Consider the following 72,089-nt stretch of genomic DNA (forward strand, 5'->3'; position numbering starts at 1 on the left):
CAACAAGGTCACTTTCTCAGGAAGCAGGTTTTTAACTACGTTTGAGTTTCTTGCATGCTTTCTGACCTATCTGCTGCTATCCAGTATCTAAGACAGGACACTGAACTAAAAGGCTTGAGCTGAGCATGGTATTTCCTTTGTCCCTTATAGATACTGCTCCTGGGAGGTGAAGAATTGTGTACTTAGAGATAGTAGCAATATTGGAGTGTATGACTTCTTTTTTCCCCATTCAGCTGACTTTTAAGTAGCTGCACTGATGCTGCACTTTAGGCCCATAAAATGCATGGGAAATGCAGCACTCACAGCATGATGGATGTTTTTATATTTCAGCACTCTTCTGAAAGCTTTGAAGTGTTCATGCCCTGTAAATGTGTACATTATGAACAGGGGACCACTTCCAATTTGGGCAGCGCAATGATGCTACAGAACAAAGACTGGAAGCCAAGGCAGTGCAGCACAGGACACACGAATCCATGGGATGCTATCAGATGCGCACCATTCACTAGCTGCCATTAAGTCCTTGAACATTGCTTCTGAGAATAGGACATCTTTTCTCTAATCACAATAAAATAAAGTGGCTGAGAAGTGCCAATGTTTCAGCTAGTTTAAAAGATGGGCAGCTTTTTCTTCCTTGCAGCATCTTTATGCTCCTGTTGTTAAAGATTGCTTCTGTGGGGAGGAGAGGATCCAGAGCTCTGAGCATCATTGTGACTGCTCATCTCTTCCTGCCCCTTATCAGAGCTTCTTCCTCTGTGAATGGGCACAGGGATGTGTGGGATACAAGTTTTTGAGCAGGGAATGATTATTCTCTTCCATCTCTTCTAAGCTTTCCCAGTTCATATTTGTTACATGCCTTCTACTGGTTACCTTGATCTGGCTGTTTTATAACATTCTTGAAACATTTCCCATGCTTCATCATTTTAGAAGTTTTTTATGACAGCCTGCTGCAAACTCTACACAGTCTGTGTATGACATTGATAATATAGATTTCACATCTGGAATTGAAAGAGTTGTTTTTAATACTGCTCTCATACTTCCCAAACTTCTTGTAAGACTTGGGGGTTGTGCATCAGTGTTTTTTCTTTTTTTTTTTTTTTCTTTTTAATCCCATTCTGCTTTTCACATATCACCATTGGCAATTAAAATCAGAAAGAGGCTGCTTGTCGTCTTTCCTCTTGAAACTTTGCTGACAGTATACATAGCAGGCTCTTATTTCTGGTCACAGTTGCCTTGCATCAAAAGGAGTGCTGAAGCTGGCTTAGCTAGGCCATCAAGCATCCCCTTGGTTTTCATTTAGCTGCATTTTTCTAGCCCAGCACAATCTCTCTATGAAGAAAACTTAATGTGGGGTCCATCTAGTGTCTTCCTGAGCTATCAAATGCAAAAGCTTTAGGGCTTAGAGTAGGTTTTTGCTGTTGCTATTTCAAGCCCTTCCATGTTTGAGAGACTGGCTACTGAATGCATATCACTGCAGATCTTCCGCCTCCCCTTAACCTACATTGCAGGTATTTGTTGGGAGCGCCTGCAAAGCTTCTTCCAGTCCAGAGGTATGGACTGTCTGAGTTTCTTGCACTTCTGCACTAGGACTGACTTCTGTTTTATTCCATCTAGCAGTACAAGAATTATCCTACGTTTTGTTTCCAGTGTTCTTGCATGAACGTGACAAAGACTTATGGCTTTGAATAAGACATTTACAACTAACTAAAAATATCTTAAGTCAGGAACTCTTATGCTGGAAAAAAAAAGTTCCTTATTAAAATGCAAGTTCAGTTAGGTAATTACTGTAGCCTATGACTTGAGCAGTAGTCAGATCAGAGTGTTTTTGATCTGAATAGTTTGCTGTATTAATGCCTTTGATTGCCACAGTTTAGCAAATACACATCACTGCAGATGTGATGAGAAGAGATGCGTAACACCAGTTAGGGCCATTGAAGATACTTCAGTAAATTGTCTGAAACTTTACACCACAAAGAAGGAAAGTTTCCCAAAAATAATGAGATGAAAAAACAGCTATAACTTGTATGAGAAGCTTAGCATCAATCTAAACTTTATTAAAGTGTTCCTCTTATTTACTTGCTCATTTTTGTGTATGGCAAAACTTGGCATCACTTTTTTTTTTAAACTGGCAATTGTTTCCTAAATGGGAGATATCACTCAATTTACAGCCAAGTACAAAAAGAAAAATCCTCGCAGCTTTAATACTTTTTCACTGTTACATACACAGCGTTCCCTCTCCCCACATCAATTGTAAGAGCAGTACTGTCAGTTGTCACTATTTCTAAGGCGTTTCTCCTGCATGTAGAGTTTTCTGACAATGCTAGGTGGAAAGGAAGGGTGTGCTTGCAAGCTCTTGTCCTCCTGAAATATAATGCCAGTAAATCAGTCAGTATCTGCTCAAGACATTGTTTTGGCATGTCCCAAATTGCGTGTAGAACTCTTCCGCATGCCATCTAAAGAAACAAGCCTCAGAAATCAGTTCTGAGACACGCGACAGAGAAGCCCAAGGCCAGGTTTTCTATTTTTTCAGTGTCTTTAGTTCCTTTTATAGTTAAATATTCTGGAGTAGTCCAGTTTCCTCTTCTGCTAAGCTCAGAAGTTGGTAGGTATAAAGAGGTGCATTGTTTGTGATTTTACTAGTTGCTAAACAATAGTTTTAACTGTCTCCTTTGCTTCTTGGTACTGCTTCATTCCCCAGGTGTGTGGAAACGGCTTATGAGTACAGCTATGCTTGTATACGGAGCATTTATACTGATTGGAATTGGAGCATTAAGCCATGGGTCAGAGATGTTATTTCTAATTAACACAATTATAAGCTAATGATAAACCAGACACTAGTACAAAGAATCACTTTCATTAATGTGAAGCAAACTTAATATGCGGTGTTGTGTTTTGGCAACAAGAGGTATGCTTTGAAACACAGATTTTTACTCTATTGCTGTCAGAGACTTGGAAGTGAAGGACTTGGTTGGGAAAGAAAATTTAAAGTGACTGCAGTAAATACCACTTTCTTCTTACATATCACATTTTCAGTGGCCATCAAGAACTGTTCGGTTGTGACTGTTCTGGAGTAACCACAGACTCTTACATAGCTGTATTCTTCCTCTGACTGCAGAAGAAGTGCGTGTCATATCAGCTGAGGATCTAGCCCGGAAGTTTTCAGATGTCATGAGTATTGTATACGGAATGTGATCTGAAAAGATCAAAACTTACAAGCCCAAATAAAAAGCATTTGCTTTAGCCTCTGCGAACCAAAAACGGCAGTGTGCAGGTCTCAAGCTACCATATTGTTTTGATAGAAACTGTAAGCATTCACACGTTCCTCCCATTAGAGGCAATGTAATCGGCCAAGAATAAGCAACCCTAGAAGAGGCTTGTTTTGCAGTCTGTAGCTATTGCATCCATTTTTGTCTGTACGACTGTGAACTTTTGCTGAGGATCCAATAACTAAGCCTTTCATTTTCAGAATATCATGCCAGTGCAGAATGTGGCCTCCTCTGAATGTGACCAGGGTGCAGGCTCCCGCAGATATCCTGTGTAGCAGGAGTACAAATTGCTTCATGGCATTCAATGCAACTGCAGCTTGTCACCCAAGACAGATTGTTTGGCCCATAAGATTCAGGTAAGAGCTTACAAATCTAATTCTCCAACTTCTATATAGTGTGTTGTTAGCTTATGGCAAGTGAGCTGCATAAGAGTGACAGCCTATTTGCTGTGAACAGAGTAAATACGTTGCAGTAACAAAGGAATGTTCAATTCTTACTTAAATCAGGAACACAGCCAGAAATCTGGATCTCCTTAGCATCAGGCAATGCATGTAAAAGAAAAGATAGATTTCTATGGGAAAACACAGTCACTGAGAAGTAACTGCTCTGTTTAAGCAACTGGAAATGTGGTTGGACTGTGAATGCTGAGAAGGAGTCCCCAGAAGGCATTCCAAATGCCACTGGCCTTGGTGATGCCAGAGAGGGGATAGTTGAAAATAATGCACAAGATTGTCCCTGGAGATAAAGCAAGGCAGCACTTATTTCATCTGTGCAGGCAGCAGCTATCCTGCTGCTGAGAGGGGGCCTTCATGGGTTATGTTTTGTATGTATGTGTATGTACAATATACAAAATGCAGTTCCACATGGAGTAGTTGGGGTTTTGCAGCTAGTGCATCTCTGTTATTTCCAAATTGTATGTGGTGGTGTATTGGTTAACCTTTTTTGAGTAAATGTATTACCTACAAGTTCAGTCTGAGATCTAATATAAACTGTGAAACTGCTAGTAAAAAAGGTTTAGCAGGTCAGCTTCTCTCCTTGGGTGACATCTTTGCAACTCACTGCTTGAACGTTATTCTTCAGCTGGGTGTAGGTGGGTGTATAACTGGGAGTTTCTGTTGATGAAATGCAGGGAGGCATCAAGTTTAGTGCTGCTTCCTTTAACCCAATGCCAGCACAACTGATGGGAGGGGAAAAAGAAGTCATGAAAGCTAACAGACAGGCTTTAAATACCCCAGGGAAGCAGATCTGGAGAGAAAGGAGCCAGACTGCAATCGTTGCTTTGAGTAGAAGCACCCATTAACTTCAAGAGCAGTTTGGAATCTGGTCAGTTTATGGGAGGTGCAAAGCTCCACTCTTGGACTCCCCCAGCTCCCCCCAAAAGAAGAAATAGCAAAAAGAAAAGAAGAATAACAATCACCTTCCATATCTACTGTTACAACAAAAGAAAAGGGAAAATATTACTTTGAACCTCAGGACAGTTACGTTGTGTAAGAATTATTGATTGTCACTTTTATTTATTGCAAAATATTCAAGATACTATAAAATAAACCCTAGTCACTGGAATAATTACAACTGACATTGTAAAGTGCAGGACCTATTGGTGCTCCAGTTTAATTTTCTTTGTAAGGTGTCTTGTCATGTACTGCTGGATACGGCTTCTCTAATGCTGACAAAAGTAGCAATGCTTGTGAGGCTTTGCTGGGGCCTGTAGCTGAGCTGCCATTTTTGCAGTTGGAGGTATAAGCAGAGAAATAGTTCATTCTGTAAAGCTCTGCTCGGCTCTTACAGCAACCAAGTTTGCTCATCAGCAGAAAGAAATCCCTTCGAAATGCTTTGGTGAAAATTGCATACAGAAATGGGTTTGCGCAGGAGTTGACTGGATAAAATAAAACCAGCAAAATCTTGGAGTTTGTCACTGTGATGAGAGGTACTTTAAAGGCAGCAGATATGGCAAAAAAGGAAATGGGGGCCATGCAGGTAAAATCCGTGAAGATCAGTATTGCCATTCTCTTGGCGACTTTGGTATCTTTATTGGCAGCTACCAGCTCTGGATTTTGAACAGCTATATAAATCTTAATGTAACAGGCACAAATGACAATAAAGGCTACAACATTTAACACTAAGATAATCAATATGTAGGCTTGGGAAAGAGCCGTTTCAATATCCATGGGTAAACAAATACTGACCTTCATGTAACTGCTGACCCCTAACAGAGGCATCACTGCTATTAAAATGGCAAATATCCAGCCACCAAGCATGATTGGTACAGCATGCCTAAGTCGTAGCTTCCGATCCAACTGCATTGCATACGTGATTGTATACCACCTTTCTATAGTGATCACCGTTAGCGTATACACTGAAAGCTCACTTGCAAACACTGTGAAAAAGCCAGCAGTATTGCAGCCACTGCCTGTTTGCCAGTCTATTGCATAGTTGTAATACTGACCACTTGTTTGAGCATCGACAGAAGCAATGAGCAGCAAATAAAGTCCCATGCAAAAATCGGCAAAAGAGAGGTTGCACATAAGGAAGCGAGGAACAGTGAGCTTGTAATGGCTAGTTATCAGAACAAGGAGTACAGTGAAATTGCCAGCAATTGCCAGGATATTTATAAACCAAATCAGGATTCTAAGAAAACTGTATCCCAGGATATCTTCACAGGGATTAAATGCATCTGGTTCCGGAGTGCACGTGAGTATTTTAGGCTGACAGAAGTCATACTCAAAATCTAAGCCAGTCATTTCATTCTCATCAAAAATAGCTGAATAGCTGTAAGGAGAGGTTTCTTCGTCTGTTGCAAACAGGGACATGTTCTTTTCCGCTGACCACAGCGATGTGTTGTATGAATCATCTCTGTAACTATTAAAAAACAACCCCCCACAAATAGAAGTGAACTATTTGTTTTATGTTGATCACATTTATAGAATACAACAGATGAAAGTTGTTGTAAAATAGTTACTTTCTAGATGTGTTTCTACAGAGTGTTTGCACATAATGAAGCCTTGTAAGGATGCCTTCTGTTTGCGTAGCAAACTTGGGGAGCAGAAGAGGCCATAGTCACATCCAGAGGAATGCTTTCTAGCACTTACTTATTTGTAAGTGCTTTATCTTGATTGCTTTCTAAGTGAGCCATCTTTCTAATGATGCTAGTAGAGTGCAGGTCAAACTATTGTAACACTTGAATTGATGGAATATAAAATATTCTGCATATAGGTTTATCAGAGAGTTAAAGAAGCCTAACTAAAATAAACCGACTAAGGATTTTAACTGTGCTCCCTTACCTTCCTTAGGAAATGCACTTACTGAACAAAGTCCTGAGGCTATGATTTGGGAAATGCTAAGAAATTTGATGTTAGCACTATTATAAAGTGAGTAGACGTGCATGGTTAATATGTTGATGGCTAGGAATATATGAAGGTTAGACTGGACCCAATGCACTGAACAGGTCAAGGGGTAAATACAGCTTTGACGTGAGGGTGAGAAGTGAGAAGAGCACTTGCAATGCTCTCCGCATGCTGTCCTTTGCCAGCTGCTGGGCAGGCTGTGGCTGGCCAGAAAGATGTGAATCAAATGCACTATCAGAGACTAATACCTAACCACTCCCTATACCAGAGAGGGGGCAAAGGAGAAAAATCTACTTCAGAGATTCTCAGGTTCAAAAACCTTCAGGGCACAGCAACTTACTTGCATGAGACCATGACAGAGTTAACCCGTAAGTATTGTGAAGGGCACAGGGCAGCACGGAACATGCAATAGCATTATTTTATGGATTTTTTCTTCTAGGTCTCAGTGCCTCCTATATACCAGCCACTTATCCTGTAATTCTTTGACTATATCTACACAATGCAGGGAGAAAGGTTCTTTCACTGCGGTTAAGATAGCTGTTAACAAATAATGACAGGTGTTGGCATAGCAAATGCAGAAGCAAAAGCAGTGAAAGAGAAATGACGAATTATACATGTTTTTAGGTGTTTAAAATAGATCTTTCTAATCTTCAGGTCATTAATAATGTGAGGATAAGCCTACAAAAGAAAAAACACTTTAAAAGCAAGCACTTGTCCTTCTGATTCCTTGCCAGAATAGCTACTGATTTCACAACTACACAATCATGCGAATCATTAGTGTTCAATGGGAAAACATCCAGAGAATTGGTGGCTGTGGGTCAACTTAAATACCTGCTTAAAGTTCCACTTCAACTGAATATGTGCATTAAATTATTTTCCTGGATCAAGGTCTTAACTGGCAAATGAAGCTGGGCTGCTTCTCAGATATTTCTATTGAACTTCCCAATCTGTTCTTATCCTAACTGCTATCTACTTGCATGAAAAACTGGCCCATGTCTTGCTTTCACTTGCTTGGCTTAAACTGCAAGAGCAGGGATTATGTTTGCTTCTCTTTGTTTATTTATTAGTAAAAAAAAAAATTGTGATTTTTCTGAGAGGCCATGTAAACATGCAGTCCTGTGCAAGCTCTTTTTTGTAATAATAGTTCTGGACTTTGAGCCAATTTTTACTGTGGTTCCCACACTTTTCTACTTGCAGCCTTTCAGCTTCAGAATCATGACCCTTCTTCCATTTGCTTAATACAATGACTGCAGTTCTGCTTATGGCCTCTGCTCAGAGAATTGCTGGGATTGGGACTTAGCAAAGCAAATAGCTTCAGGAACCACTAGACTCAGATAGACTATTTATGCAGAGGAGGTGTTCAAAAGATGCTCATCTGAAGCATAGGGATAACTCAGGCGTAGACACTGGTGATTTGTGTCATCCGATCACTCATTGGGGTGTCACTTCACTTGCCTTTATAATGTGACCTAATGCTATGGACACCTCTATGTTTACCTCCTTGTCTCACCCTGCTTCTCCCAAAAAGCTATCCTTGACAGAGGCTGTATATTCTTGGTCTTGCTGACTTGCTGATTGTAATCCTGAAGTGCTTCAGTTTTGCAATTTGGAGTAGAGCTGATAAGACTAAATAAGTGAGGCAATCAAAGGAGTTGCAGGCAGAGAGCAAAGGAGAAAAGGTGATGAGAGAATCAAACCAGCTGTTGCTTTATAAAAGGCCTAATACTATCAAACAGCAAATATAACAGGCCCCAAGGAAATCATTATCCTAATGGATCAGTTGAATTTCAGCTGTATTTGTGCTGGAATTTTGTGACCGTGACTTTATCTTTCTAGGCTTTGCTATGCTCTGACCCTATGCTAGAGCAGAGGAAAAATCCCAAGATCTCTAGTTTAGCTATAGAGGGAGGTACAATTGCAAATCTGTAAACTTTTCCATGAAATACTGGTGTAGAGCTTTTGTCATCCAGCATGGCCAGCATGATTAACAATAGTTTTGATATTAGCAATTCTTATTGTCCCACTGGACGCTGTCAAATAGAAGTGTGATGATATGGAAGGATACAAATAGAACAGGTAAAACAAGTGTATCAGGTCATCAAATTTCTCTTAACTCAGGAACTCTTTTGGTACCATGGAAAACTGTTGACACAAATTATCTTTTCTATCAGCAAAAATTATTAACATTGGCATCTCTTCTTTGAATCACACAACTGCAGTTATCTACAGGCATGGAAAGTGTCCATGTAGGCCCTCAGCTTTCTCAACTATTTAATCATTGTTTTGAAAGACTTTTGATAATTCAAGCTGGAGTGAGTACAACCCATGAGACTTTTTTTGTTTTTGAAACATCAAAATCACAAATCTTGATTTAATAATAGTAAAATTATCACTGTGCAACTTGTAAGGGTGACTTGAATTGGCAATACAAGACGTGCTGTTCCACAGAAATGCATGTGGGGGGGGCATATTTGCTACTTTCAGCTTCTGGATGCAGAGAGGTACTTACAATATTTCGTTAGTTGGTTTCCTCATGGTGCTTTCGCACTCTTTGGAGAAGTTGTCAAAAATGGAAAGCAAGGAATTTTGTCTGTAATAAGGATGAAAAGAAACATGAGTTTCAGTCTAGATTTTGATCAAATTCTCAATTATATACTGTAATACTGTACTGAAATACTATATTGAAATGGGATAGATTCTCAGCCGTTATAGATGGTAGCAGTTATGCTGGTTTCTAGAGAAGTACATCTATTCACAAGTACTGGAAAGCTGGTCTGATATTCTTCACTTAAAAAATACCAAAACTGTTTGGGATCTGCTGGTAGACTTTAAATGTTGGAAATAAAGCAATTTGTGAAGTACAAATTGAAAGACCATGTATTTGCCAAAATCTCTGATTTTGAGACTTTGAAATTATGGGCCAGGTACTGTGTCAGTATGAATGGAAATAGCTTTGTCTGACCTCATTGCTGCGGCAGTAGAAAGATCCTGAAAAAACACTAAGCTCTTTTGTGTACTTTTAAGAGAATCAGACACCTGGAAACTTATAGAAAGTTTTATTTATAGTAAGAGGAATAAGGTTTTAAAATACCAATATAAGCTCCTATCTGATACTTATAAATAATGGGATGACAACAGAAGTTGTTTTTCTTGTAATTTTTTTTAAGTTGTGCTATAGCCCGCTTTTAGCTTCACATTCAGGCCAGTGGAGGAAAGTCTTGGGAACTGAACGCTACCTTCCACCTCTCTTACATGGCTCTATGAATGAGCACACCAGTATCACACCCCAGAAGTCTCAGGAACATTGGGTTTTAAGACTTTATTTCCCTAATATCGATGATGCTGACTTAAATGAATCTGCTTGCCAGGTCAGATGTAGGTAAGACCTTATCACCATATCTCAGTGACCAGATAGCGCAGTTCATAGGTGTTGAGGAATGCGATCTAGGGCAGGGTAGTAAAAATTGGGCAGGATGACTAAATGTAGAATACAAAGCAACAGAAGGGGCTAGTAGGAGACAGAAACAGACTGCAGTTGTGTGGTCATGAGAATCCATAACCAGAGGAAGGCTCTTCCCTCTGTAAGCTAGTAACTGAAGTCAGGAGATCTCAATCTCTGTAGTCTTCTGCTGGCATCAGCAAATGGCAATGAAAACAGCCAGAAATGTCTATCTCATTCCTTTATAGTAGCTGGTCACCTAGAAGATAATAGTCTGCTACTTGTCTGAGTTCTTCCAGTGGCAAGGGCTGTGCAGATGGGTAATGCATAGGTAGTGGTCTGAACCCTGCTGATACCCCAGTTGGAGGGCAGTACAGTTTCCTGCTTTGAAGGGTTTCTTTTTTTTTCCCCAGTTTACTTAGAAAACAATTACTAAATATGAGAAAGTGAATTCCTACAGCACCTCATTTTCTATAGACTGTGATCATATATTGCAAAGTAAAGTACCTGAAAATTAATAAATATAAGAACCGTAGTTCTCTTTGCAATTTTAATTTGGTCCCTTTTTGCATAGGTGCAATGGTAATCCTTACAACAGAATGAATCAAGCATTTTTTTTTTGCCCAAGCATTGCTGCTGCATTTAATACAGAGAAACTAGCTCTAGAACTGAATCACAGTTCAGTAGATATGGAAACGCTTGACTGTAGGATCTTGGTTTATTCCTGTAGAAGCAGAAACCGCATAGTAAAATGAGGTACACAGAGAAAGCATAGTGTCACATCTAATTTTGCTGCAAATAATTGGATTCTATTCCTGCCCTTACAACACAATCCTTATATGATGGTAGGAAAGTCACATGAATTGGACTTCCCACAAATGGGTGTTTAATATGTCTTTTCTGTTGCCTTCATTAGAGACACATAGACTAGAAGTGTGGAATGCTCATAGCCTCAGCTAAACTCATTTGGAGTGGCTTTGGCTGCCTAAAGCCAAATGAGAGTTGATTTACTGAAACAAAAATGCTAGAAAATTAGCCCCAGTTGTCCTAGATTGACTGCCCCAAATCAGCCAACGCAAAGCTCTCCCTGTGACACAGTTTCCAACTGTGAAATGGGAAGAATAGTGCTGTCTATTGCTATTTGAAATCACTGGAACTGAGCTGAGTAGCTTCTTTCTCTAGGGTTGTGTCAGGTACTTATTTCAGTAAGTGAGTAATTGAAAGCCTGCCTTTTCTACAAGGTCATCATATCACCTGCGTTAAATAAGCTGCATAGCTAGAGGCTACAGGAGGTTCTTTATTTTAAGATAACGTGCTGTTGACTCTGATGGAAATACATCTTCCGTGTGCTGGAAGTCTTTTTTTTTTTATTGAGATACCAAGAAAAAATATAAGCCTTAAGCAAACTTAGAAAAATGCTCCTGCTGGCAGATACTGGGCACAGGATGACATCAATTTCTGTTCTGAAATAAGTGGAAATAAGATTGCTGGCTTTAGCAGACATCTGTTGTTTTGTGTGATGCCTTGTTATGTTCCACAGCTTTCTTGTAACTGGAATAAGGATAATCAAAGTTCTGTGAGCTGAATAAAGCAGAATTGCCATTTTGGAGTTTCTGAAGTACTGTAATACAATAATGTGCTATTTGGACTTACTTTTCTGTCCTTACATTTCTAAAAGCACAGCAGTGGCTGGGATAAGTTAAAACAGCTTCCAGAAGGTTACTGAATTTATCCAGTGGTGGCAGTCTTTTTAAAGAGTAAGATGATGTTGCGTTTAAGACTTGAATGGCCTCCAGTCCATAACTAGGCAGGGATTCCAGAGCTGTTGAAGAAATATCCCTGAAAAATAAAGAGAACATTATCTTTTCTTTTGATACCTATAAAAACACCAACAAAACATGAAGTTGGATAATGGTGACTCAATTCTTCACAAAGTTCTAAATTCACAAAGCAACTTCAACACTTGATCTCCAGCATAGACATATGTCCTTTCCTTTCTTGTCTGTACTCAGCTGATGCCCAGCCCTGAAGACATTAAGGTTCATGGCATGCCTGAATTGGTCTCAACTTGATACTGATGAATTCCTGGCTCCCAGTCTTATTTCTAAGGCCAGCTGCTACCAACAAACTTGGCCTCTTTCTGCCTATCTGTCCCAAGAGCTTATTCCAGTGGGTGTTCTTGGAGCATCATGCTCCGGTAACATGAAACTTTTGATCAGGAGTTTAAGTGCTTCTCTATTACACATGAACCCCAGTCAGGCAAGGAGCTCACATTGTTCTGGGGAAATTGAAACACACCACTCTGAGGGTTGTGCCCTAACCTCTCTTTTTGAAAGTCACTGTGCATGGAGCAAAGAAGGTTCTTTAGGCCAGGGAAAGAGAGGAAGTGGATAAATGTGACTCTCTAGCCACCTTAACAGTAAGAACACCCACCTGGCTCTCTTCTTTGCTCCGAAGGGCTGCTTTAAGTGCTTTAATTAAACAGTTATTGTTAAAACACATATTAATTAAAACACACAACACTTCATGGCATCGCACTGATCTGTCTTACTGTCTGTAGAAGGTAAGCGATCCAGTATCCATTCAAAAACAAAGCTCCTTCTTCACTGAAATGATGTAGTCTACTTAGCACAGTACAGTTCATGTGGGACACTTATAAAATCAGATAATAAAGTGGTTTGATACTTACAGAACATCTGGCCCTGTGGCCCCCCTCAAGGCATCATTGTGTATTCTCCTGAGGTTTTTATTGTCCTTTAGAATTCTGTGGAACCAAACACTGTTAACTCTTCTATATTTTAAAATGATCCTTTTTTAGTCTCTTCCCATCTATTTCCTCTTAATCCTTTTTCCCATCACACTAGGTGTCATTGCAATATCTGGTCTGAGAGTAAACATATTTCACATTGGACCTTTCCTTTCACTGATGCCATCAGACCATCATGATCTACAGTTAATTCTAATCATTTCCAATTTAGTCTGACTTAAACCAATAACAATGTGTACAATGTGTACAAGCAATAGCATACAAAAATGTAGTAACAGTGTTGCCAAAACCATGAGTCTACTCCCAGAGCATGTGAGATTGATTAAAAACTATTAAGATTTACAAAATAGAAGATGAAGTTTCTGGGGTTTGGGCTACATTTTCAAGTTTTCCACAACTGCTGCTAAGTTTAGGAATTTATTACATTTTAGTAATTAAGAAGAGATTTTCTCATAACTGCAGTGTTCTGAAGGACAATGTTTCAAGAAAAACAGTAAATATTGCAGGGTCAACAATTTAGTGGCGAAAGTCAATGACACCGAAATATGTAGTTTTCTAATGGGTATCAGGAAATGCAAGATATGGCCAGTTAAGCTGAATCACGAGCCTTTGACTGTATTGAATTATGATTTACTCTTAAAGAAAAATACTGAGAAGGGAAAACATACTCACAATTGATTCAGCTTTGTCCCATTGAAGGCATGACTGTGGATATCTTCAAATCCATTTTTATATAATTTGCTAAGAATAAGAAAAATGCATAAGGAAAACATATCTGGGAAAAAGATTATATTATTGTACTACATGTTTCAATTCTTAAAACTGTATTTGTTTTAATAATTAGAGGGTCTGGCTTATAAAGGACATAGGTAACTATGCCATATTGTAGGCATGACTGACATAATTCTAAAATTATGATAAAATTGCAGCTTAAATTTACTAAGCACCTTATCATTTAGATGTTTAAGAGAACTTCTGCTTATGTACAGAATTTCCCTGCTCTGAGCAGCTCAGTGCCTATCTGTGCTTACCTTGTACTGAGATCCTGAAACAAGATCTTATTCCAGGTAAGACCCTTGCATGAAGACAACCTGGAGGTAGGACACTTCTCTGTGAAGCAGAAGACCTGGATTCTGTGGTTTCAGCATAAGACCGTATCCTACAGCTCAGAAAGCTGCCCAAGTCAATAGACCGTGGCTAGGCTGTGCCTTTTCTTTCCATCCTTCCTATGGGAGCAGTGCCAAGTTGCAGACAGAAATGCAAGATTGCAAAGGCCAGAGAAATATAAAATGGAAAGCAATTCTAAAGCCTAGTGGGTGCTGCTGGATTGCGAATCCTCTGTGGACAGATGAATCTTCCTACAGCCCAAGAGATGGCTTTGCAGAAAGGTAGGGGTGAGTCACCCATAGTCCTATGTTCAGCGAGCTATTAGCTCTTACAAAGCAGTGCTCTGCTCAACGTGCTGCCAGACTTGAATTGTGCCATAGAAACTTAGCCATCCCCTGCTTTGCACAGGGAGACTAGGTGCCCACCCTGCTTTCTTGATTCCCCATGGTGGGAGCCAGACAACCTTGAGGCTGGGCCCTGCTGCACCTACATTCCAGCTACTTTCCTTCATTAGGAGAGATAACTTATGGGACTGATTTCATTGAGAAAAATCAATTTGTGCTATTAAGTTAATGTTTCCAAAATCATTTGTATATATTTTTTTCTTTAATATTCTGCCTTAATACAAAATTTGATGCAGTTTATAAATGACCCTTTATCGCTACAAAAGTTTTGTTGTCAATTTTCCACTTGCTTTTGGGAGGGCAGAAATTGGAAGCAACAGTGAACTGACAATGCAGATAGTTCATACAAGTTCCAGTTCACAGGTGGCATCAACTATGTGTTGATATCCACTGTGACCTCTTCAGCAATTTGGGGTTAACATATTGTAAGGCCAGCTGTCATCTCAGTCACACAAAAATACATATTTCATATCTACTTAAAAAATATAAATCCTGCACCATTTTAAACATGTATTTTGACATGTATATTGAACATGAGATCACACCTCACACCTTCATATGAATGAATTTACAGTAAGTACATTAAAATTCTAGTGCACTTTAGTTTTAATACTAAATCAATGTGACAGTACTCAAATATGCTTGCTTGGTATTAGTAATTTCCTTAAATTTCACCATGAATACGCAGTATCGATTCTGCATGTTCCCTCTTCCCACATCCACATGAAATACTGTTGGAAAGACTAAATTAGCTATTAGTAGTGCAAAGGGTTACTGTAGGCTGAATTTACACCTTTACAGATTACTTGTACATCACTAGACCATGCTGCAACAATCGGAATTACTTCAGCTAATTACAGTTAATTACATGGGGTGGAGTTAAAGTGTAGCTCCACAATTAGGAAGCTGCTGATTAGGTAATTCTCTTCTTGTTGTGAGTTCCTTATCACAAAATGATAGGAGAAAAATTATTCTATTGGCTATTTCTTGACTGGGTGTTAGATACTCTTCCATTTTATATACTTTGGGGTTGCAGCAAAATTTGTAAGTGTCTTTCTCCATCTCTTATATTTTAAATTTCTTGCACTATTAACAAAATCATAATTTTACTGAAGTTATTTTGAGAACTTGCTCGTAGAAAAGAGGCATGTAAGATAAAATGATGCCCTAAACTTAGCAAATGGTCCTTTTCAATATTGTGTAGGAGTGGTCTTCAATCAGATTTATGTTCAGTTCCTCTAACAGTTTACAAAGGTATGGGTTGATACACAGAAACCTGTGCGCAAATTACTGTCATGCCAGCACATCAGCCTGATGAAGGGCCTAATCCAGTCAACTACAGTACTTGCTCATGTGCACTGCTAGTTTGCATGAAGAAATATTTATCGAGTTTTGTGCTGGGGTTTTGGAAAACGCTGTCTCAAGAAAAGGCTCCCAGTTTGGATGTATACTGCATTTTAAAAATCAGTCTGGTCTGCAAAGGTTGGCTCTATTTGCCTCCAAATTGGTGTTAGTTGCTACAAAACACAACAGGTGGCCTGCTGCTGCCCTCTATTGTTCAGCTGGTCCTTCCTCAGATGACCTGAATTTCAGGCACATCCTCTGGAGAGGCGGTTCAGTCTGCATTTTTTGCTATTTGAGCATTTCTTAGTAGAAATTTTTGTGAGGCCAATGTACTACAAAATCCATATAAGGTTTTTGCTATCTCAGCAGATGACACCTCCCCTTGGCTTTCCACTGCTTTCATGTTCCTTGAGTGTGGCATCTTACTTACCATTAAGCCCACCTGTCTCACAAATGGCTGTAGCAATGAATCTACAATGTGCTAAAAGGAAAGTCTTAGCGTGGAGACTTATAGGAATCAAAGTAAGCTGAGCAAAGAGAAATCATGGTAATAAAAAGCATTGGTATTTTGTACCAATTTGTTCTCTCCCTTCCTGCTCTTTGCCGATACAAGCACACTGCTCACAAAAATCTCTTGGAAAGACACTTGCTGCTATCACAGATACATGCAACATATTTCATTGCTGCCAAGCACTTGTCACTAATGACAGTAGAGAACTGGGCCAGTTTTTCTTATATGATCAAGTGTGCTTTCTCCCTTTTGAGGGCTTCAGTCCAATATTGCTGCTCATTCCCTATAAAATTACTGTCAGAAGCATACATTAATGTTTTCATAGAGAAAAGGAGGCAGATGTAAAATGAACCAGATTCTTACATCTACATTTTCTTTTTAGGTAAACTGCTGCAGAATCCCCCAAAAGGCATCTTGGGGTAGAATTCCATTTCCCAGTGATGACTGGGGAAATAAAGCACAAACGCAGCATTTCTTTTTCTTACAGTGCCAGAGTAGCTGGCAATTGCTTCTGCAAGTCCTGCTGGGACTCTGCCCACCTGAAGCTCAGCAGCATTACTTGTTTCAGTAGCCAAGAAGCTGGCTCACCCTTTCAGTTAGAGTGTAGATCAGTGGTGTTAGTCTGGCCTCTTCCTGAAAGTCCTAGTTCAAGAGACCACACCCCTGAGGGAAGGAGACAGACTTTGGCATATAATGTAGCTTTTGGAGTTGATGTCCTGAGGACAATAGTTTTAAAAACAACATTGTATGGAAGATGAGGACTTGGATTCCTTTCCATAGTTTCTTTCCTAAGTGAATTTAGCCTTGGGGAAAAATCCCTGCTCAGAGAACATCTGTAAAAGCTATCAGCTGAAAAGCAACCCTCTACCTCCTAAGCATTTCAAATTTAACTTGCATTCCAGACATATATTGTAGAGGGATTAATTTCAAGAAGTTTATAAAGTGGAGCTACTTTCCTCAAACAGAAGTATTACCTTCATAGAAGGAACTGGAACTATGACTGTTTTACTCACAGTGTCAGTGATTCATTGTTCATCCCTTGGAAAGCATTTTGGGGTATAGTTGTCATACGCAAATTATCACAGAGCTCCCTTTGGGAGGAAAAAAAGTATTTTTGTCAGCAATATAGGAACAAGATGGAAAGACTCATATTGGGTTAGACTGGGTCTCCACTTACAAAATAAAATGAGCTTCTGATGAGAAGATCTGCGTCAGATCTGGAAATTCTCTTATTCCGGTATTACAAATGCTCCTAGAGAAAAGCATAATTGCCATTTACAGGAGAAAAAGTTTCAAGACTGGAATGCAAAAAGAAGGCAACTCTGCAAGTACAAAGTTAACAGTGCTTTAAAAGGTGAGTGAAAAATAAGATTTTTAATTCAGCTTCAATTGTTTTTGTAAGATCTGTAGAAATTATATACATAGAATTCTCAGGCAGTGTCCTGGAGAAGCTGTGTATGTTGTCTCTACATTAAGCACAAAGAAGAGAATTTTAGTTACCCCTCTTTGCATAGTATCTTGTCTATCTGAAAGCTTTATTCGAGAAATAAGCACATAGCAGAATTAATTAACACACTTTACTATAGTTTTGTCCATTACTGGTCTGCCCTAGGTTAATTTATTTTTATGCCTATTAAAAGATCTCACAATTGGTTAACTGCACATTGAAGCTATGGTAAATGAGGCATGTACTTTTAGTGTGCTGTAATGCATAAAAAGCTTTTTTTTTTTTCTTCATACTCCTTTCTGTAATTTGTCTCCTCCTTTACAGAAAAAGAATACAAATAGAAAAGGAATAGAACTCTTTCTCACAAGTATTTTAGTCTTGGAAGGTTTCTGAATGCTCCATCCTCAATGTGCAACAGATTTTTTGTGTTCAGGATTAATCTGTAATGAGGAAAAAATACTTCAGTAGTGTAATCATTATATATTTGTGAGGGACCTGAATTGTGCTAGCAATTGGCCTTGTCAGAAAACAGTCAAATGCAGAGTATGATAGGAGGCTCTTACACTGCTAACAAACATTCCACAAATATACTACAAGCACATTTTAAAGCAGTATTGATAATAAAAACAAGTTGTAATTGTTGAATAAGCAACAAAAGATGCTTCTGAATTAACATGGTTCACTGCATTGGTATTATTCGGTTTGGGTATCTGGTTTATGGGTGTGAGTTAGCATTTTGCCATTGTCTGCAGGCTCTCTGAGACAAGAACCATGCGGTGTCTGTAGCATGCCTAATGCAATATGGTTCTGCTCTGTCTTGGAGGTTCACGGGCACAAGCACAATACAAACAAGATAAATAATCTGCCACATTCAGGTCGATTCTCTATTAGGACCTACCAGTTTGGATCTTTACAAAGTGCAGTTTGGGTCAGGTATTTTGGTAGTAGCCTCAGTGGATATTTATACAGCCTAGAGCTAGGCAGGTATCCAGGATTTAATTCCTTGCCCAATGCTAAGTGCACTGATAACTGTTTTGTATCTTCTAAATCATACACACTGAAATGAAAAATAGTTGACTTTAAAATCCTGTGATTCTAGACTAAAAAGGATAAGTAAAACCCTAATTGAGGAGCTGTGGATTTGTTTCACTTTGGCAGATGAACTCATTGCTGCTGGACTCCACTAGGCGAGTTATCAGTGCCAGGAGCTCTTACAAAATACCATCACGATGAGTGTGCCTCTAACAGGTGGTCTTAGAGGTGTGGCTGAGCAAGGAACCTGAGCTCTTTGCATACCTGTGTGTGTCCCTGGTCCTTGCCCTGCAATCATACCCTTTTGCATCAACTTGACTTTCCATTATGTTAACGATGCTTTGCCTAGCCAGGAAAGGCAAGTCCTCAGATGGTTTAAATTGTTAGGGCACCATGGACATTATTAGAGTGGTGACATAACACCAGAGTCCAGGTGACATTCCACCAGATTTTTGCTTAGATCTGCAGAAATTGGAGATAAGTGGAAATGGAGATAAGTGTGTGAGAAATACTGTTTGCTGGTGGTTGCCCAAAGAATGGGACAGGCCCTCTCAGTATAGCTGCAGAAAGTGCTCCTTGATTATCTGGTGAACCTATATCTTGGCATAAAAGCACAAAGACTCTAGTCCAGCTCCCTCTCTACGCATGATTTACAGAATTCATAGGTTTTAGCATATGCATTTGCAACAGGAATTTAAATCCAAGAACTACATTGAACCCACTTACCTTGACTATCCTTTGAAACTGCCCTTAAGTGCAGCTTGGGACATCAGGCCCTTGCAATGTGAGATCTGTAGAGCATTCAAGATTCAAACATGTCTTCTTGCTAGTCTCCTGTTTCTCTAGTGGTCTTGTTTAGTTTGGTTTTTTGGAAGATAGGCAAATGACAAGCTATCTATGAACTGTATATGAATACATCAGGCCAAATCTTTTATTCCTTACTTAAACCCACCATTGATTCTAGTGGGAGCTGGACTCAATAAGAACTGGACAAATCAGCATCTCTTGCTTATGTGAGCAAATAACTAGCTTCAATGTAATTCACTTATGAAGAGAAAAAAAAAAAAGAAGACAGATTTATCCTCACTCAGTTGCACCATTTTTAAGCCAATCACTGACCATGCTGTGTGGAAAAAGGCAGTAATGAACTACTGTATCAGATTTATAGTTTCCAATTTCACAAAATATTTCAGAGCATTCTCCTAGTCAGTGCTTTAACACCACACTCTCTTAGATGCCTGTGCTATGCAGTTCAAGTTTAAAATCAGTACATGTTCTGTTTGAGTAATATTTTAGCACTCAAAAGAAGAGCTATGCATACTAAGCAGATGTATTTAAATATTGTAGGGCTTTGAAAAGCGAATCTTCGAAAGGAAAGTGACATCTTACAATTTTTCTCTTCTGTTGTCATCTCAAATTATTTTCGTGCTTAGAAGGCTAGACACTGGCAGTAGAAGTAGACACAGAGCTCCACTACTGCCATTGAGCTCACTGAAGGCAATAGGACTTTATACAGATGGATGTCTTTGCATGATTTAGATCTCCAAGGCTGGACTTTATAAAGCGTTCCCTATTTTATATGGTACTTTGGAGAGAAATGTTTCTCATCCTAAGTCTAATCCAAAGCCAACTGAAGTAAGATAGGAAGACTTGGTCCAGGAATACTTCTCTGCAGACTGTTTACTCCTTGGGGATCCTAAATTACAACATGCAACTCTTTTTTTTAGCTGATGCTTACATTTCAGACAAAGTGGGAAGGTTGTCAAAGGCACTAGCTTCTATTCTTTCTAGGGAGTCGCTCTGAGAGATTTCACTGTAACAAAAAAGGCAGACACAAAGCAATACATTAGTGGAAGAAATACCAGAAATCAGTTTTCCATTTTATATTTTTCTTTTATATATGTTTGCTAAAAAACCCCCAAACAATCCTTGTTTTGCAGCAGTGTCAATGTCTCACCTCAGAAATCTTGAGAACCTATTCCTGTAGGGGTTGAGAGTGATCAGTATTTTGCTGTATTAACCTTTAAACATGCCAACTCTTTTTAATAACTATCTGCATAACAGTCCATCTCCATTTTTCTCAATAAATTGTAGATCAGGTATTGACTAGGGGCCAGAACTAAGATAAATAGAGTGAGTCCAAGCCTGCAAGCCTGCTGCTCATATGATTGGTCCCACTTAGTGAATTTTTCTGCATGAGCAAGGATGTAGATAATGTTTATTAATCTTCAGATGCTATTAAGTCAGAGTGATTGTCATCTAATCCACAGATGTACAAACATACAAATGCATAAATATGCATTCAGTGCACTTTAGGAATAATTTTTGGTTTTAAATGCTATTTTCATTACGTATATGCAAACTGGCAAGAAGTGGCTCTTTTTCATCATTACACAGATCAACATGAATATTTTTGTAGGCATTGTCAGATTTTGATGTACTGATGCCCCTACTCCACATGTGTATTACAGAATAGCCAATGTTGCATACAGAGAAAAAAAAACACACTTATTTGATGCTTGCTGAATTCCTGCCAGATTAAGATTCTAGGTGTTACATAAAATTGACCCCAGAAAGTAGATGGTTTATATTGATGCATATATGGGGAACAGATCTTCAAAACAGTGTTTTCTCCAGACAGAATTGACTGGAAGAGCACACAAACTAAAGCTAAGATTATACATTGTCAAGAAAAAAAAGCATTTTCTGAACAATTGGAACACATGTACAAAATCAGAGTTAGTGTTGTCGCAAGTCCTGACAATTATCCTATTTGAATTATAATTACAAGAAAACAATTTCTGTGGAGGTTGAATGGTGATATAAAGATCTGTAGGCAAGGATGACTTGTTTTTTTCTTTTGTGGCAGTAAAGGGGAATGCATACTAGAAATCATATATTAAATATGCACCTATTTCTTACAGAAAAATTCATGATTTTTCCAATAATCAGAAAGGTAGATAACTTTATAGGTGGATTGTTATTTTTGATATTGCAATAGGTATCTGTGAATGAAAAATGGATGTGGAACAAGTGGTCTGCTGAGTGCCTGATCCTCTAAGACTCATGAGCTTAGTGTTATGCACTGGGAGGTATCGGACTCTAGTGACTACTCACAGAACTTAAAGTGAATGACTTGTTCAGGTCTGGGGTCTGAATTGCAGTCCTTCCATGTGATTCCTCCTATCTGCCACTGGCTTCCCATTTACCTGTGTCTAAATGCCTTATGGCAGTGAGAATAATTTATCAGTTGATTTACAGTTGGTGATGAGTTGCCATATAGATGACTTAGAGATTTATAATTAAAAAGTGTGCATTTTTCAAAGTAACACTGAATCTCAATAAAATTATGAAGTGTTATATAGATTTATTTCAGCCAAAGACATTGATTTCTATGCTTTTAACTGGGAGAAATAGATTAAAAGGACACAGAAATCAATTAAATTCTCTTTATGGAAGGGAAAATGTCAATGAACAAAACATATTCTCTGTGAAGAGGAGGTTATGCATATAGTTCGGGAAAGTTTAGCATCAAATCACACAGGTAAGAAAAAGTTTGTAGATTTAAGTTGGTCTCCCATCTGAAAATGGTAAGTTCTTGTTAATCATTAGGATAAAAGTGAATATAAGAATATGGTGCCACTGGATTGTAATATAATATTTTATTGCAGTTGAATACATAGAGACATAGTTTATTTTGCTTTCTACTCACTAGAGCTACAGAAACACAAGTTCACAATTTGGCCATGAATGTTTAACCAATGAGCATGAAAAGCTAAACTAGTCTAGTTGAATTTATTCAGGCTTTTGCATTATCCTCATCTTTCAAGTCCTTTCCTTCAGGAAATGCACTACAAAAGGGTTTCCTATTTTCTCTTTTCTTCTCATTGAAGAGAAATTATGTAACATCTAATATATATTTTAACATCTGATACACTATGTGCTTTTTATTGGTGAAGGCAAGTCTAAAAAGCGTACCTAGAATAGAAACTGGCATTGTCTGTATGGCTACTTGGATCCTGTGGGAGTTCATCTCCTGTTCTGGATTGCACTGTTTTGTCATGAACTTTGTCCTTTAGTGAACGCTCAATGCCAATAAAATAAAAAAATAATAAATAATGGAGGTCCAAACCTGCCATCTTTCAGTTGAAATAATGACAGTATAAGGGCAAGATAGGTCAGCCAAGCCTTCTAATCTGAGTCTTCAATATAAAATAGATAAAATGCCAAGAGAGGGGAAGCAACAAAGACCTCATGTGCAAAGTTACAGCGCTTGTAAATTGTAAACTTAAAGACCAAAGAAGGGGTTCAGCCCTATTGCTCCCCTCTATACAAATACTTCTTACCAGCTGCACTACTCACTGAAATTGATGCATTACTCCTGTCAGTAAGAACTACATGTATAAGTAGGTTTGACTACTCAGTTAGCAAGGTGAAGTCTAAATGAATGATCATGCAAATGTTTAAGGCTATGTACTCCCAATAAATTAACTGGAATTATTTCTGATGAAATTTAAACAAAGACAAAAGTTCGGAAGCTTCAGGTGAAAAAATACTAAATTATAGCTGCATAATGTTTTTTATTGTATTTTGAAAGTTTATTGTCATCAATAAGGCTAAAAACATGATGTGTGATTTTGTTTTTCTTCACACGTGTGCTGTTGTGGATACCAAGTTTTATCTCTTGGTGCAAAACAGCAAAAAAAATCTTATTTGGGTATTACATAAATGTATAATGATAGAATACTGTACCTATGATTGCAGTGATAACATTTTATGATAGAAATCTATCTTCTTTACCACTCAAAAGTTCCTATGATCAATTATCAAATTATATCCAGTTCTCTGGGACATGATTAATGTTCCATGATGTTATCTTTTATAACTGTTAAAAATCATGTATTTTCAAAGAACCTTTTATATTATATTGCTTAGAAGAAAAAAAATTGCTATGTTTATGCTCCCCCAGCATGTTTTTTTTTTTTCACCAAGAGTATGTAGCAACATATTTTCAATTATTCTAAACTTACATTATTTATGATGGGGGTTTATGATGGAATTACTTACAAGAAATCAATGATAAGTCTATGGAAAACATCAACTTACATGATGAAGGCATCTCTAAGTCCTTCAAAGGCATGTGAAGGGATTACTTTTACAGGGAGATGAGTAAATGATCTGCAAAATAAAGAGAGGGAGGAAAGGATTTTAAGGCATAGGGTTTCCTTTTTTTTACAAATGTACCATTACAGTGGGTAGAAAAGCAATAAAACAGAAGGCCACTTTATTAGCTACAGTTCTTTGTACCTTTGGGGCCAGATCCATGTGATCTCTGTGAAACTCTGTGAAATATTCTAAGGATATTGGGTCACTTCCCTAACAGCACAAAGCTGAGACTCATCACAGCCAAACTGATAATAATCATAAACTATCAGACAAATGCATAGCCTGACGGAAGTGAGTTGCTACAGAAATAGTCAACTGAAGCTATATGCTAGCCTCAGGAATTGAGGCTATTTAAAGTTAGTTCCTCAGAAAAAGTGACTTTTACTTAAAACTTCCTGTTACTATATAAAACATATTTGTCTGCATCCTCTGGACCATGCTCTTCTCTCAGTAGTATCACCATAATACTGCAGTGTGGCACCCTGACTTCACTGGCCATACTCTGGATATATACAAGTGCAAAAGAGATCCAAATCAGGCCTGTGTGTGTGTGTGTGTGTGTGTGTGTGTTTTAATCCCATCAGTGTGGTTTGCTGACTAAAAGCAATAATATATTTTTCTTTTTAATTTTTGTAATTACTCTGTCCTCATTAAAAAGTTAATGATGTGGAAGGTATACCTATATTTTAACACTCTACTCCACATCCCATTCATCATAGTACTTTTACAGGCCAATGTATCTAGCCATGACCACACTCCCCCTGATAATGGCCATAGGAAAATATTTAACATATTTCAAGACATTATCTTTGTGCAAACAGATAATTGTTCTGTTTTGCTTTTTAATTAATATCAGAGACATTTGTTTCCCATCCTTAAAAACACTTTGTCAAGGTCTTTGACTAGAAGGTTTCCATGCTGTTCATAAACCTTATTTTTTTTCTTTGTTGTCATAATCCTTTATATGAAGACAATTAAAAATGTTTAAGAACTTATGTTTGTATATATGTGTGTAACTTATGTTATATATGTGTGTGTGTGTATATATATATGCTATGCCTACACAATGTAGTGGAAGGCTGTCACACATACATTTGTCTTGGGGTTAAGAATCTGGAAGTGCTAAGATGTATATATGTTTGTGACACTATTATGATTGGGTCATACCTGTCTTGACAGATGCTGACATGTAGTGTGCATGCAGAAGCTTTGTTTACATCAGTAACAAAATTAAGTTATATGTCTTGAAAAATGTATTGCCACTCAGAGGATTGAAATTTACAGAAAATCCTGCAGTAGGAATCAATTTTCTGAGCCAACAGGGAAACAACTTCAGAAAGAAAGAAAAAGTAGCAGTTGAGAAATTACTCCTTCATAACCCTGGAAGCCAGAACCTCTTCCTAACTGTAGCATTAAGCTATAGCTCTTTGGAAAACAAGGCATACCTTTCGTGAAAGTGTTTACAAAAATATTATCTTTTCAAAAGAATTAGAAACGTTATTGAAATTACAAATAATGAAAAAGGTCTTGGCTTTTGACTACACCAAAATCTCTGGCCCAAACAATTCCTACCTACCTGCGATGTGCCAGTGAGCAGCATGGTTACTGTAAATTCCCGTAATGTCTGCCTAGGACTGATCTGCTCCCCTCGGAGTGCCTGTCCCCCTCCACTGACTGCAGAAAGCCTATGCTAACGGTGCTCCTAACTTAGCTACCTCGGTTATGTGATTCAATTTAAGTAGAACGAACCAGCGCTTTAATATATACTGTAGTTAAACTGCATGACAGCATTTAATCCATTCTGTATTTCAACTTAATTGGTTCTTGTTTTTTAATTCTTGCGAGTTCACCTTGATAGCTGGAACCGTGAACTCATCTGCACTGACCCATTAAACATCTCACAAAACAGCAAGAACAAAAGAAGGCAGCAATTCAGAATTGGACTGCTCTCCTAATCTTCGGAATTCTGGTGTAAGCACCAATATACACTTCCACGTAGGTAAAGGTATCTTAAATTCACCTGAAAGGTGAAAGATGTTCTCACCATTGTTCTTGTCCACTTTACCTTTGTGGCTTGTATCTTAAACCATGCCTGTGTTAAACAGCAACACGTTCATTTAGTTGTATCGTTTTATACTCAAAACATTTTGAAGAAGATTCTTTAGCTTGATGAGCCAAATCCCACCTGTGTATAAGCATTTAGGTTAATAGAGTTTTGTCTGCTTGTTGCAGGCTTGAATTTTTTCCAAAGTACAGAGTAAAGCTAGGCCTTATCTCATGTGTTGAAGTCTCTGCTGTTGAACATGACTGATGTCTTTGATAGCACAGAATGAAACTCAAGCAGGTACTAGCAAGAATTAAATATTGATTTCTTTCTGATAGCACTGAGATTGTGACACTCAGATGTAACCAGTTATTCATCTCTCAGAGCTGAGGAAGCTTTTGACAAAAAAAAAAAAAAAAGAACAACCCGGGTTTTACAAAGCTACAAAGCTTTTTTTTATACATCTAACTTTTCTATGCTACCAGCCTGACTTCTATATCTTATCAAATGAGGGCTGCATACATTTTTAATACAAGTTACTGACACCAGCTTGAAACACTGTATTTAGTCACAGGATGAACTTTTTTGCTTTTAAGAAAAACTGTAATGTTTCTTTCATATTTAACACATCATAACTTATATCCTTGTACTTATTCCTTTCATTTTACAACTGACAATACTGCAGCCCAAGATAATTGTCAAACTTAACCTTGGAACTGGCATCCAGCCAAGAGAGGCAGAAAGGCATGGAGAGAAAGCCAGCCTTTTTGGCATTGATTGTCCGTGGTATTTTCTTAAATCAAGCTAATTTTTCAAGAGATATATATGCAATTCTATGCACTAAGGTTTGAAATTGCCAGGCTAAATGCATATAAGACTATCCAAGAATACTGGGAGAGACAGGAATGGCACCTAGATTTACCAAATCTTTTCCTTGCTTGGTAACTAAAATGCTGTTCTTCCCTTCTGCCAGCTTTTGTTTCTTGTTTTGTTTGGAAATCATTAGTTTAGAGTGGATTTTTCATAGGAATGGTTATTCTCCTATTACTAGGAATACTGTGGCCAGTAGAGACCATGAGAGACAGGCAAAGCACAAACTACTTCTATTCCCCCTTCAGTAAATGTACAGATGTAGCAGTAAGAGCGCTATAGAAAATGTTTATAGAGTGGTCTATTCCAAAGATACAGTGGCATAAAACCATGATCATCCTTTTTTTGATACTGGGATATAAGAGGCAAACTGACTAAATTTGACAACAAACTATTTTTTCTGCTAAAGGATATACTTCTGCTCCAACATTACCATATAGACTCAGTGTCCAAGAGAAGCTATGGGAAGCCTAGATGCACAAAGACCGCATGACCACTTGCAGCCCTGTTGATGAAGAATCAAAGCCCAACCCACTCACACTGGTGAATAAAATCTCTGCATTAAAGAGATTGAACTTTTGAAAAAAGTGATTAATTCAACTAATAAAAAAAGAGCACTGGCCCTGTAGCAACTGGTATGAATGTGTTACTGTAGCTGGGTTGGCTGTTATATTTTAGAATTGCTATTTTGTAGGACTACCCATAATTCTAAGCCCATTAAGGTGAATGCACAAGGTAGATACTCGCTGAGAGTGGCAAAAATTTTATTCTGTTTTATCCTTGAACTCAGCTCAGAAGAATTGAGAATATTGATTGAAAATAAGATTGAAAAGCCACCATTTTCCCTGGATTTTTATCAGTTTCTGGGAGCAATGTAAAGTATTGACATTGATTTTTAAAGCCCTGTATATTGGGCCTTATCTACTTGAAATGCTAGATATGATGCTGGCTATCACATAAATAGCCAAAGAATACTTTCAGCTAGGTGATGATGGGTGACAGATTATCACAGAATCACAGAATCACACAGAATGGTTGAGGTTGGAAGGGAACTCTGGAAATCATCTAGTCCAACCCCCCTGCTCAAGCAGGGTCACCTAAAGCACGTTGCACAGGATCGCGTCCAGGTGGCTTTTGAATATCTCCAAGGAAGGAGACTCCACAACCTCTCTGGGCAACCTGTTCCAGTGCTCTGTCACCCTCACAGTGAAGAAGTTTTTCCTCATGTTCAGGTGGAACTGCCTGTGTTTCAGTTTGTGCCCGTTGCCTCTTGTCCTGTCACTGGGCACCACTGAAAATAGTCTGGCCCCATCCTCTTGACACCCTCCCTTCAGATACTTGTACACGTTGATAAGATCTCCTCTCAGCCTTCTCTTCTCTAGGCTAAACAGGCCCAGCTCTCTCAGTCTTTCCTCATAAGAGAGATGTTCCAGTCCCCTAATCATCTTTGTAGCCCTTTGCTGGACTTGCTCCAGTAGTGCCACATCCCTCTTGTACTGGGGAGCCCAGAACTGGACGCAGTACTCCAGATGTGGCCTCACCAGGGCTGAGTAGAGGGGGAGGATCACCTCCCTCGACCTGCTGGCAACACTCTTCCTGATGCACCCCAGGATACCATTGGCCTTCTTGGCCACAAGGCCACATTGCTGGCTCACGGTTAACTTCGTGTCCACCAGCACTCCCAGGTCCTTCTCCGCAGAATCTTCTATTAGAAGATGCTTTGGCCCTGAAACTGCACTCCTCTAGCAATCCAAAAGAGCCAAATATGTCCACAATGAAAACATCATAGAAATGTCTACTTGTTCAGGCTTTTGCCCGAGAGCTCCAGATTTGGAGCTTGAAACTATTCATGTGTAACTCATTATAATGTAGAAGCCCTGCATACAGGTGCATACACTCTGGCACAAAAAAGTAAACCCTACTGTGAAATGAGGTTTTCAAAGGGTTATAAAGATATTATGTATCCAATGCCAGTTACGGAATAACTGGAGTTGGATGCCTATTCATTTAGACTTTGCTAAACAAAACAAAAGTATGTATGTGCACTATGAGACTTCAAAAGAAGAAAAATAATGTTTCGTTTCAAAATATAATGTGTATCAAAGATTATTTTTCTGCGGAGGTTTAGAAGATGCATAGTTGCTATAGCCAAAATGGCATACGCAGGTGTCTGGATAATGGAGTTTCTACAGTGTTTGTGTAACATCCAAATTACAAACATGAGCCTGAGAAAAATATGATCAATTCAGGACCATAAAAAACACATCATTCTGCAACCTGTTGAAGTCTAATCATTTTGAAAACTCTTCCAGCAACAACATGACATGGAAAGAATAACTCTGGTAAATAAAACTGCTGAAACTTCCTTAGGGAATTTATGCTTGAGCTGTAAAAAATTATCAAAAGGAGATTTTTAAGCACAGAGCATTATGGCATCAGGGTTTGAATTACTCAGGTATAGCTGGAGTTACATTTTGACATTTATTTTCTTGACCCACCATACTAGTAACTAGGACTTCTCTGAGCTGTTATGCTATAGTGGCACCAATGTAAGAATGTGGGCACCCCAGGATGTGTTGCATTTTCTTAATGAGGAGTTAGAGCCTTGCAAAAAAAAAAAAAAAGTCTGTAGCAAAGTTGAAAAGCCTTCCAAATCATGGCAGGAAGAACAGGAAAATAAAGGATCTGTTCAGAACTTGAAAGATAGTCTTAGTTATGCCAAATTTGGGAAAATTAGCATTTAGAGGAGGTGAGATGGAACGACTTGACTTTCAAGGGAAGAAAGAATGTGAAATTAGGGTTTGCACAAAGCCTGACCTGGATATATGGCGGAGCAGCACCCCAGGAACTATGTTGGAACAATCTGAAATAGCATTTTATTCCAAAACTATTAGTGCACTTGTAAGCGCTATTTCACAATTCTTCTGATACACATAGGTACAAACATGATTATGAGGCAACAAAAGTAACTTGCTTTTGCTTTGACTCTCACACAGAGCTATGTAGGGGGAGAAGAGAGCTAAAAAGATATTGGTAAAGCATGGAAAGACAGAGCATCAGTAAAATGATAAGGCTCAAAAAGCCTTATGGGACAAAAGAGTAAGAGGGAGAGGAAAACAACAGCTGATGGCATAAGAAGGTGCTATATGAAGATAAGAGGTGAAGGAAAAGTAAAAGAAATGGAGTAAGAACTAAAAAAAAGAGCAAGAATTCATGTACATCTGTAGGGTTAGACTACATTATCTGTAGGGTTAGACTACATTTATTGGTACAGTTTTGCAATTGTATGTTGAACTGTATGCTTTCTATTAAAAAAAATGCAAAGGAACAGAAATTTAATTGTGTATTTTCAGGTTCGTTATAAATCAGGTTGGATGTGGCCTGAAAGTAGGAGCCACAGCAGTTGGAGAATTTAAAAAATAAGACAGTAAGATATCTAGTGGTGCTCACTGTATTCTGGGCTGCTGCTAACATGGCATAGTCCTTCAGACAGCTGCTGGCCATACTTAAATGATGAGATCATTTGCCCTCTGATATCTCCCTATTATGTTTGCGTTGTGAAAAGCAGAAAATGCAGTACTGGTATGCTCATTTTCCATTGGGGGCAGTATACCTGCAGCAGTGGTTTTATGGTTAGCGAGTAGTGTCCAGCTTTTACCAGTCTTTATGGCAGAACGGTAAAGCATCAGAGTCCCGAGGGTGCTCTGTTCAACTCTGAGGAGTATTTCCCTTTCAAGAGCAGCTGGAGGGGTTATTTCAGCAGTTATGACCAACCATGTCCATCCTATTGACAGCAAGTTTCATGGGAGTGACTTCTGCTGGTGTCCCAGCTGCTAGCCAGAGTAGGCAGCAGAAGGGATATATGTCACTCTGAGCCAGCTTTCTAACTGCAGGACCGCTACGTCACATAGCGACCACTTGCTGGTTCTGCGAAATAGTGGGACAGGAGAGAGTTTGTCCTGTTCGATGTTGACACATTTCTGGGGGAGCTGCACTGTGGAACTGGCAATAGTGGCCTACAGAAAGGATCTGGCACTTTTTGAGCCAAAGCGGGGACCTTCTGAGCAAAAAAAAAAAAAAAAAAAAAAGCATTTCCAGGAATTGGAAGTGTGGAAGTGTCTGTGCAAATGCAGATTGAAAGACAAATGGATTTTTTGAAGTCTGAGTATAAATATTTCCTTTAGAAGACTGAGCAGAATCTTGGTTGAACTCTTTTCTGACTGTATGACCAACCTAATAGTTGGATTTTGTGAACAAAGATTAAGTTTTATATTAAAGGTTGAAGGGAAAAATTCTTCCCTTATTCTTGCACATAATTGAGCCCTGTTGATCTGAGTGAAGTATAACTGAAAGCAGCTATATGCCCATTATCTACTTTGACCTGGATCATCCCAGGTTGGGATGTGGTGACTTCTTGGGGCACCAGATGGAAAAAGAAAGAATGAAAGAGTAAACCAAAAAAGCAAGAAAAAAACCCCACACAAGTTTAGAGCTTTTGATAACCTCTCTTCTTCTCTCAGACGAAGGAAGGGAGCAAAATCTGGGCTGTGATGTAGTTTTGGAGAGAGGTGCATTGTCCTAACAGATATGCTGAAGCCCTGCAAAAACTAATGTCCCCTTTGTTTCTGCTGCTGGGATCCTTGATGTGACTGATCCAGAGCCTGCTCTGCATGCACTAAGAACACTGTGCAAGAAACGTGCTAGTTGCAATAACTGCAGAGAGGCTCTGCTTTCTCTGATACTAAACACAGGGAAGTGGGGAGGAAACCAGTTCAGGGCAGAGACGTTTCTAAAAACAGACTTTGGAGAAACAATTCATGCTTATATAAATTAGTATTTCTTGTTCATATCAATTCTCAAGTTGGGAAGAAAGGAGAGAGATCAGGAATAGTATCATTCCTGGGGAATTTCAAGAGCACATCAAATTTACAAACAAATCACATGAAAACGGAAAACATCAGCTTTGTTACAGAAAGAGGCATAATAAGAAAAACCCTGCTCAATTCATGCACAGATAACCCAGGGATCCTAGAAATGGCAACTATGTTATCTGTTGTTTGTCTAACCCCATATTTTGACGCCATGGTTGTTTAGAGCATTAGTGCTGTAATTCAGCCTGTAAACAACACAACAACACTTGAATACATGTGTGTGTCAAGTACTTGGTCTGTTCTACTAGATCATGAGCTGGGAGTATGATCAGTATTGGAGGGAGGGGGGGGTGAGAGAATGCCCATGATTCACTTCGGGTTTAATTTAATCCCAATCCCCAGTGGAGCATTAGGCAGAAAAATATGATGGACCACCCTACAGAGATCCATAAACCTGCCAAAACTCACAGCAATTTTTTTACTACTGGAGTGGGAAACAGATTAGGCATGAATTTGTCAATGAGTTGGAACCTCAAAAAAAGGCAAAAAGCAGGACAGCTCAGATATTTTAACAGAGTTGGCTTTAAAAATCACACAATCTTTGGGAGAAGAGGTTGTAAGAAGTCAGACAGATATGTAAAACAAACACAAAAGAGAACTGACAGAAGGTTTAAAGCCAAGTATTAGCTTTTTAATCTGATTTCCTTAAAGTTATATAGACCACCACAGGGACCTCTGTGTTTTTTGGAACATGAAAGGCAGTTTTTGCCTTCTGCCATAGCAGCAGAATACAGCAAGTTCAGACAACTGCACCATTTCCTTTTGGTGATGAGTGTGGTGCAAGACAACACTCTTCATATGGCTTTGTGAATGCTACATTTTCTTTATTAAGGAACTGCACTGAAAGGATCAGCATCTTCTTAAAGAGAAACCCACTGGCTCCGAAGTCTTGTCGGACCTTAAATTCTCAGTCTATGCACAGTATGTTTCAGAATCGGGAACGTGACTGAAGCAAAACACAAAGTCTCACCTGTGCAGGACGCACGAAGCTCAAACATACAGCTAAGCGCTGTCGTGCAGAAAGCACGAGTCCAGCGCTCCTCAAAACGCTGTGAAGGTAATCTTCATTCCACAGCATGTGACACAGTGTGACTCGAAGGGATCTGCCTGGCTGCGGTTTACTCACGAAGAGCCACAGCGCAGAGACGCCTGTGCCTCCGGGAAGCTCCCCCGCCGGGTCGCGTACCGGGGGGCGCCCGCCGGGGCTCGCCCGCCCTTGCCAGCCTTCCTCCCCGCTCGCCCGTCGGCAAAGAGCCCCTCCTGGACGCGAGGGGAGCCCTTGCGGGGGCCTCGGCTCCGTCCCAGAGCGGCGGCGGCCGTTAGGCAGTGGCCGTTGGGCAGTAGCCGTTACGCGGCAGCCGTTCGGAAGGAGCCGTTAGGCGGCGGCGGCCGTTAGGCTGCAGGCGCGAGCGCCGCGGGGCTCCGTCGCCCAGCCCAGCGCCGCCCGGCGCCCGCGGCGGCAGCAGCCCACCCACCCCCGGCCCCCGCGGTACTTACGCGCGGGCGGGCGCGGGCAGCGCCCCCTGCCGCGGCGGCGGGCAGCGCAGGGCGCCCTGCGCGCAGGTGCAGCGGTGCGGGCAGCGGGCGGCGGCCGACCCCGGCAGCAACAGGGGCAGCAGCAGCAGGGGCGGTAGCGGGGGCAGCATGGTGGGGGCCGCCGCGGCTGCTCGCCTCGCCTCGGCTCTCCGCTCCGCTCCTCTCCTCTCCCGCGGGACGCGGCCGGTGGCGCCCGGCTCCTCCCGCCCCCGCCCCGAGGCGGGCGCGCCGCCCTCCCCCGGCCCCGCGCGGCCGCTGGGCCCGGGGCGCCCCCCGCGGCCAGGTGCCGGCGGGGCGGGGGCCGCGGCGGCCGGGCGCTGCCGGTGGCGGCGGCGGTGGCGGGCAGGGGCCCCCGTCGACACTTTGCTGGAAAAACCGCTTTTTGGCATCTGTCTGTGGGCGCATGCTAGAGGCAGGCTGCAGTAACCTGTTCTAGTAACTTCGATCACAAAAGCAGTATTGGTTTTTGTGGCTGTTTTTTGTGTGTGTTTTGGGTTTTTTTGTTTCTTTTGTTTTTTATAAAGGTCTTGCTTTCCAGAGAAACAGCCTTTCTCTGTCTGCTGTTACAGGGAAAGTAGAGTACAAAGCCTCCACGTGCCAAGTGGAAGGTTTCCTTTAATTTTCATGGGCTTTAGCAAGCTGATTCCCCACAGTCTAATCCTGCGAAGATTGTGAGCACAAACAGTTGCCAGGAATGTTTTTGAGCCATTTGTGTCAGTGCAAAGCACGCACTGGACTCTGCCACGTCAAGCTGTGTTGCACAAAAGCTAATGAGCTGCTGAGGCAGTGGAGATATGGGCCCTGGAAACTCTCATTTGTCTGGTTATTAACTATTTTGAAAGTTTGAGTCTGGGGGAAAATATGTTGTATTTCCCTTAACAGGGTAGACGTTTATTGTGCAGATATAGTGGCCTTGTTAGTGGATGGCAACGGCTGGGATACAAATGTCCTTGTCAAACACTCTCTTATGGATCCATGCACAGTTGTTAGAGCACTGATGAAGGATTATAATTTGCCTGTTGAGTAATCAGAGAGGCATTTCAGGGTGTAAGACTTGTTACTTTATGATCGGTTATGCCATTTGCATGAAAGAAGTAATCGTGTTCTCAACACTACTTATCTTCGCAAAGGTCCATTCATTTTATAAGTGGCTGTTTTCCACATAACAATCATTATTGCTGTTGTTATTATTATTTATTACTGCTATTATAGCTTCTAGAAGCTGTAGTCAGAAATCAGGAGCCTATTTATGGCCAGTGATGAAGCAACCCACAATAAAAAGACAGTCACTCTCCAGAGAAGGACTAGCAAACTAAGTGTAAGAGGATGGGTGCATCATCAAAAGTTACCCTTCAAGCTATTTCCTTCAAGTACGTGCAAGAAAAAGTCAAAGAGTAAAGGAGGAAATGCTCTAGCATGGCACAGTTTTTGGCTAACAGAGCATTCTTCTAATTGTTGCTTTAAATACCATGGATTAGAATCCATGCCTTCTACAGACTTCAGTGTTTAGGGCTAAAATGCGAGACAGGATTGAGGCATATGAGACTTGCAGGGTCTGGTGGGATCCCGACGTTCTCAGCGGTGGCTGGGAAGTGGATATGGGTAGCAAGAGGTAAGTGACTCCTCTAAACTGACCTCACCAGCATGACTAGTTTTGATCCAGGGCAGGAAATGCAATCAAATTTTGTGCGTTAAGGTTGCAAAGCCTTCTGTGTTGTCTCTCTTGAGAGTACTACCATCCGCTCAACCTTTCTTCCTTCAGAATCATCCACTGCATTTTAATTGATAGTGATATGAACTTTTATTCTGACCTTGCAATGGTTATGAAGTGCCTCTTTCACTTTATTCTGCTATGCTTGGCATACTTTTTTTCTTCACCATTATGGCAGGGTTATTCTGATGGATGATCTACTTAATTCCAGTTAGCATGTGGCTTTATGTTGATCTGTCCTCCTCCTCCCCCTACAACCCTGTTGCCTTTGAAGTCAAGGAAAGTTTAGGGGTTATGAAAGCAAGGGGGCAACTGAACCATAACAGCTGAAAAATGTAGGGTGACATGGTGCCCTTCCAAGGATCTGCTCATGTGAAGTGTTGTAGTTTCCTTGAGGTCTATCTTTATGGTACTATGGCCTTTTTCTGACACTGAGCTGCCTGTGTCATGAGCAGTAACAGATGTCTGGGATCTTCCAGCTTGGTTTCCTAGGGGAAGAGAAATCAGTGAGGCAAAGTCTGAGTATGTTCTTGTGTTATTTACATGTACTCACAAACATTGATTTGGCAAGGAGACAGCCAAAGGGCTAGCAAGAAACTTCCTTCTCTCAAGACACCTACTGCCAAGCCTTTGGTTCCTAAGGAGCAGTTCTGCTTCCTGAATTGGCTATGCTCAGAATTTAAGTCAGGAAGCAAACTCTTCTGCTGTCAAGCAACTCATCTGTCCACAAAGCTGCCTGTACTCCCAAAGTTGGGCAAAACAGTGTATCTTTCAAAAAACGAAAATTTGTTTGAAAAACAAGCTTGGAAGACTGGAGAACAGCACCACCAAGTGACACCTGCCATCACTATTTCCATGGTAGGTGCTGTGTGTCACCCTGGTTACTTGAAACATTTGGTAGCACTAAAATTCTTTTCAGTTATACTCGGATGTCTTCTGGGATATTATTAAAGAGGGTGTTAGAGCAGTGAGTGGTGTTTAAGTACATGCCTACTCTATTTTAAATGCAGTGCCTGTTGGGAGTACTGAAATGGCAACAGGGTACACTGCTGTGTATCTTGTGACATACGTGCAGCTGGCCAAGCCTGGGGCACACGCCAGTGTGAACATCCCCTACAGCGTTCTGCGCTCGCTGCCCTCCAGTCGAGTTGTAATGGCAATTTGTACAGACCTACTGAACTAGCTTAGAACTGGCCATTTTGGGTAAAGGTTGTTCTCTAGCTGTTGGTGGTTGTGTGGGCTTCAAAACCCACTGAATCAATATTCCAGTGGTTAGCCTGGCCTGAGATACATGCTGCTGCAGCGTTGTCCTCTCTGAGATAGCTATTTTAAAGTTAGCTTGGATATGAGCTGCAGTCACATCTTGGACAGTAATGCAAACGTACTACAGGCTGTTGGGGTATTTCTCCTTCCTTGCAATTGCTTAGCTTTTGCCTTCTGTATTTCAACTTCTGAGTAGTTGCCATTTGCTGTGAGGTATTTTGTGACTTAAGCTCACCTAGAGCTAGATTAGTACGAATAGCAAGTTATACCATATCTCTGAACCTGTCCATCCCCCTTCCAGCAAGTTTGTCAGAAGACAGGAGAGCATCACAAATATAGTAACACTATCAGCTGTATAGATTATAAATCAGTTTGTTATTTATGCATCTTTATGCTCATATGTGTACATATGCACAGAGTATATGTATCTTGTGATAAACTGCAAAACCATTTAATAATCTGTAAAAATCATGCATCGTTAACCGCCTTGCCTTCATTCAGCCTGCTAATTCACCTAATCTGTCACAGGAATCTTGTAAACGTTTTAGGAAAAAGCAAACTTACCCTGCACACATGCATCCCTAAAAGCCCCTCCCCTAAAACTATCACTGAGAGATGTTAGTCATATATATAAAGGTCTTGATGCCCTAATATTTTTAACATACCTAAAATATAATTGTAAGCAAAAAACTTTATTTCTGCTTGAAAGGCACAGTCATTAGAAAATCTTGCACATTTTGTCTTGAGTTATATTTACCCCAAATAAAGTATGCACAAGTATAGGCATATATGCACAGAGTTTTTGCTTAAATTCATATATGGAGGAGCCATATGGTTCTGTAACTATACATGCAAGTAGGTATACACTTACATTCATATATGGCATATATCATAATGAGTGGCACTACATATATTTTGCAGTTCGGGGAACCATCCTTGTTCTGGTAGCACTTAAGCAGGAACTTAACTTTGGTGAAATGTTGAAGCCTCACTGAAGTCACAGGGAATTAAAGATATGCTTTGCTCAAGCACTGGCATACAGAGGGATAGCTTTACGCAGGTCTAAGTGCTTTTATGAATCCTTGCCTCAAGGCCAGTTGGCAGAAGTGTATGTGAGCCTTTCTGCACATGGAAATTGCACAAGTGATAACAGTTATGAGGGCGACAGCTGCAGCAGTTGTAGGTTTGTTCTGTGTGGGCCACTCTCTGGCAAAAAATGTAAACAGGAAAATCCTGCAGTCCTTACTCCATCAAATCTCCCATTGATCTAAAATGTAGGGTTGACAGAGCAAGGACTGAGAGATTGGCTCAGAGGAACAAGATCCCTCACTTTGAGATCTTACAGCAGTTCTGGAACCTGTCTGCTCTGTAACCTGAGTTGCTCTGGAGCAACTCAATTTGCAGTCATGGTAGGTCCAATTTAGGCCAGTTATTCTGATTTACTACCTTTTTCTCTTTTTCCATGTGTTAACCTTAACACGCCTATCTGCAGTTCCTTGGAGAAGTAGTACCAGTGGAATACTCATATGTAGAAGAAGATTGCTTTTGAGATACAGAACATAGCTAATTACAGTGTTAAAATAAGCTGAATGCCCTTAACAGAGTCCAAGGGGGGAAATCATAGCGCAGCATCTGCTATACCATATGCTTTTCTGGTTTCCAGAAGATAACAGTGGGCATGTACACTGCAATGCATTGTGCTGTCTGCCTGAACAGCAGAGCAGCCCACAGATGTTCCAGTATTTCTTCAACCCAAACTCAGTTAGAAATGTATGCTGCTGCATACATCTGTCATGATGAATTATGTTTTCTTGGCTTCAAACTCTATCATGCAGACTTATGATGGTGCAGTGGTAATTTATATCCTGTTCTTCATGAGTACATAACTTCATCCTAAGGGTAGGTGTCTTACCAAGTACAGTTTAGAGGTAACAGGCAGTATGGCATCACATGTGTTTGTGCTCAGCTCTGAGGTGATTCTCATTGTTCATTGAATTACCATATAAAACAGATGAATTGCTTCTTTCTGCATTTTTTTTCACTGTGGTATTAGAAAGCTGAAGTGCTCTTCTGTGTACTATTTAATGAACTAAACCTAAAATGACTCATTATTTTGTATCCTACAGATTAACCTTGCCTTGTCCAAAACATCCTGGAAGAGTTTTTGCAACCCTGTGAATATACTACTCCACATTCTGAACTGCGGTAATTACAGTTAGATTAGAGCTGGCAATAATTCAGCCAGCTTAGTCAGATATTACTTCAAATTTAATACAAACCACCTGCTCTTTCATATTATTTTATTTTTTATCATTTTTTGAATGTATTTCACATTCTTTTGCCTTAACCTAAGACTCCAATAAGAAATGTATTTATGAAGACATTATTAAAAAAAGTCACTATAGTCACAAAGCAAGGAGTAATAGCTAACTTTGGATCAGATCCATCCTCCTAAGTACAGGCATACCTCGTTTTATTGTGCTTCACTTTATTGCGTGTCGCAGATATTGCATTTTTTAAAAATTGAAGGTTTGTGTCAACCCTGTGTCGAACAAGTCTATCGGCGCCATTTTTCCAACAGCATGTGCTCACTTTGTGTCTCTGTGTCACGTTTTGGTAATTCTTGCAATATTTCAAACTTTTTCATTATTATTATATCTGTTATGGTGATCTGTGATCAGTGATCTTTGGTGTTACTATGGTAATTGTTTTGGGGCGCCACGAACCGTGCCCCTATAAGATGGCAAACTTAATCGATGAATGTTGTGTGTGTTGTGACTGCTCCACCAACCAGCTGTTCCCCCATCTCTCTCCCTCTGCTTGGGCCTCCCTATTCCCTGAGACACAACAATAGGGAAATTGGGGCAATTAATAACCCTATAATGGCCTCTAAGTGTTCGAGTGAAAGGAAGAGTCGCACGTCTCACTTTAAATCAAAAGCTAGAAATGATGAAGCCTAGTGAGGAAGGCATGTCGAAAGCTGAGATAAGCCGAAAGCTCGGCCTCTTGCACCAAACAGGTAGCCAAGTTGTGAATGCAAAGGAAAAGTTCTTGAAAGTGCTACTCCAGTAACCACACGAACGGTAAGAAAGTGAAACAGCCTTATTGCTGGTATGGAGAAAGTTTTAGTGGTCTGGATAGAAGATCAAACCAGCCACAACATTCCCTTCAGCCAAAGCCTAATCCAGAGCAAGGCCCAAAGTCTCTTCAATTCTGTGAAGGCTGAGAGGGGTGAGGAAGCTGCAGAAGAAAAGTTTGAAGCTAGCAGAGGTTGGTTCATGAGGTTTAAGGAAAGAAGCCGTCTCCATAACAAAAAAGTGCAAGGTGAAGCAGCAAGTGCTGATGTAGAAGCTGCAGCAAGTTATCCAGAAGATCTAGCTAAGATAACTGATGAAGGTGGCTACACTAAACAACAGATTTTTAATGTAGATGAAACAGCCTTATATTGGAAGAAGATGCCATCTAGGACTTCCGTAGCTAGAGCGGAGAAGTCGATGCCTGGCTTCAAAGCTTCAAAGGACAGGCTGACAGCAAGAGAACTAGAATTAGAAATGGAGCCTGAAGATGTGACTGAATTGCTGCAATCTCATGATAAAACTTTAACGGATGAGGAGTTGCTTCTTATGGATGAGCAGAGAAAGTGGTGTCTTGAGATTTAATCTACTCCTGGTGAAGATGCTGTGAACATTGTTGAAATGACAACAAAGGATTTAGAATATGACATAAACTTAGTTGATAAAGCAGCAGCAGGGTTTGAGAGGATTGACTCCAGTTTTGAAAGAAGTTCTATTGTGGGTAAAATGCTATCAAACAGCATCACATGCTACAGAGAAATCCTTCATGAAAGGAAGAGTCAATCGATGCAGCAAACTTCATTGCTGTCTTATTTTAAGAAATTGCCACAGGCACCCCAATCTTCAGCAACCACCACCCTGATCAGTCGGCAGCCATCAACATCGAGGCAAGACCCTCCATCAGCAAAAAGGTTACGACTCGCTGAAGGCTCAGATGATGGTTAGCATTTTTTAGCAATGAAGTATTTTTTAATTAAGGTATGTACATTTTTTTTTTAAACATAATGCTATTGCACATTTAATAGACTACAGTATAGTGTAAACATAACTTTTATATGCACTGGGAAACAAAAAAATTTGTGTGAATTGCTTTATTGCGATACTTGCTTTATTGCAGTGGTCTGGAACTGAACCTGCAGTATCTCTGAGGTATGCCTGTACTGGTTAGTAGGAGAGTTTGTAGAAAGCTGGTCTCTGTTAGTTAGCCAATTACATAATTATCAATTCTCTCTTCCCAGTTTGTTTGGTATGCTTGTGGTATGATCTGGGGCAGCTCCAGACAGAAACATTACTAAATTTTTGGGAAGGGTTTTGGCCACAGCATGTAAACCTGAAACTTACCTCCAGTAAACTCTGGAGGAAGAGGGCTAAGAGAGAAAAAAGCCCTTGACTCCACAGGCAATTGGAGAAGAGGCTAGCTCTGGAAGTGTATTTGTATTTAATTAGCACAGAGTGTAATACTGCCCCAGTGCTTTAATGTATATGTTTTCAGTGTATAGCTAGAACCCTAAGTTCTTCATGAAGAAGGTGTCATATGGTAAGTGCACATGTCTTTATGAGTGCACAATTAGTGAACAGTGATTGTCTTGTGAATGTTATGTTTTCTTATGTGGAGGATCTGAACGCGACGGAGAGTTAACCCTGGAGCCTGATCAATGGAAATAGAGCTGCCTTGGCGGGGTGAAGGTAAATTAGAATAGTCTAGGGAATGGGGATTTTACTCAGGCCATGGTGTTAGTTCTCTAACTGACATATCAGTTAAGTTTTACTTATTTTCAGTTGTAGGTGAACATGCAGTTGCAGGTTTTAAATGTGACAGGTGTGGTTCCTTGTTTTCAAGAATTCCTGAGTGGGGAAGAAACTGAAAAGGCAGCCCCTGAATTTATACATATAGACATCATACCACTAAAACCTGAAGAGCGGATAAGGTTTGAAGGAGAATGAGTTGTAAGTTTTATTCACTAGACGGCATAAAACCCAGTCCTTGTTACAGTAATCCATCTGTCATTTGGGTCATAAATCAAATAATTAAGTACTGTGTATTTTTTAAGTCCCTCTTCTGACAACTTTATTTCCAATTCTTATTTATCTTCTGATTGTTTATGTTGTCTCAAAATGTCAAAAGAGGAAAGTACAGCCATTGACAATCAGGACTGAGCCTGATTCTTCTCTCACTTTTAGTGTGTGTTATACACTGATTTAAAAACTATTTTAAAATACTTTAAAGCCATCATGAGACATGGTGGAAGCCCAGCACTTCTGTGTATGTGTTTGATGCTTACTTCATTGAATTCAGGAAGAAGGGATTATTAAAGACATAAAAGCTGTCTCTTTATCAGTAGGTTAAAAACACTCCAAGGAAAATGAAATCTGTTGTGCTTAGCTGCTATAATTTAAGAACCAAATTCTGCTCTCGTTTATAATGGCATAAATTTGAATTCAATTGAACTCTGGATTAACATTGCTGCAAATGAGATCAAAGTGTGACTTCAGAAGTTCAGAAGGTAAGAAGCAGTTTTGCGTCCGACCTTCTTCGTATTATCTATGCGTATGCGCCTACTGACTCTGTGATTTGGCACTTCACCTGGAAAAAATCTATGGCACATTTGATCTCTTTTTATGGTCCTAATCAGAATTGGTCTTACTGATTCTAACCCTAGATGTGGCCAAATTGGTGAAATTCCTTTAAGGTTTCTATACTTTGCCATTCCCATAATATACAAATACTGTGTGAAAAATAATGATATGCTGTATAGATTCTGAGATTTTAGTTCAAGTGTTTCATGGACTTTCAAGTTCAAAAGGAATTGCAATGACCATCTAGTTTCACGTTCTGCATAACACAGGCCAGTTGGTATGATTCTGACAATGCAGAGATCGATAGGAGAGAGTCTAAAAAGAATGCAGCAATTTCAATAATGAAATAGCAGTTTAATAGTTAATAAAAGTTCATTATATAATAATGATAGCTCACATTCTGTAGATAAAAATCAGAAGTGGCCATACTGTATTGATTAAAAAATACTCTTTGTAAACATTATGATGTGAATTGGAAAGAGGTTAATACATTTTTTTTTCTGGATGTTCACTAAAGTAGAATTTCTTGAGATAGACAAATGTATGTGGACTTATAAGGGAAAAATAATTCCACATCTTAGTGTTCATTTCAAAAAGAATATTATTAGCCATCATCAGCTTATTCACTTTCTTGCTTCTTTCACTGACACCCAATAGGGTTATGTTGTTTCAAGGTCAGTATTTCCAAGGGTGATTCTCTCCAAGGGTGCAGGACGTTGTGTTATTGGCCATCGGTCAGAAAATGCTTTTGTACTGATAAAGTATGTAGGAATGTTGCCTGCTTGTCCTTATATGACTTGCAAAACATACAGCTTTTTCTCAACTCAACGTCAACTCAATGGAGTCTGTGGTCTATTTAGGTAATGAGCTAGAACAGGCATTATGTTTTTGGAGGATATGTGTGTGTTGCCTTGTGAGGCCAAAATCCAGAAAGGTGAATATTTTCAACCGTCTTGACAACCAGACCATCCCTCTGAAAATACAGTGCCTAGTGACCTTGTAGAGGAAAGGTTGTTTTGTAAACCCTTTTATTCATCACTAACACAAATATAAGAAAAATGAAAGACGGTCTTGGTTTACACCAATATAAAGTGAGATCAGAGTCAAATTTTAAATAACTGGCACAGTTCAATCATGTTTAACCTCCTACTCCTCTTTTTTCAGTAGTGCTTCAATGGTATGAATAAAGAGCTAGTGTAATGATTGGGAACCAGCATATGAGGTGACTGAACCCAATCTTTCCATGTCTTACATGGGTTCAGCTGTGAAGTATTTTTGCAAAAGCCAATAGTCACTTGAAGGTTACCAGACTTCTATGCCTAGCTTTTAGCTACCTGACTTCACAGTAGGATCCATCCCCAAAGTTTGGTGTGTAAGCTTCTTGTAAAGCTCGTGGAGAGAATTAGACACCTCAGAAAAAACAATCCCAAATTCTGCAAACTGAGCAAAGAGCCATCCAGAGCAAGCCAGGAAGGACTCTGGACACAGGTGGGAATGTGAAGCCCTGCTCACACAGGAATGGGGTTGTTGGGTAGGGCTGTAGGCAGACAGCTGTCTCCATTTAGGATCCAGAGTTGCAAATGCCTATGTATACTGTGTGACCAAAGGAAACCTAGCAAGCTTGTTCTTGTCTTTAAAGCATTTCCACAGAAAGAGAAAGTGCCACTGCCTGGCAGGGGGAAGGGGAGCCCTGGGTTTGTTGTTTCTCCTTCTGGAAGCTGATTTGAACTCATGTCTCCCCCCTTCCAGATGAGTGGTGTAGCTCCTGGAGCTGTCTTGGGTACCTGTAAACTGCTCCTCTTGAGGCTGTGTGGAGATGAAGGCAAGAGGTAAATTTTCCTTTTGTGGTTTAAGTTGGTGTAACTTTTGGCTGTTCTCACTTTTGTTATAATTTCTGACTCCTCAGATTAGCTTTCTTTGCTGATGTGGTGTTATTTCCATTCCTTGTATTCATTAGCTCATTATTAACATCCTTTTGAGACATGTGTTCACCCCTTTATGTCTGGAACACTTCTTTGGAAGTGTTTTGTGTGCTTGGAATGGAAATTCAGATATTTATTTATTTATTTATTTAAGGATGAAGAAAAACCCTTTCACTTGAATTCCTGCTCTTTCTACTCCAGCTGACTTCACTGTTCCCTTCAGTTTCTCAAGAGTTTGCACATTTGAAACTGCGAGCCTTTGGTATGGACCTTCTGTATTCCTTTCAGTTACCACCAAGGGAGGACTTGATCCCTTGCTCCAGGGTTATTTTCTGTGAAGGGCCCTCACATGATTGCCGTTGCCAATTAGCAGGGAAATGGTGAGCCAGTTAACTGCAATATGCACATCAGCAGAATTTCAGTCATGAACTCTTGGAACCTGATGGCAAAACTTTACTAGTACAGGATTGCTATAGCTGTATAGTAATATGGTAACAGCTCCTGAGTTATTCCTCAGCTCTTTAGCGGCATTCATACTTGTCTTTATTAAATATATATAAACAAGACAGGACTAACCACGTTATATTGGTGTTTTAAGTAGTTAGTGGTGGCTGCTGGAGTGGAAGCCCAGGGATGACCACTAGAGGGGGCTCAGACTGTTTGGAGTTACCGCCCCTTTCCTATGCACAGCAAATGCCACACTGGGACAAGGCACATCACTGCTTACAGTTTACACTCTCGCTTGTTTTACCACTAAGCTTTGTTGCTAGTGTCAGAGTCTTCTTTGAACACAAGCCAAAAGAGGCTAAAAATGAGTCCCTGGGTAATGGCTCAAGTCACTAAAGCCCAAACTAATGGAAAGGGACCACAGATGGCATTTTCGTGCAACAGCTCTATAGTTTTTTTGTTTGTTTGTTTGTTTTTCTGGATTGGGACTCACTGCCTACTTTTATATATTAGTTTGGGTCTGTCCCACTGCCTTTACTGCTCTCTCTCCTCCATGTGCAACCCCCTTCTCTGACCTAGCCCAGATGCTGCACCTCGGCCCCCTCTGAGTGTAAGAAGTTATCTGTTCCTCCCTCGGCAGCAATCCTTGTGTTAGCTCCAGCGAAGCTTGCCTTGGCCTGGTTCAGCTCTGAATATGCTCACTGCCTGGCTGGCTGGCTGCAAGCCAGCCAGCACTACCCCGTAGTCCCTGAAGGCCAGGTGCCTCTAGGACTTTTCTGTCACTACTTGCATGGCCAACACAGCTTCCTTTCTTATTGCTTTCAGTCTTAGCTTCCTTTTCCCCAGCTCACAAGCCTAAGAAAAGGAAGAACAGCACCAACTGTAGGTCTGATGCTGGCTCAGCTGTCTCGCCATCGCATAGAGGAGGCGTGCGTGTGTGTGTATGAAGGGGAACTGGAAGCAGCTTTTGCCTAGCCAGCCAGCTGTTGCTGCATGCCCAGATCACACAGCAAACACCTTTTGGCTCAGCTCTCCTATCTCCACCTTGTTCCTTTTGGCTCAAAATAAATGTTAGACTCTTCATGTGGCTGCCAGAGCGGAGAGCATTTTCCAGAAGAAAAATGAAGCAGGAGAATATGGATGAGTGAGAGAAATGCCGGAAAGAAATTTCCTGAGGCTTTCTCTAGTTTCCCTTCTCACTCACTCTCTCAGGTGTGTTGTGTCCTAATGTATCCTCTTCGTTATGAGGGCACTTTGTAGCATGGATGCTGGTTGTGGGGCCAGGTGCTATCAGTGTGGAATGTCAGTTCTAAGCATATTCTTTGGCTGCTTTGGGTTAAAATAAGCAGGAATAGGAACAGGCATTGCTTTTGAGTTTGTATGTAGCTGCTGCAGCCCCTCAAATGAAATTTGTTTGACACTTCTCTTGTTTGTGAAGAGTACAATGTAGAGGTCAAGATAGTCTCTTTCCACACCTTTCCTCATTATTTTTGAGCATGTATTGTTTAGATGAGCAATTGAAAAAATGGAAAAAAATAGTGAATCGTCTTAAAAAAACAACTTAAAATCTTTGATTGCTCTGAGAACTTTATCAAAAAAAAATAAAGATGGACTAAATCGTAGAAGGAGGAGAAAACGTTCAATACTCCTGATGTATCCGTGAGAGCCATTTGTACACATTTGCATTCTGCTAGAGTGATTAAGGGCCTCAGAATGGAAATAAGTGCAAATATTTTAATTTGTGATGAATAAAAACTAAAGAGGAGTAGTGATTTGGATTCTATACTACTTAAATTTATCATTTGAATATTTGCTAAGAGAGGAGTATTCTAATAACAAGAAGCGATTACCTTTATTAGTCATCCCTGATGTCTAGGAAGTCTTTTGGCTATTGAAATTGCATGGATGTGTAAAATCTTAAAAATAAGATGAACATGCTAACAGGACTGAAGTTTAGTTATCTGCGTTAATCTCACTGAGTTTAAAGGAACAAAGGGCATAAATACAGCTACTTGTTTGTCTGTGGATCTGTGGAATAAGGTGTCCTGTCCTGCAAAGATCTGCTAAGGACGTAAATATTTGCTGTAACTTCTATGCTGCTGGAGGTGTCTCTCCTCTTCCACCCCTTCCTTGTCCCCAGGAATCTCAGATAAAGCAGTCAAATCCATCTTTTATAACCCAGTCCATTTCTCTAAATTCAGTTACTCTAAATTTATGTAGCTGTGGCAGGGTGGAACGTGTCCAAGACGATAGTCAAACATCACTCTGCATATATAATTTACCTTAATATATTAAACTGATATAATTTAGATGTGGAAAAGAAACCTATTTGAATTACGAGTAGTCAAGGAAACTTCCTCTTGAGCAGTAACTTTCTCAGGGTAATGGTTTAAGCAACAAGCTTGGTGCCAATCCGTATCTAACCAGGTTCTTGTGCCAGCGTTGTGGTTAAGTCAAGGCAGATGACTTGTGAGTAAAGCCTTGCAAGCTTGTGAATGGGGAGTAACAACAGAAAGTTTTTACTGATCTGGAAGGGCTTGGTTTTGCTTCATAAATTGTGTTCCAGTGAAGAAGCACAAGCTTCTCTGACCTTGGGAGAGGAAGATAGGTCTGAGGCTCTCTAGTCTACTGCACCTAATGCCTTGGCATGTCATGGGAGAGCTGTGCCCAGCACAGGGGAGTCAAACATAGTGGTATTTTGCTCATTCCTTATACAGAATGTGGAAAGGAAAAACCTTTCTGTCATCTTTCAAATTCAGATAATGTGGACCTGATGTGATCCATTTCCCAAAGAACCACTTCATGTGAGAGCTTCGTTAGTGTAGATGATACGTAATTATAGATGACAGTATGGTCAGATCTGTGGGTTAACTGGAGGATGTAACTCATGCTTCAGTCATGGTCTGATTGTGGTGAGTGCTGACAGGCACCTGAAAATATGCCAAGCATAGTTAATTCTCACTGAAATCAATAGAACTTGATAGCCCAAGGCTTAGGTTTATCTGAAATGGAATAATTTTTTGATGTCTCATGACAATTACAGTATGTCCAAATGAAAAATAGGTCCAAATTGAACACCTCATTTCCTCTGCCCTTTCTCCCTTCATCAACAATAAAGCTTTACAATAAGATGCAAACTTTGTGGCTTGGAGCAGTCATTAGATATATTTAGCTTTTCAAAGAGTGAGAAATGCACAGCACAGAGCAGAAATGTGAAGACATTCCATAAAATATGAATAATGAAGTCTCAAACTTCTAATAACTCACACCATTTACTACCTCTGAATTTTAATTACGATCCTGTTGCTATTCAAATCAGTGGTCAGAGGAGTTGGAGGAAAACAAACAAACAAACAAAGAACCTGCCCCCACCTCCCCCAAAACCCTGTCCTACAGAAAGAACCCCATTTTCATAGCTAGAAAAGCAGATATTCCTGAAAATTGAAGTCTTCCAAAATGCATTTGTTGTTTCCACAATACTGTTAGGATAAATCCAACATCAGCAATGCCTAAATAGATGGAAGAACAACAGCAAACTTTATGTAGTGCTTTTACATTTAGCACTTCTGCTAGTACTTGACAGTCCTTAAAGCATTCCTTAAGTAGGACAGTGTTATTGAAAATGAAGAAGTGAGGCACGTAGAACCTGAATTGCTCACATAGAAGCACATAGGAAGTCTGAGTTATGATCACTTATTCACCGGTCCATCCTTCCTTTATAGGAGTAAATAGTAATTTCTGGGTGAGCTGATACTTTGGGTGTTCAGCTATGTGCCTGCAGGCACTGATGAGGCAACAACAAGCATTTCAATAGCTGAATATGTTGCATTGTATCTGAGTCTTCAGATGTAACCCATTGATTCACTTGATTCTCATGTTCGCAACTTTCCAGTTTGCTTTTTGGATTAAAAACCTGTTGTTTAGATAATCTCTAATAATTTCCCTGCCAGGAGGCCAGATTCTTAAGTCCCTACTTGGGGATGCTTTTATTTGTGTTTTTGCGTAGGCAAAACCTCCACTGATGCAAATGAAACATTTGCCCAAATAAGTTTTCAGCAGCAGCCAACTCTGTCTGCAGTAGTAATTTCTTGCAAGCTGTCTTCTGCATAGACTTGTGCATATTCTGTAGTAGCAAAATATATAAATGAAAGGAGTAATTCTGCACCTCCACATCCTCAGTTCTTTTGAGTCTGTTTCAGATTCAAGTCTGATTCACACTTTAAACTGAAATACTTAGTAGTTAAGGCACAAGTGAGATCGCTCTTATGCGTTAGTGTTACTACTCTTGCAGTAAGAAAAATTCAAGTTCAACACACTGATCTTTATGTAAGACAACATTTATGATGTATCTAAATTTAGATATATCTATATCAATTCTAAAATTCAGTAAGAGGGGAAGCTGTGATTTCCTCTCTATCTGCTTGACTCACTTTACTTTTTTGCCTTTAGATCTTATCATAATACAAAAGTTGCAAATGAAGGCAAAAATTTAACAGTTTTTTTTTTAATTGCCTATAGAGAATGCAATGTAACATGCCCTAATTAGGGGAAGGCAAGAATGGTTTGCATAAACTCTTGATGAATATTGTCATAGCAAATTAAATCTGATTTAGTGCTTTGAGCCAAAGAAATATTTGCATCGCTAATGAAACTGATTAACTTCAGAATTAATTTGCAATGTTTAGTCATACAGCTTAAAACTAAAGTGATGTTAGTAATGTGTTGATTATTATTAGTACTTGAGAAAATCAGACTTGCTAGATGATTAAATGTAAATACATAGTTTAAAAAAAAAGTTGGTTCAGGTTGATAAACAATTTCAAATAGAAAAAAGCCTCATGATGATAAAGTGAAATCCAAGAGTGTTAATTGTACAAGTAGAAATTAAGTGTGGGGAAAGCACAGCTTCCCTCTTTCTGATGAAAATGGATGAAAAACTTCTTCCGTTTTACTTTCCTTTGGTTTGCTAATGATTTCTTTATGATCTGTATAGCACTTGTGTCTAGGAACACTAATTGTGTGCTTAGGAGCCAGCGTACCTAAGGGCTGTACAAACAGATCTTGGTGAGCTAATTGAAGTATAGCCTGGGAAACAAGGAGAAGCCACATCAGGCAGAGAAGAGAGGAAATCATTTGTGGGTCAGCACCTGTATGCATGAACAGCAGGGACTTTGGTTCACCAGCAGTTTAACCATAGCTATGATTTTCCCCTGCCCAGGCCTTGGAGCAAAGTCTTTGGATAGGACTTCAAGGAGGACCCTGTAGTGACTTCCAGAGGTGTATAGAAACCTCCTCCCTTAAGGTAAGGGCTCTATAGGAGAAAACATGAAAGTGCCTGCTTAAAAATGAAGTGGTCGTGGAGCTAGAAGCTGCTATCACAGAATACAAAGATGCAGAGCTCGCACGTCAGTAACGTAAAAGACGTAGTAGATAGCCTAGGCATGGTAACCAAAGGGCCTGGAAGACAAAGACAAGCAGTTAGCATTTGATAGTATAGGGAGTGAGTGAAGGGTTACAAAGATAAGAAATGTGGTGAAAACAACTAGGAATGTGATCTCTGTCGAAGCATTTTGTATGGAGGTAAGTGAAGGAAGATGAGCAATTGTCCAGCACAGGGAAGACTGGTGCAATATTCAAGGTGCAATATGGTAAAAGATGAACAAGAAGTTCTGCTGTGAGGATGAACACTTAAGGGAACAATGTGCATATCTTATGTAAGAGGAACTGGAGCAGGGTGAGGGAGGGATATGGCCTGGATGTGAGGATCCCTGAAGAGGACTAAGTTGAAATTAACACACTGATATGTGAATTAGTGTGCTGATTTCTACAGTAATTGGGTAGTATGCATGAGGAGAAGTATCTGCTCACTCAATAGGAGGAAAAAAGGACAGATACAGGAGACATAGTGACTGGATGAGGAGTTCCCTCATTTCCTTTCAAATAATTTCCTTTTTGCTGCGTGAGAAAAATTTCTGGATAATAAAGTAATAATAAAATACCTCATCTTATCCCCTCCTCTGGAGGCTCAATCAGTTTCTAGAATAATTTAGAACAGGTAAGGGATACTCTACATTATACCAGCTTAAAATAGCTTTAATGTGATTTCTCTGAAGTTTGCTGTCACTACAATTCTGTAGCCGTGTTCTGGGCTCAGCAAGCATGTCTCTTATCATGGTACTAGGGATTGGCTCAATACAGGTACCTGTCTTAACACAGTCTATGGATTTCCTATGTCAAGCTTATCCTTTTTGACTTGTTTTGGCAGGGTGACTCATCTCTTTGGGCACTGGGTAAGGGGACAAAGCCAGAAGAATCTGACCCTTAGTTTTCTGGATGTCTGTGTTAAACCTCAACTCATAAATCTGGTTTCATCTCATTCTCCAAAATAAATAGCGTTCATGTTGTGCAAAAAGAGTAAAATTCTGACCATAAATCTGATCTTCAGGCTTTTATTTTATAGTGCTGTTTAGTGTATAAAATCACCAGTCATAGGTTTTTTTGTTTCTAGGTTTTCATGCTGTTAAACTCAGATTGGAGTTCTTCACTCAGTTATAGTAATGTAAATATCAATTAAATGAATGTCCAAGTTCTTTTTCTTATAGCTGTGAGCAGAATTTGACCCGGAAACTCATCAGTTCACTCCCCATTGGCTCACTTTTATTATTTTTTGTCTGTAAATTAGGAAAAGAATTATAAATTACATCAACTTTTTATCCCAGGATTATGTTGTCTGAAGCCTGTTTGGGCAGTCAGAACCCTTGTGAGTATGAGTTGCTTTTCTGTGCAAGCTTATGCAGACTGTTGCTCAGGATAGATGATCCACAGAGCTTAGAAACAACAAAGACTACTCAGGGCACAGGCAGATGTTCTCTTCTGGAGCTGGCTAGAGCTCTTAAAGACATTACCTTTGGCCAGCTGATCATTGTGGCCAATGTACTGGAGTCTACAGCCCCCACTGGTCGGGCAGCATAAAGGATCATGTGATCTCTCCTCATTCACTTCAGTATGAGTCTGTAAGCTTTGCCTACATGGCCAAAGAAGTATTAATGGTCATATGATCTCCTTTGCTTGCTCTACTTTAGAAGTTGAGATGGAAACTGGCAGCACAAGGGTAATAACAAGCATGCAGTGGTGCACACACATGAAATTGTGATAGTTGTTTACACTGTGCATGTGTTTGTCTGCCCCTAATCTACCTGCATCATGTGCTGCTGCATCTCCTCATTGTGTCTCCTTAATGCCTGAGTAGCCTGGTCACATCTCTCTGATTGTTGCCTTCCCACTATGTGAAATTCTCCCCCGCACCCCTTCATATCACTAGATTTTGGTTGGGATCATTTTGACCTGACTTTCTCCTTTGACTCCTTAACACTAAGTCTTGCAAAGCCTGTGTGTTATAATGTTATCTCTGTTATGGCTGGTGAAGCCACAAGAAAAAGGCTAAATTTAACTAAACTCTGAACAACCATTCTTGTGCAATATTGCAGGATACTACCACTCATTGTGATGTCTCTGGAGCTCTTCCCTGTGGGATAACATCCCTATTTCCCCGTAATTCATTAGGATCCATTGCTGACAGTACCTAAACAGCATAAACATGGGTTGTCTAGACACAACAGTAATGTTATGCAACTTTGTCATCTTTGTAACTTAATAGGCTCTCTGATCCCTTCTGTATTGTATAGCTATGCTTCTTGCTCACTATATCATCCTTTAAAGGTGGCAGTACTATCTTCCCAGATAATGTGAATGCATTCATGGGATGTTTCAGGAGCTGATGTTTCTGTTTGCTGTGCTTTTTTTCCTAAAAATATGTAAGTGAAGAGTGACTTGTAGCTGAATAAAGAGAGGAAGGTGAATCCTGGTTTTAAGGCAGATGACCCAAATTGTTTGGGCATGTCCTGTGGTGCTGCCAAACACTTCAGTGTGGTCATCTTTAAATCAGTCATCTTAATTCTTTCTTTTTGTGAAATGGGGATAATAATTATTCCTTTGTACCATCCATTTCAGGATTCATATGTTTTTTAACATACCTATGACAGTGATGTCCTGGTTTCCTCTTGAATATTCTAGGTGCTGCTGTAATAAAATACCATGGCTTTAATACAACATGTCACAAGTCCCACCAGCTTCTCTATGTCACTTCATTTTGTTATGTACAGTCCCCACAAGAGCTCCTATTATGAGGTTAATACTGTGCCACTGGGGCTGCAGAAAGCAAAGGATCTTAATGCTGCATCTTAATTTCAGCAGTTACTGTGTAAATTCATACTCATTCCACTGACTGACTTAGTGATATTCCTAGTAACTGAGGTTGAAATTCAGCTCTTTGTGGCCTGTAATGCCTGTCTGTGAACAGCAATTACTGTTTCTGGATTTGGATTCTAGCAGGGCGATTCATATTTCCAGAAGGTGTTGACAGCCAAAAAGATAGGAAATCATTAAAAAAAGAAGAGAGAGGAATAAGTTATTTGGGGCACAGGACACGCGGCCAAGGCCAGTGAATGGAAGTGGTGCTGGTCTGTGCTGATGCCCTCGGCTGTCCCAGTGGCTGAGACACGGAGGAGCATTATGCAGCTGGGGGTGAACACCTGAAGCAGAGCATGTGTCTCTCCCTTTCTCCTGATACAAAATGGCATGAGAGCTGCTTCTGCCAAAGGCCTTCTCTAAGAGCTGTTGATAGGGTCTGTGGGAAAGGGGCTCCAGGCAGACACCTGTGAGCCGTGGAGGCTACTGCACATGGTAATACCATTCCTCTAATGGCAGGTAGTCACAAATAAGAGCAAGGAATGTATGGGCCAGCCAGGAGAGTAGTCATCCTGGCTTGACAGTACACGTTTCCATAGCAGCAGCTGATATGCTGTGGTACCCATGTTACAGATGGCACCTATGAACTAAAGCTCCTAATATTATCCAAATATAATTACGATTGTTACTGTTTCACTGGCAGAGAATCAGGGCAGAGCCTGGCTGGGAGCCTTGCAATGCAGACAGCCACAAGGTCAAGGGCTGAGCCAGCTTCAGACCTCCTAGGAGTCTGCTCCTGTGCTGTGGCTGCACTTTCACACTCTTGGTTCCTGCTTGGTATAACAAAACAGCATATTAATTGCATTTATATTGCAGTACAGTGGAAACCAACAGCACAGTAGCAAATGAATAGAATAAATCTTTAGCCTGATGAAGACCAACTCTAAACTACTCCTGAGCTCAATGTGGAGAAAAGAAAATTATTTGTAGGTCACACTCATTCCTTGGTCAAATAACTCCATTAGTGAGCTTAACACACTTATAACATATGTGTTTAGCTCCTGAGGAATATTCAAGTATTACCTGTTTCAGTAAAAATTAAGAGGAACAATAGTGAAATCAGTTTAAATCGGGGCAGAATCAGGCCCATTGTCAGGTTCAGGATATCCATGTTAAGATATTTACTGATAGTGTTATTGCAGAAAACCCCTAAATTGCTTCTATTAGTGCTTAAAAGATCTAAACTTATACTGTGTTTTATGCAAGACAACGATATGTTTATAATATAGCAGTTTCTTGTTTATGATGTAATAGTGTGCTTGGTCAGCATCTCTTGATTTTTTTACAGCCAAATTGTCAGTTCATTTAAACAATTTATTACACCACAGGCTGGATAGTAAGCACTGGTAAACAGGTTTTCTGGGAAGATTTAAACTGGAAGGACAGTTACTATAAAGTCTAAAATAAATTCATTGCACTTCACAGATGGAACAGATAAAAAATCCATAACTACAAAGAGCAGTGAAACAAAATCCTAAATTATCAAGATGCAATGAAATTCTGTTGCAGAGTATTGTACAAGTTGTTCATGAAAGTTTTTAATTCAATCTTTAAAGGAACAGATGAAAGGTAGGCTTGATGACCAACTATTTCAAAAAGCTTCCCAGGCTACAATGTCCCCAGTGAGCCAGTTTATGAAGTCAGTGTGGTCACTTCTGGTTGTACAGTGAATTGGTGAAAATTAGAATTGACTGTAGTGAAAGTCTTTGTTGCCAAAACCTGACACAGACCTGAAGATTTAGGAGCATATATTTTGATATTCCCAAGTACTTAAAAACTAGACTGTGAAAGGTAATAAATGTTAGGCTCTTTTAATTTGCTTTCTCCCAGCTCTCCCAACTGCTCTCTATAACCACAAGGACTAGAGACTTATTTTGTAAATAGAGGTTGGAAAACTATCAAAATATTTTCCATTGAAAAGAGAGATTGCCATTTGTCAATGAAGATGACCACACTGAATTAACTGGCAACTAGCATGGAGTGGGAAATTTAGAGCAAACGATGATTTTCAGAGATCTAATGTGCCACCTTCAACAGAATGTACAAAACCAGGGTGGTGCCAGCAAGGAGGCTCAGAGCTTGAGGAAAGGAGCATCTGTGAGATGGCTGTCAAAACCACAATTTTTTTGAAAGAAATTTTCAGAAGTTTGGAAAGAATTACAGTCAATAAAGCTTTTCCAATTAATGCTACCTAAGGATCTTAGTTCTGCTGCTTAATTAGGAGTTCGTCTGCTTAATCTGGAGCTTCCTTTACAGATGAGCTAAACTACAGCAATGAATGGAGCTTGTTCGTGATGCAACTTTACTGTGCTAGTCAGGAGAAACTCTACTGAAGTCAATGAAGTTACAGTGTCTAAAATCAGTGTGATTGTCTGATATGACATCGGTGATATCAGATCTGTGGACTTATAGCCTTTTCTGTTTTTGTTGCGAGACAGATTTTGAGGAGTAGGGAAATGGAACAACAAAGTGAATATAATTAAAAAAAAATCCTTTTGTCTTCTGTCCTGAAGAATTTACCTTTTTAACTGCCCAGGTGGAGTGCAGGAAAGGGAAGCTAGGTGGTTATGAGCTTTGGTTTTCTTTCAAGACAATATAGTTTCCTTTCCTAGAAACAAAAAATATGAGAGAGAAATCTTCACATCTTTCCAGACTGAACAGTTCGGAGGGAGAAGCAAGCATGGGGTAAGGAAGTATTTCATTTTCCTTTGGTGATCAGAAACACCCAAAGCCAGAGAGTCAAGGCAGTGGGAGATTAGCTCCAGAAAAGGGAGCAAATGTCCTGCTGGGGCAGGAGTGAGAGGGGGGACCAGGATGAAGTGTCTAGAGCAGAAGTGCTGTAAGGGTTTCAGTGAGGTGCTAGAAAGAGGAAGACAGGGCAAGGCAGATTATGGAGGAGGGTATGCTAGCATGTGGATAAACATTACAGGTTAGGGATGCACCTTTGAATCAAAAGGAAACACACAACCATGCTATAATCATACAATAATAGCTACTGTGCTCCTGTCCCCCAGAAATATGTTGCCATTAATATCTTGAAATGTGCTTTACCTAATGAAGCTGCCCCAATAGCCGTGTTCTTCCAGTGAATTGTGGTGGCCTGCCTAGAAGTATTATGTTTAAATGAGAAACCTTGCCTCACAGGTAGAGTTTAACCGTTACCTTTTGGCTTTGATTTTGCTCTAGGAATAAAGGAATTGAAGTGCCACCTGCTATCAGTTTTCCGTAGTCCTTTACACAAACCCACATATACTCCTTCCTTTGTAAAGAATTATCTCTAACTTAATAGCTGATCACACAGGGAGGAAATGTGAGACTGAAATCTGTTCTTATCTCATGATGTCATCACTTGCCTAAAAAGAAAGAAAAATATTTTGGTGCCTTTCTTTTGTTCTTGTTCTTGCAGTACTTATCCACAGTAGGTGGGCATGTTTTGTTGCATTCTGGACAGATTTTACCCACTGTGAAAATGTATATCATTCTCACAGAGACCGTGTAAACAACCATACTGACAACTGTGTTAAATGATGTCTGAATTCTGACTGGTTGGATATTGACTTTGTATTAAAAAAGAAAAAAAAAAGCAAGCATTTTCTAAAATCTTGTTATCAGCTGCCAATGGACCACAGTTTCCTCTGGTACAGGGATCATTACAGGGAGATACATTGCATGTACTGTATAGGAATTCAGATTAGCTACTCCTGTCACATTTGTTTTCCATATTTATAGAAAGGTTTATAACTGATTCTGTGTTAGGAGTGAGTTATTTTACTTGGATACTGTGAGCTGGGCTTTCCCCAATCTATTCGTGTACTAGAAGAGATCAGAAGTGGCCTTTATTTTAGCCATTAGAATACTTGTGCTTAGAAAGCAAACAAACCAAAAATGTTGTGTCAACAACTCGGAAGCAGGAATTTTAATAGATAGAATTTTACTGCCTGGCAAGCTTTTGGCTATTTGGCACATTTACGGATTTCTGGCAAGTGAAATATATTATCATCAAAATGGGGACAGGCTGAGGTCTACCTTAAAACTTGACTCCTTGTAACCAATTCATTAAAGGGCCTCAAAATAATGTAGTTACAGTTCACAGTAAAGTCATCTTATATTGCTGAAAGGAGAAAAGGTCTTTGATGTGACTGAGAGTTTAGACCTGTGTTTGTACAGTACTAGCAAAAGAAGGCCTTGAACACAGAATAGGTAACAATAAATAACAGTTAAAAACTGCAATCTATTAAAGCTTGTAATTTTCAGTTAAAGTCTCTTGGATTTTCATGTAGGAGGTTTTCATGTACAACAAATCAACAGATTGATTTATACCTTCACAAAAACCCATATTCACAAAAAATCCATATACGGATCACGAACACCCTGGTAATGCACACTGTCCAAAACCCATTGCACTTTAGAACAGTCTATCATTTTGAATTCAGTAGTGGGCACGTACATTTGCTTGGCTTTGGCTTTCAAGGGAATATGCTACTGGGACAGATGATGAGAAGGTTCTGGTTTTAGTGCTTCAGTCAACTCTGATTTGCACAGGGCACAAAAAATAACTAGCAAAGCAGGCTGAGATATTATTTCTTTCCTTAGAGGAAGGGTGATCATATAACTTTGTGTTTGTGTTTGTACGGTTTGTAGACATAGAGGTTTTGTTTGTTAAAAATTCTTAAGAAAGATAAGAGTGTTTGGGAGGTGACCTGACTGGATCTTGTTTCTACAGAGTCAGTAGTTTTCTTGAGGCAGTAAAAGTTATGCTATAACTCCTTGCTCATTCATTTTTGATAGTCCAAATCCTCAGTAATGCCAGGGTTAGTGATCTTGGTTTTCAGCCAGGGAAGATGGTTAATGATCTCAGTAGGATTGTAAACTGTACATGGAAACATTCCTTACCTGCTGGAATGTGTTCACTGCATGTGTTCTCCAGTGCTAACCAGCCACCTGTCTAAATGCAACACCGTGCTGTAAATGTTCAGCTTCCCTTGCACATTGCTATGCCACCACCTAGCAGACCTGTGAGGGGAGTTAGTGATGATTTTCTTTCCTGATATTACAGTTAAGGCAGCCTTCCTGCAAGGCCTGGTCGCTGCCAAAAATGATGTGCTTGGCACTGGCAGATATCTGAAGCTGTCTTGAGTTGGTATGGGGAGTTAACTTGGCAGAAAGCTAATTGCTTTCTTTTGTAGGGTTAGTTTTCTGCTGGTTTTAAAGTTCCTCGGCTCACCAGTCAGATGAGCATGCTTGACTCAAAGGATGGGGCAGAGTAGAATGGTCTCTGGTGGTGCCAGCTGGCTCCTAGGCTGATTTTGATGTCCTTATTCTACCTCCCCCTTGTTCCAGGACAGCTAGTAGGACAAAAGGTGGCAGACTTTTCTTCATGTGCTCTGGCCCATGCTGAATGATGGTTTTGGTAAAAAGAGGGAGAGCATCTGTTTCCAAACCACTTCAGCCTGCACTGAAAGAAGAGAAATGGTGGTGGTTTCATGGGGGCTTCTTTCCTGTGTGCTTGCAGGTGCTCTAAATTACACAAATAAAAAACACCCTTCTTTTGCCTTGCACATGGATGTAAGGCAGAAGACAACCTTACATTACTGGTATCTGAAATACCAGTTAAAACATTTGGTCAATATATGTATCTATAATTAAAAAAATTAATTTTTGCAAAGGCATGATGCTAGGCCATATAGATCTACATTTGTGTAGTTTTTCTGGACCTAGTGAAATACACCAGTTTGTGCCAAGCAGGGATCTGGCATATTTTCCAACATTTTTCATAAATTATAATGTAGAACAAACAAGCTGCAACACTACTTGTCACAAATCCAGGCTGCCCACAACACAGCACAAGTAATTGTGTATGTCTTAGGCAGACAAGCAGGGATAAATGGTCCTTCCAGGCTCATACTGGAAAATTGTGAGGAAGCTGTTCTGTTCTGGACAGTGGGGCCGAGTCCTTTCTGTGACCAGCAACTGAGCTGCCGTGGTGACATGTGAGAGAAAGGCTCGTAACTCATTCCTATTCACCTTCCTTTTTTCTAGGGTAGCGAACATGGAGCTGTGCTTGCACAAATGGTCTCACGTATGCAGGATGCTCTGTTCTTTTCGGGCAGCTGAAGCACACAGGGGCAAGGATTACCACTTGCTGTACAGAAAATGTGTGGAATTCACTGCTGCAGGATTTGCCTGAAGCCAGATTTAAAAAAAGTAAATCCTGAATATTTAATGTCCATAATTTCATGTTCATTTCTATGTGCTGGAATTAGATTGGGAGAATAATACTTCATATTTCAATCTGTCAACTGATGTCTTTTGGCAGCAAAGCTAGGTGAATGGAATACACAGTTGACTTCTTGCATCAAATTTATACTTATTCCAGTGCTGCGGTGTGGATTTCCAGAGCAGAGCTCTTGCTTGACAACAATGTATGTATCAAGAGAACTAGGTCCCTTACAAGTTTATTCACTTTGCTTTTGAGCATTTACCATTTCTATTGCTAAAGGCAGGATAATGGATGAGAGAGTTTGGCAAACCCTGTTTCTTGTTGATGTCTTCTCTAAGTAATCATACCATTTCAGTCTGCTTTACTGGAATTTTTTTTTTAAGAAAAGATTATAAACTAGAAAGCATATTGACTAGAAGAAAATAGCTCCTAATCTTCTGAAACTAATGTTTAATCAGTGGTGGAAAGAAAGAAAGAAACTAAAAAGCTTCATCTAGCTAATTAAATAAAGGTGGGTTGTTCTGCAGGAAACAGTCAATGAACCTTAAGTAATATAGCTATTTTCAGAATGTTAAAGCAGGAAAAAAGTAATTACTTATTTAAGACTAAATAATTACAGTGTATTCTTCACTATATAAGGTTATACATGCCAAAGACTAAATAACCACTATGCTTCTGATTCTTTGAAAAAGGCTATTTTGCATTATTTATTACATCTCATATCTAGCTTCTACTGAATTTTCTTCAAGATAATCTTCAGTTATTTCTAAAGGAATTTGCCTCCCTTGGTGCCTCTTACTATTCTCATTTTTAGGGACCTGCAGTATTTGATTGCCCTTAAAATCAGGCACGATTATATTAACTGTGCAGAAGGGATGAAGTGAAATGATTCTGATCACTGCAGTAAAATCTTTGGGCCTAGTCGTGTGGTCTACTCCAGTGCGGGAACACCACTGAGGCCAATACCTCTGGGAAAGAAATTTGGCCTCATGAGCATAAATCCTTTTCTTCTGCTGGAGTTCAGATTTTCTCTAAAATATTTCAGAGTTCTTATATTTTGAGAATACAAACAAAGGGGGAATTTCTCTAAAAATGCCAAACCCTAGCCTAACTCCCCATTTAAGTCCAGTGCTAGAGCTTCCATTTTGGGATCAGGGCTGGCTTAATGTTTGGCATTTTGGAAAATCCTACTGCAGCTTTGTCCTGATCAGTGTAATTTTTTTCCTCTTAGCATCAGAAAGATAGCAGAGGGAGTGATTTAAAAACGAATAAACACCCTCCCAACCCCCCCTAACAACCCAGAGCTAGGAGCAAACCTTGTGTAGAGCTATCCAAGTAGTGGATTCTCAGCTGGCTCCAGGTGATAAATTACTTTTATTTATGAGGCACATCTCAGAGTAAGGTCTAGTGCAGAACAGCCTGTCCTAGGAGGCATGCCTAAAAGAAAGTACTAGTATGTCTGTTCTTGCTCGGTTGTTAATGCTGGTTTTGTTGTACCAGTGTGCGTAGGGTCAGGGCTGCGCACAACCTGTCCTCCTTATCTATTTAAGAGCAACCTCTGCTCTCCACCTAGAAGGAGGTGGAACTCGGAACTCAGTTCTTGCACTAACCTAATGATGTGCTTTGCTGTCTTGCTAGGCTCTTACGTGAGGTGGGAGTACCCTCTGCTCCTCCAGCTCTCCACAGTTCATTTCTGTAGGGGCCAGGCTCAAGCTGGGGAAAAACTCTAAAATACTGGATCTGTCCAGAGGGAAAGGGACTAGATTTCCACCTGCTCCCTGAGTCTGACTCAGCTCCCTTTGACTTCCAAGGACATCAGATGAGAACCGCAAAGAGCAAAGTACATCCTCTTGTTTTCACTCCCTTCACATATCTGAGTTATATTCAGCATCCCATACCACACACACTCTCACTTAATAGTCCTTTAGCTGTGCCAAAAGCAACCATCTTAAATGTGGATCCAGCTAGTCTGATCATTGAAATAAACATCTCAGCCATTTAAAATTATATCTTACACTTGAGAGAGACATGCTGAGGACATAGAGAAACAATAGATTTAATTAGGCTTTTAAAATGTGACACATCTATTATATGTTCCATTACTGCTTTAAAAAAGTCTCTGTTACTGTATAATAAATCTTGTTATAGTACTATCCTTTAATTAAATGGGTGTCATCACTGGGAACAGTTAAAATAAGTTTATGCACTTTCAGGGAAACCCTATAGCAAGATGTGCAAAATAGCATACAATAAAAAGAAAAATTAAACCCTTAGTGGGTTTGAGCTGCTGCATGTAAGAAATTTGATAAAAAGCATTTCAAGAAAGTAGGCAATTTTACAGTATAGCAAGTAGTCTTTTCTGCCTCAAAGGGACTAACCAATGTCCCCTGGATTTTTGCCATCGGCAGAAGACCACAGATGTATGTCTTAATACTAATAAGTGAAATTCATCCCTGAGGAAAAATGCCTTCCTTAAAGCCCCAAATAGCAGTGAATCTTTCCTAATGGAAAGTATGCATAAATAGGGTAAAATCTCCCTATTTCACAATTTTGAATAGTCTCTTAGAAGTCTCAGTTAAGAGTCTCTTTGCTCGTTGGAATCATTATCTGAGCTTCAGTTTGATTTTAGGATATATTTTGTATGGCAACATATGTAAGCAACTAATGACACTTTCTTTTTCTTAACTAGAACGTAGTATATACATTTTATTGCATATTAAGTCCAGTTTCAGCATTAAATTCAACACAAAGCTTTATTGTGTTTCTCCCTCTCTGCTTTGGTATAAATAAGCAGCCTTGAAATGAACATCAAAACTAAATGGCATTGAATATAATGAAACAACATTGAGTCTAATGAAGCAAAATTGCTATGTAAACAGGGATGCTCTTATCTCATAGGAATTTTTATGTCCTTGTATGTCTCTCAACTACATTTTTGTAACCTGATTCTTAGGAAATGTCTGGTATCTCTTTATGATTGTTAACAGAGCCCAAGACCTACACTGTCATATGTGCTTAACCGAGTGACGTGAAAGTAATATAAAGTTTGATGTTTTAGAAATAAATGTTGGTAGTCCTCCTCTTATTACAGAGGGCTGGCTGTAAAACTTGGTAACCTAGGAGCCTTATTGACATTTCTAGGAACAACTGATTACACATAGTCAAGGGTCAGGTGAAAGTGTCACTTGGAATTTCCTTGCATGTGAGCTTACCAGTGATTTCATTATGTCTTTCAATAACACAAATAATAACAACAAATCTAATAAAACTTCTTTAGGTTACTTGTGCTGAGAACCATTCCAAAAGAACAGTTTTCACTTTTGTATTGTACCACAAGCTACATGAGGAAATGAGCTGACATCTCTCTGTTGGGGAAGGTGGAGTACCCAGCCCCGCTCCACCTCCCGTACAGCTGCTTCTCATCACATTGCGCTACTGGAGGAACCCTCCACCAAGTGAGCAAGCTCATGGTTCTTCCAGTGCAGAGAACAATAACCAGTATAATACCTACTTTATTGTTACTACTTTTTATCATCGTCTTCTTTTTGACTCTATAGTCATATAGTCAAGTCAGACATTCAGATATATTTGACTTGTACCTGACCATCTCCTTCCACTTCCCCACTGATTTGTACTTCTTTCCTTTCAGACAGCACCTCAAAATTTAACGTTTAATGTTAATGTGGTATAGGTCCTTGCATAGGAATAGAATTTAACAGAAGCATATGAATAAATGCTGATATTCAGCAATGTTGAACACGAAAGGATTTCTGATACTTCACTAATATGATATGCCCTTTGGAATTTTTCAGAGCTCACTTGAAGTTAAAAACAGAGGGTGAGAAGGGATACTTACACTTCTTTGACTGAAACATATTCACTGGAAGAAAACAAAAGCAAATCACAGTAGTACCTACTGTCCTAAACTGTCCATTTCTCCTAACAGCTTCTTCATTTACAATACAATCAACATGACCAAATCTTGGAATTGCATTGTTTTTCTTAAAGATCTTGCTCCTGGAATTATATGTGTGTGTCGTTCCCCCCCTCCCTGCCCCCTCAGAATTTCTGTTTCACTAAAACATGCTCCCAGAACCCTTGGTCTATAGAAGATAAGAAAACAAGAAGAAAACAAGTGAAGCAATTAGGACCAAACCACAAAGTACCCCTGGAGCCAAGAAAACTGACCAAGGGAGAGCCTTTCCAGGGACATATTTCAGTATTTGTTATGTGTATAGTCAGAGGAGTCTGCAGTGGGTTTGAGTGTGGTAAGCCCCCTGAATTTCATTCTTGCCAGCCTCAGTATGTTGAGCTCAAAGCATCCATCCTGTCCCTTGGAAGAGCCAAAGTCAGAATAACTGTCAGTGGACAGGCAATATCATGTTTGGCCCTGCCCAGCTCCAGCCTGTCTAGATGTCAGGAATGAAGATCTTGGGCTGACACTGAGGTCAAAGTAGTAGTAGTAACTCTTACTGTATCTTCTAGCAGTGAGCAGAAGAGCTAACCTATTGTTTCTGTCTGTCTGTTGCCTTTTAATGGAGATGGCATACAGAAGAGTTACTGTGTGAGATTTCCTTTATCTGTGTGTTTATAAAGGCTGAGGACATATATTTGGGTCTTAAAATGCATTCCTCAGCAGCCAGGTATTGTCAGCTCTGCTTAAGAAATATGCTTTGATTAGCTGGGCTTTCTATTCCTCTCCCATGGGTTGTTGAGTCTGTAATCAGAAATTTAGGGGAATGGCTAGCTGGCCCAACTAGCAAATATTGCAAACCTCAAAGTAATGTAGCACATAACTGAAATCACATAAAGTTTGGGTATGAGGAATGAAGTTTCTGACACCTCATTTTCATTACAAAGATGGTAACAAGAATGTAAAATGTCACGAGAATAATTCACTTGTGCTCAGTCTTTTGTAGTGTAATCATCTAGTCCTTCTTGCTTTGGGCTCCCCTTTCCTACATAACTTCTGGGACAAGGTAGTTTTGGCTTTTAATAGTCTAATAAATACAAGTAATGGCTTGTGATCTGTTGAATATTTTGAACTGAAAGGTCAAGGGTAGGGAGATTAAAAAGCCATTGGTGGAAATGCTCCCAATAAAAGTCCTCTCTTTCTGGAAGAAACACAGTTTAAGTAAGCATAAAATCAGTTTAAGAAGACTTTAAGCCCAAATTAAAGCAAAAAGGAGAATAATGTTAGTGCTTAGATTCCACCAGCTCTAGAAGAGTGAGTGAAAAAAAACAGGCAGGAAAATCATACCTAATATTTCTCTTAGGGTCTCTGCAGCATGCTTTATTTTTTTTTCTAGGAAGTAATGATTATTAACAGTACTTGGGAAATAATACACAACAGCATAAGGTCATAGGTCCTTTTTGACCAGGAAACATATTTAGCAAAATTTTTGAGTGTGTGGGGAAGGTCTGTCTGAAAGTCAGTGGCACTGAAGTAATGACTGAGGTGCTCTTGAACCTACTCTTTGCAATTTGGCTTTCACTAATTTGATTGCACCTTTTTATGACCTTTCCAGGTAAATGGTTGCCTATGGTATAAGTAACTGGCTGCCTCTCTTTTGCGTATGGACCCTGAGACAAGGAATTCAGTTCAGATAACCCCATTCTGAGCAAGTACCCACGACAGCAAATGTCAAGCTACTGCAAAGTTAGCCCTCTGTGAGGACAATGTAGTAGTGTGTCTAAAGGTGTACAGTTGTGTACAGTGATTTGTGTGCGTGCTGAAGCTTTGTCAGCAAGCACCGCTGTCTTCTAATCTTTTTGTCAAAAACCTATTCTTACTACATGTGGTGTTACAGCACACAAAGATGGGCTGAAGTTTGCATGGCCACCCAAAAAGATGGGCTGCCAAGATCATCCACTCCAACTTTAAAAAAGAATGTGGTAGGAGATTCACTCCCTCCTCCTGTGTATGAAGATGTCTGTGTACGTGTTACATTTTTCCTGGTCTGCACTTTGATCCTTCACACTTCTGTCCTCCTCCTCAATGCCTGCACCATAAGCATGGAAATTATAATACTGTCAGCTCATCCCTGGCTGGAGCTCTGCTTGCAAAGCCCCAGAGGAGATTGAATCATGAAGTATTTTATGAAAAGCTGCCTGTTGCCAAATAACAGCCTTAGAATCTAACATCTGCCTGCATCCCATCTCAGCAGTGAATTGTGAACCATCTCTGTTTGCCTTTTGGCTAAAGGGATTCTTCCCTCACTGCTACCAGCTTTGGGGACCCCCTTTTCCCTTCCCTTTTCCGTGGGCAGGGGGAAAAATTTCAGAGTTCTTTGGCTCAGTCTTTTCCCCTCATCTGAAGAGAGGGAAGCATAGTAAGAAAGAAGCAGGCACATCCTGAGCTGCAGTTCTCTTTCTGTTCATCCTCGTTCTTTTGCTCCTTACAGAATAGCACCAATTTCCCCTCCTTCCCTGTCAGGAATCTCCCCTTGGCTCCTGAAGGGCACAAGGGGAAGGAGAACTTGGCAGCTCCAAATGTCTTTGCTTGCTCAGGAAAAGAGAAGGTGCTCAGTGACAGAGGGCTCTGCCTTGCCCCACTTCTCTCTTCTGCAATGCCGGAGTATTGGTGAGGGGAAAAGTAGCTCAAATTATTCAAGCCTGCTTTCAAGAGTGGCTAAAACCATGTTACTTGTGCATTGCGAGAACTGGCAGAGGCAAACCAGAACTACTATTAGACATCTGGAGACCAAGACAGATGGGTCCCTTTCTTCTGTCATGGACACTGGATAGTTTGCATGTTTTGCTAGGGTCCCAGACAATTGCTTTCCTCCAAAATGCGTTTTCATCATAGAAAATGGGACTGCGTCTGCAAAGATCTTGAAATACTTTGTTGAGTGATAGCACAGAAGCCATTCTCCTACACCGTTTTTTAAATTTTTTAAAGCAAACAGATTGAGCAGACATATTTTGGGGGTTTCTAATGGTGTATTTGGTAAGTAGAAGGGAGACTTTCTGTCATTTTGGTAAAAGTGTGAGGAGTATGGTTTTTAATATGATTGATGGTTTATTCTACATTTGAGGATATCTAACTTTTTACAAGATCAAACTCTCTTGTAAATCTGGTGAACTTGGAATCACAACCCGGCTGTACAGTGCTGAAAGAGTTTCAGGAAAAGAGCTGTCTTCTCTGTTGCCTTAGGCCAGGTAGAGGTAGGAGTCACTTTGTGCCTAATCAAGTAGGCCCATGAATAGCTGAAGGGTAATGATAAATAAATATGACTGATACTAAAGGTGTGATGAATACCAAGTCTGGTATTTTCTCTCAGTATTGAGGATGGAAATGTGTCGTACCTGTAATTATAGTCGTCTAACTTAAAAATGTGACGGTAATAGTGCTAGGTCATTCTGACCTTCTACAATGGAAAAAAAAATGTTATTTAGTACTTTTTTACAGTTTCTTAACAACATCTTTTTTTCCCTGGGATGTTCTGTGCAGTTAAACCAGCCCTCCCACGGAGTAGGGTCATGCTCTTCTTATTTAGTTGCAGAAAACATTTACCATAGACTATAGCAAATCACACAATCAATCCTCATGCTAATCATTCTCTGCTGGAAACTATTTACTACAAAAACTTCTGAAATTTTCTTACTAGCTGGAGAGCAGAGAGTCACAGCCAAAAAAGTGATTCATTTATGTTAAAAAAAAAGTAAAAACCAAACTGAGTATTTAGAAAAAGATCTGAGTATTTCAGATGAGTAGGGTAAAGACTGAGAAAAGAGGCACTCAAAAATTGTCTTCTGTGTGGGTTCTCCTCTAATTTCCTCAGGTCTAATTCTCCTTGAAGTCACTTGTTTGGATTCTCAGCATTTGTTTGCTCATGTGCTGCCATTTAAATTGATGGAGCTCTGATAACTGACATTCATCAAGTGTCTGTCCCAGTGAATTCATTAGAATTAGTTCTGATTTACATCAGTACAAAAGACAGACTTGCCTGCACCCTCAGTGTGCCTAGTGCACAGTTCTCTTTGTACAGAGAACAGTCTCAAAGGAAGATTTCAATATTATGCTGCCCATATGCACTGTTGTAAATTTTGACCCTTTTGCATTGCACAGCTAGAAAGCTAGCAGCTGGTTATATGGTTTAGAAATTAAAGTTCTTCTGAGTCCCAGAAACCCACTATGTAAGGTTGTATTTTGTATGAAATTTACTATGTACTTTTATTTTCTTATATATTGCTGAATTCATCTTCAACAAGAAGATGCTTAGATTCTTGCTTCTGATTGTTGTACTATTCTTCTAGAATATTCCTTTTCCTGATGAAAGAGGACAGCTTTGATTTAGCTATAAAATGTCTGAATGCTGTCTCTGATGTTCTACTGGTTCCTGGAACATTGCAGTATGCATATGGGGAAAAAAGATAAACCCAAAATCTTTTTTTGGGATCCAGCATAGTTAAATGTGCTACAGATTTGCAGAGCCAATTAATACTGAAAAGAAAAATGGTTACCACCTGTGACTTACCAGTGTGCCTATATCCCATAATGTGATAGCGAAGTGAATGACAGAGTGGGATACGTCACTGTCTTAACTTACAGAAAACCTGCTTTGTGCGCAAACGGTCTCAGGGCCCAAGTGAGATTTTGTGCTCCTTTTGCAGCACCAAGGAGAAACACCTCTGAAAGTGTGAAAACGTTAGGCCTCTACTTGTGCTCTGCAGCTTGCCATTTTGACTGTGCTTATGTGGCAGTTGTAAAAAGTCTCCTGTTTTGAGTGCTGCCAGTTTGGCTTTAAGAGAGTTGGAAGAAAGCAGCCATGATTTAAAAAAAAACCCCAAACACACCAAGTTTTTGGATCTCTGGAGTTTGTGTTAGGTCTCTTCTGAAGGGAAATGTGCAGGTATAACACAGTTGAAAAAGGACTGGGTTGTTCTGGAAAGAAAATGTAAAAATTTGCTTTTAAATATATTTTTGGCATAGTGCTGCAGTGTGCCTCACTCTCTGCAGCACTGTATATTTGATTCGCTTTCAAAAAACAAACATCTTAAGATTTGAGTCACCCTCCATTAAATTTAACAAAATAAAAATGCCAACACTTATGCAACATGTTGGATTGGGCCCTAAATTGGAAAGCAAGCATAGTATCTAACAGACTTTCTTAATACAAGCGGAGAGAAAGGATCTATTTAGTAAAGAAAGGAATTTTGAGGACTTGGTCTTTCACACCCCCCTCTCTGTGTTGGGGGAAAAGCAGCAGACAACAGAATGATCTACTTCTGCACTGATTTCTGATGTTACTGTTGTCATTCCTTTCTTATTTATCTTGTTCAGTACTGAAAAGCAGCCCAAAGCTGCAGATCTTCACAGGAGGAGGTATAATAACTGAAGTCAGAATTAACTGGAACATTTGAGCATGCAATGCAACCCCAACGAGGGGGCGCAGGTTTCAGCCTGTTACCAGCCGAGTGCAGTTATCTGCTGGGAAATGGAAGAAAGGTGGGAAAGGATTCTTTATAACATATTACTAGTGCAGCCAGGAGTGTGGGCACTGTTATGACAGGTGCCTCAGAAATCTGAACTACGTCTGCAGTCTCTTCATTACCAGCTATTCAATTCCCTCCCCCTCATCCCCTACTCAAATTGCTGAAGGAAAGAATATAGCCGGTAGGAGGTCTAGCCATCAGAGGCATTTGTGAGGCTAAGGCTTCATGAAAATGATGTTAAATTGTGAATCTGAAGGTATCTGTTCAGAAAAGAGCTAGAGGCTTCATGTGAGCCCAGAGCTATTTGGGGAAACAGCCTGTTGTCAGCAGGAACATGCAGTGCTGGGGTTTGCAAACAGAGGCTGAGGTACCAGGGGCTGCTGGCGTGGTTCTCGTGCTGGCACACCTAGCAAAATGCAAGGCACTTTGGTATATTGGGTTGCGTACAACAAAGACCAGACAATCTTTAGTGCAAAACATGTTTGATACTGCAACAAGGTTATGATTTGCAGTTTATCAGACTTAAGACATGGTGTGAATCAGCTTGAATATACCTGTTAATTCCGTTCTGTGTGAAGAACAGTGCAGGTAGCATCTGAGGTGCATCATGGTCACTCTCAGCAAATGCCCACTCTGTGTTTACCAGAGTATATATAGGTACTATGAGGAGAGTACAAGACCACAGGTGACATGACCACATTTGCACTGGATTGTAATACAAGGCTAGAGCTTCGGTTACCCCTGAAGGGGACATTAACTGGATGAAGTAGGCTGCCCTGGGTTTAGACAGGCCCCTGAGGCAGTTTCCTTCTCAGATGAGTCGAGTGAAGAGCTGTTATATTTATCTGTTTATTGTGGCCACAAAAAATGAAAAAAAAATATAACTAAGGCTGTCAGGAAGAGCAAAATATGAGAGCAAACAGAGGTCAGTGCGTTACTTGCTCAGTATTGTTACCGATGGGAAAATTGCTGTGTTTTGATATAAGCAGACCAGGATGCGACAACACGCAAAGCCCTAGCATGCAGTGCCGTTGATTGCACTGGCATAAGAGCAGGGTCCCATTACATTTCCAGGCAGGGGAAGGGGACACTTACATGCTGGCAGAAATTGTTCTTAGGAATACATATGTGGGTCTTGACAGCCTAAAGTGCCAGGAGCTATTTGGTGGGTGAAATGAGTAGCTTTTTTGATCCAAGGAGGAATCCTGAGAAGGAGATATTCCCAGGTAATTGAAAGGATAGGTAATTGAAAGGATGCTTGCCTGCTGGCAGGAGCTGTGTGGCTGTCTCTGCCATGGCATATTTCCTGAGGCTCAGTAACACTATCGTGAACTGACCGTGGAGGCTTCTCTGAATGTCTTCCTTCTGTTGTGATACTCATTATCAAAGAGGACAGTGGCACAGAAGTCAGGAATCGTTGACTTCCCTGGTGACGTGTTATCCTCCACATGGTAACAAAGGCATATAGGTAAATAAGCAGATTACACATTTAAACTAAATTCTGAATCCTTTCTTTATTTCTGCAACATAACGGGTCTTAAAGAGAAACAGGGATGGAAAGTCATTGCAGTTCTTTAGGGTCACAGATGGAAGAGATCTCTACTCAGGTTAATAATTGCTACCACTAAAAGTAGGTCATTTCAGTGTTTTAAATTCCTGTTTCATAACTGACATGGTCTGTCATGCTTTACTGCTTAATTACTGCTTGTCTCCCCCGACCCAGGGTATATGTGTATTGTGCGAAGCCATAAATACTCCAAGAGCCCCATTTCCACTAAAATCTATGGACATTATGCCATTGCAGTGGGATGAGAGCAGGACTTTGCTTAAAAAGTAAAATAAGGCTGATGCAGCTAACAAGGACTTTGATGCCAGAAGAGGGTCAGTGAAGGATATATGTGAATTATGAAAGATCAAATTCAAAGGGGATCTGAAAAGATTACAGAACAAAATGGAGAATCTAAAAGAAAGCATAACAGCAAAGCTAGAAGGTAAAATGAAAATTGGACAAGAGGTAAAAATAAATAAGAGATAATTCAAGTAGATAAAGAATGAGTATTGAATGAGGCAATGGGGATTCTGTAAAATGGAAAGGGTAATTTTGTAACAGAAGATGCAGACATAGCTGAATAAATAAAAGAATTATGTGTCTATTTTCACAGAGGAGAATGGGAGAAATTCAATATACCAGAAATAAGAATGTTTGTAGGGTAGTATGAAGGAAATCCATGTGGAATAAGGTGAGGGAGTACAGGAATAAGTCCATCAAGAAATTCTGCAGGAAGTGGAAAGAGGGACATAACTGAACAATTTTTGAATGTTTAGAACATCTTTGGAAACAGAGGGCTATTAACAGAAAAAAAATAAAAGTGGCAGAGAGGCCCCCTGGATAGGATACAAGCAGGATCATTGGAAAACTTGAGTCTGTTTCTGGTTCTCCTGTAGATTTACTCTGTGGTGTGTAACAAATCTTTTTATTTTTCTGTGTTTTAGTTTGGGTCTAGGCTCTATTAGTCTCCTAGGCTGAGATTCTTTATTTTTGTCCCACAGGTAGGTGCCCAGTTAGCACTTGCTCAGTTTACAAATACAATGGCTGGCAATATTCAGAAATATTGGTTGTTTGGCTTTCTTTTGATTGTGAATATATGTTAAGTTCAGCAGAATAAAGAAGGTTGCCTCAGATCTGAATGGGAAAAACAATCTAATTCAAAGAGGCTATAATCCTCAACTTTAGCATGTGCTGTTTTGTGTCAGTCAAGGACTGCTAAATGTGTTGCTTTTGCTGTATGCCACCTAGTTAGTAGCAGAAGAAAATGTGAAATGTGAGGTATATTTAAAGAATGTAGTTAAGAGAAATGTGATGTAATTGCTATGGAATTCAAATATATTTTTGTGTAGATTAAGAATGAAAAACATCCCTAAAGTTTATAGCCTAATATAGCGAGTGTCAAAAATTAACTAGACAAGCATACAAACCAGGGCTAGTTCTAATTCAGTTTAATTTTGAACAGACAATATCTCTGATTCCATATAAATCAAAGGTAAATAACTAGGTAGGCAATACTGAAAGTGTTTCAAGAGAATAAATGAATGTTTATTGGGAGGGGAATGAAAAGAAAGGAAAAAAAAGATAAGGAAAAATGCAAGCCTTACAAGCTCCTGTGTGTAGCTAGAGGGAAAACACAGTGCAAGGGTGTTAATGGAAGATGAGCCCGGAAGTTCAGTTGTAAAGTCTTTGAGCCAAAATATTTTAGGACATTACCATATCTCTTTTTCACATGCATTAAAATAATGTGAGAAGTTTGACTTACAAGCCCACTCTGTTTCATATTAGCTGAATATTTCTGACTCGGTTGCAGCTCAAGCCTGCGAGGTGGAGCACGCCTCGTGTGATGGACCTGAAGCTCTGCAGCTCCCATTAGACCTGATGGGATGGAGCCCTGCAGGGCAGCTCAGCAGACTGCAGGGACGGGGCCGCTGCTGTGCAAAGGCATCGGCAGATGTAGCAAGCTCCAGAGATGGCAGAGCACTGGATCCTAGATAAAAGGATGAAGGGGAGCCAATACCACCACATTACTGCCGATTGAATTTGAGTACATAAATAAAGCCTTTTTACTTTTTACTGTCACTTTAAAGGCTTTATACCTCCCCAGGGAAGGAAATTCTAAATGTTGTTGCTGATTTTAGCCTAATTTTTGCATTTTAACCTTATGATAGTTACTAAAGGCACTGTCTATAATCCAAATTTTGGTAGAAATGAACCTGAGAAAACAGACCTGTAGCCTTCTCTTGCAGTTCATTAGTCACTTTGTATTTAATTCAGCTGCTGCCATCACAGTGCTTAACCTCCCCCCCTCCCCAAATTTCCCCTTCCTGTAAAACAGCTATTGAAATTCAATTTAAGGGTCTATTTTATACTGACAGT

At 39.9% G+C, this 72,089-nt stretch overlaps 1 protein-coding gene across 1 annotated transcript; it reads right to left on the reverse strand.

The window, feature by feature from the left end:
* Positions 1–4,835: 4,835 nt before the first annotated feature.
* Positions 4,836–33,315, reverse strand: LHCGR (luteinizing hormone/choriogonadotropin receptor). Its single transcript, XM_067294686.1, has 11 exons — positions 33,167–33,315; positions 23,765–23,836; positions 20,397–20,471; positions 17,992–18,066; positions 17,357–17,431; positions 17,193–17,270; positions 13,486–13,554; positions 12,736–12,810; positions 11,700–11,885; positions 9,117–9,197; positions 4,836–6,122 (listed from the first exon to the last, which is right to left on the reverse strand). Exons 1-11 carry the CDS (start codon positions 33,313–33,315, stop codon positions 4,874–4,876), a joined length of 2,184 nt encoding a protein of 727 aa, XP_067150787.1. The 3' UTR covers positions 4,836–4,873.
* Positions 33,316–72,089: the final 38,774 nt, after the last annotated feature.

This window comes from Apteryx mantelli, chromosome 3, assembly GCF_036417845.1.
Source record: "Apteryx mantelli isolate bAptMan1 chromosome 3, bAptMan1.hap1, whole genome shotgun sequence".
Classification (NCBI taxonomy): domain Eukaryota; kingdom Metazoa; phylum Chordata; class Aves; order Apterygiformes; family Apterygidae; genus Apteryx; species Apteryx mantelli.

Coding starts and splice junctions, on each gene's coding strand:
- LHCGR (XM_067294686.1), bottom strand. CDS start 33,315: ATGCTGCCCCCGCTACCGCCCCTGCTGCTGCTGCCCCTGTTGCTGCCG. Junction 13,555..17,192: donor AACAATGAATCACTGACACT/GTGAGTAAAACA, acceptor TCTTATTCTTAG/CAAATTATATAAAAATGGAT. Junction 12,811..13,485: donor GGGACAAAGCTGAATCAATT/GTGAGTATGTTT, acceptor TTGGTTCCACAG/AATTCTAAAGGACAATAAAA.